The sequence below is a fragment of the Giraffa tippelskirchi genome, chromosome X (genome assembly GCF_054371585.1).
Source record: "Giraffa tippelskirchi isolate mGirTip1 chromosome X, T2T-mGirTip1v1.2.pri, whole genome shotgun sequence".
Lineage (NCBI taxonomy): Eukaryota > Metazoa > Chordata > Mammalia > Artiodactyla > Giraffidae > Giraffa > Giraffa tippelskirchi.
In genome coordinates this window covers 114,435,347-114,507,435 of record NC_137289.1, presented here as the reverse complement: position 1 = coordinate 114,507,435, position 72,089 = coordinate 114,435,347, and the positions used below count along the sequence as shown (strand labels likewise).

Genomic DNA, 72,089 nt, shown 5'->3' with positions numbered 1-72,089 from the left:
TGCCTGCAGTGCAGGAGACCTGGGTCCAATCCCTGAGTCAGAAAGATACCCTGAAGAAGGGAATAGCAATCCACTCCAGTTCTCTTGCCTAGAGAATTCCATGGCCAGTGGAGCCTGGCCAGCTACAGTCCATGGGGTTGCAGAGTCAGACTCTGCTGAGTGACTACACTTTCACTTTCTTTTGTAAGCTGACATTAAAGTAATTTTTAACATTCTGGGAATAAAAACAGAGGTTGATTACATATTTCTTGCTATACCCAGAAAATAAATGATTTCTATATTTAGTGTATTAACTTGGAAAGATTAAAAGAAAAAAGAAAAAGCACATTGTCAGTTGTTGGCGCCATCTAGTGCTGATTGACTGACAGAGCATGGTTGAAATGCTGTTGCAAATACAGAGGAAACAGAATACAGAGCCACCTAGTGATTGTTGTAGCACTTCAAAGCAGACATATCCAGTAGGAGGGGTCAATTCTGCTTAGATGTTCCGTAAATCTAAAATAGTTCCAGTTTTCAAATAGCATCAAATTTTATTTCATCCTATGGCTCTTGATCCTCTAAAACAAAGGTCAGTAAACCATGGCCTATGGGCCAAATTCCACTTGCCACCTATTTTTGTACATCATATGAGTTAACAGTGGTTTTTACATGTTTGCATAGTTGAAAAAAAAAAAAGAATATTTTGTGACGTGAAAATTTTGGTGTCCATAGATAAAGTTTCATGGAAACAACCATGCCTGTTTGTTTATATGTTGTGTGTGATTGCTTTAGAGATGTGACAAAAGAGCTGAGTAGTCAAAGCTATATGTAGCACACAAAGCCTAAAATATTTATCATTTGGCACTTTACAGGAAAAAAAAAATTGTTGACCCCTTGCTCTAAAATAATGGGCTTCCCCGGTAGCTTAGTAGTAAAGAATTCACCTGCCAATGTGGGAGATGCCAGAGACACTGGTTCGATCCCTACGATCCCTACGTCAGCAATATCCCCTGGAGGAGGAAATGGAAACCCACTCCAGTATTCTTACCTGGAGAATCCCATGGACAGAGGAGCCTGGTGGGCTACAGTCTGCAGGGTCCCAAACAGTTGGACACACAACTTAACGACTAGACATTCTTTGGCATGCCTAGGTTCTAAAATATTTTGGAATTTGGAAAACAACTCAAGAAAAAAGAACACATTGATGTATTCTGTTTAATATGGGCAATATATGTATTTATATGTCTGTGTATATCTGTAGGCCTATTTCTAGTTTCTGTAATACATCTACATGTTGTGATATTTCTTCAGTTCCAATAAAACATGACTTTCCGTAAATACAGGATACCATTCTTTTGCATAGTTTCACCCTCAGTGAGTGTAGGGTACAGGCTTCCAGTTGAAGCTCCACTGTTTTCCCCTTTATCTGTTTCTTAATTGATGGTCCACACCTTGGCCTAAGGGCCCAGAGCCTGGGAAACATTCCTACTGCCCAGAGCCTTGCATCCTGCTGGGTTCCAGGTGTTTCACATCATCTGTGTGATTCCTTTACAAAGGCCCTGCAGGGATGAGGAATTGTAAATCACTGCTTGGCATTTCCAAAGGGTTAACAAAAGGTATGGAAATCCTATTAGCATTGCCTGAGAACTGGCCAGCCCCCATCTTTCCTGTCTGGAGATTTTGATAGCATGATGTCTCTGTGGTGGAGTCCTTTAATGGACTGGGGTCTGGTGGTCTGGAGTCAAGGATAAGAAAATGAAAGAGAGAAAGATAGGAAAGGAAAGAGAGAGAGAGAAAGAAAGACACGGAGACCCAAGCCTCTGATGGAGGAAGGGTGCTTTAATGATCTTTTTATGAGCATATATATACTGTGTTACAAGAAATTTCTTTTGACAATGATAAAGTTCAGAAAACCAAACGTACAGCAACCGTTACCAAGAGAACAAGGGAATAATAATAGTCACAAGGTCAGGAGACAAACCATATCTCAAGAAAGAGGATCGAGACTCACTAGTTTTGCCTAAGGAGATTGTTTACTGAAGGAGACCTGAGCCCGTCTCATTCCATGACCTCTGTCCTGGGAGCAGCTTGCCTTTCCACTTGATAAGGAACAGAGGTTTTATGAGAAACAGCAGGTAGGAATCCTCCCGTTAAACATTCCCTGACAATTTGAGGATTCATGAGAAGCAGCACATAGAAATCCTCCTGTTAAACATCCCCTGATATTTCTGTAAAATGGAAACAGCCCCTAAAGGAAGATAAAGATGCATTGGTAAAGGTTAGAAAATGCCAATAAAATTAGTCTACGCAATATGAAGATATTATGATTGCCTTTGACATGTGAATAAGGAAGAATGGAAAATTTCAGGAAGGAGACGAATTAATGTACCATTTGCTGCTCTGGACATTAGGCTCTTATGCTTGCAGCAAAATGATTGTGAAACACACTTGAGATTTATCTGATACTTATCTTCTCAGACTTCCCTGATTTCTAGAATTCATTTGTAAATGATTTGTAAAGTATTGAGACATAGCAAAATACATTTTAAGAGGCATTGCTTTTGCCGATAATCATTTAAGTTTTTATTCTTCCTTTTGTTTTACAATGTTAGTATCACTAATATCTGTGATTTGTGAAGATAATACAAAAAATTTTACATACGTAGATTATCTTATAGAAAATTTGTCAGGGCCTCTGCTCTAACTTCTCTGGCTGAGTGGAAGATTGTCCTCATCAATATTCCTGTCAATACTGTCAACTGAAAAAAAAATGCAGAATGTGAGAGTTCTGAGTTAGGTTTTATTTGGGACCTAATGAGGTCTATGAAGGCAGGAGGAGAAGGAGATGACAGAGGACGAGGGTTGGATGGCATCACTGACTCAATGGACATGAGTTTGAGTAAACTCTGGGAGTTGGAGAGCGTCAGGGAGGCCTGGCATGCTGCAGTCCATGGGGTTGCAAAGTGTCGGACATGACTGAGTGACTGAACTGAACTGAAGTCTATCACCCAGGAGACAGTGTCGACTAAGAAACGATGTACAACTTGAGAGTTGAAATTTTATTTGGGGAAAAATGAATTACAGCTTCTAGGTCCCATGAGTGGGCTGTTGTCTAACATCGAGTATGAACGACACAAGTGCTAACAAAGCAAAAGACTACTGGGAAAGTGCGCCCAGGCTGAGAGCAGCAGGGTAAGGGAACCCAGAACTGCTCTGCCGTATGGCTCACAGTCTCAGGTTTTATGGTAATGATGTTAGCTCTCTGGGTTGTCTCTGGCCAGTCATCTTGCTGAATTCTAATGTGAGGGTTTCTGGGAAGTTGGCAGGACATATCATCTCCTCATTCTTCCTTTTGGCCCCTCTAAAATTCTTCCAGGTTAGTGTTAAAAAGACAAATTGTGGACTGGTGTTTCCTCCCTCTTGTTGGCTCCTCACACATTCTCCTTGTTAGTTTTCTACATGCTTTATCAGGACCCACTGTTGTGAGACAACTCAGGCAAGTGGTCATTATTTTGCCTGACCAAGAGGGGGCGATTTCAGTCAACCGTCTTGGGAATCAAATGATTGGGGTCCTTTTTGGGAGTGGTGTTACTTTGGTGCTGGGCCAGGGATCCAGAATTACTTCGGCCCCACTTCGGCCATCTTCCCAAGGAACGTACATAAGAGATACAGAAATAAACACGTCCTGTCAAACTGGAAACAAAAAATGAATGAGTTTGCTCAAATTCATGCCCCTTGAGTCGATGATGCCATCTGCCCTTCTCATCCTCTGTCGCCCCTTCTCCTTCTGCCATCAATCTTTCCCAGCATCAGGGTCTTTTCCAATGAGTCAGATCTTTGCATCAGGCGGCCGAAGTATCAGAACTTCAGCTTCAGCAACAGACCTTCCAGTGAAGATTCAGGACTGATTTCCTTTAGGATGGACTGGTTGGATCTCTTTGCTGTCCAAGGGACTCTCAAAGACTCTTCTCCAACAAAACATTCTGAAAGCATCAATTCTTTGGTGCTCAGACTTCATTATGGTCCAACTGTCACATTCATACATGACCACTGGCAAAACCATAGCTTTGACTGTATGGACCTTTGTTGGCAAAGTAATGTCTCTGCTTTTTAATACACTGTCTAGGTTCATCATAGCTTTTCCTCCAAGGAGCAAGCGCCTTTTAATTTCATGGCTACATTCACCTTCCGCAGTGATTTTGGAGACTAAGTAAATAAAATTTGTCACTGTTTCCACTCTTTTCCCATCTATTTGCCATGAAGTGATGGTGTTGTAGAAACCAGTACTCGAGAAACCAAACACCACACTCGGAGAGTTGGAGAACTCAGGTTTATTACACTGGCGGGCTCAGAGGAGTTAACACTCCAAGCTCTGAGCCCCCAACAAAGGGATTATAGAATTTTTATAGACAGACTGTAGTGGCTAACACTAGCTGTTAATAGGCTGGTTTAAACTAAGGGGTTTCACGTGCTTGGGAACAGTGGTCAAGATGGGGAGGGGGATGGCTGGCCTGGACAGGCATGATTAACCAGGTTTCCAAAGGCTGGGCAATTGCAAAGAGCACGAGAAGGGTGAGTGAAATAAACTCCAGTTCCTAGTATTGCAAGTCCCCACTTTCTGAGACTACGTGACCTATGTGATCTAGACTTCGCAAGGGGCAAGCTGAGTTACAAAGGCAGAAGGAGAAGGAGGTTATGTAAAATGTTAACTTTTCCTCTTCATTGGGACCACATGCCATGATCTTAGTTTTGTGAATGTTGAGTTTTAAGCCAGCTTTTTCACTCTTTTCTTTCACTCTCATCAAGAGACTGCTTAGTTCCTCTTCACTTTCTGCCATTAGAGAGGTATCTGCATATATGAGGCTGTTGGTATTTCTCCTAGAAATCTTGATTCCAGCTGATTCATCCAGCCTGGCATTTTGCATGATGTACTCTGCATATAAGTTAAATAAGCAGGATGACAATATACACCCTTGGCATACTCCTTTTCCAATTTTGAACTGGTCCATTGTTCCATGTCTGGTTCTCTTACTTATTGTCCAGCATACAGGTTTCTCAGGAGACAGGTAAGGTAGTCTGGTATTGCTACCTCTTTAAGAATTTTCCACAGTTTGTTGTGATATACACAGTCCAAGGCTTCAGTGTAGTCAGTGAAACAGAAATAGAAGGTTTTTAATTCCCTTGCTTTCTCTGTGATGCAGAAGATTTGGCAGTTTGACCTCTAGTTCCTCTGCCTTTTCTAAATCTAGCTTGTACATCTGGAAGTTCTCGGTTCATGTACTGCTAAAGCTTAAGTTGAAGGATTTTGTGCATTACCTTGCTAGCATGTGAAATAAATGCAGTTGTATGGTAGTTTGAACATTCTTTGGCATTGCTGTTCTTTGGGATTGGAATGAAAACTGACGTTTTCCAGTCCTGTGGCCAGTGCTCAGTTTTCCAAATTTGTTGACATATTGAGTGCAGCACTTTAACAGCATCATCTTTTAGGATTTGAAATAGCTCAGCTGCAGTTCTGTCACCTCCAGTGGCTTTGTTCATACTAATGCTTCCTAAGTCCCACTTGGCTTCACACTCCAGGATGTCTGGCTCTAGGTGAGTGACCACACCATCGTGGTTATCCAGGTCATTAAGACCTTTGTTTGTACAGTTGTTCTGTGTATTCTTGCCATTCCTTGTTAAGGTTTTCTGCTTCTGTTAGATCCCTGTCGTTTATGTCCTTTATTGTCCTGAATTCCATAGCCCCACAATCAAAATTTTTGCTACTATTTCAGTTATGCCAAAGGCAGCACCCAGTTTTCATGTTAAATCCTGGCCTTTAGACCCTACTTCTGTGAACAAGAACAGACATGTGAATGGCAAGAAAGGATAGAACTTCTCAATGGGACACAACCATATGAGTAAGGAGTAACAGAGAACACAGGTAAAGGAAAGAAAGATAAGGATAATATGAGAAGACCTTTTAAGCACTCGGAACACTAAATCCAATCAGCAATTGATCCATCAGTTGAGGACCCTTGTACTGATGCACTGGGTGCACACTTTTTTTTTTTTTTCAGCCCTTATTATAACTGTTTATTGAAGAAGGAATAATGAGGAAAGGGAAACTTGGCTCTTTCATAAAGATCAATAGTGATTTATTAATGGAGAAGCTGGCTATTTATTTGTTATAACATTTCAGAATTTGTCCTTTTGTTGATCAAAAGTTTTCCTCTGTTTCCCTTGTAATGTTTTCACAAGGATTGCTTTCACTTCTGTCCTCTAGATGTATACAGGTAAAGGCAATGTAATAATTGTTCATGAAGCTGCTGGTATTACAAGATTTATCCTTTATGGCCTGAGAAGAAAAGGTTGATTGCTACTCCCTCTGCTGCTGCTGCTGTTAAGTCGCTTCAGTCGTGTCCGACTCTGTGCGACCCCATAGACGAGCAGCCCACCAGGCTCCCCTGTCCCTGGGATTCTCCAGGCAAGAACACTGGAGTGGATTGCCATTTCCTTCTCCAATGCATGAAAGTGAAACGTGAAAGTGAAGTTGCTCAGCTGTGTCCAACTCTTCGCGACCCCATGGACTGCAGCCTACCAGGCTCCTCCGATTTTCCAGGCAAGAGTACTGGAGTGGGCTGCCATTGCCTTCTCCTGCTACTCCTTCTGCGTACACATAAACAGCAACAGGTAGAGTGGGAATGCTTGAGGTATCCCAACTTTAGGACATCGCCGTGTTTTGAAAAGGACAGCTGACACATCTCTCCAACCTTTGCCCTAGAAAGAGAACATTCTATATTATCCAGTGCACGCCTGTGTGTTCACTTGCTTTAGTCGTGTCCTACTCTTTGCGACTCTGTGGATTGTAGCCTGTCAGGCTCCTCTGTCCGTGGGATTCTCCAGGCAAGAATACTAGAGTGGGTTGCCGTGCTCTCCTGCAGGGGATCTTCCCGACCCGGGGATCAAGCTCACATCTCTTCTGTCTCCTGTGTTGGCAGGTGGATTCTTTTCCACTGTGCCACCTGATCAGTCCATGTCAAATTTAAACTTATACAAATGCTGGAGGCTGGCTTTTATTATTAAAAGTTCTAATTTTATTTATTTATTGTTATGGTTTATTACAGGATGTTGAATATAGTTCCCTGATAAGTTATTTGACTTTTTATTTTATATTTCTATATTTTATATTTTATTTTATATTGGAGTATTGCAGATTAATAATGTTGTGATAGGTTCAGGTGGACCACAAAAGGACTCAGCCATACATATACATGTAGGCTTTCTCCTCCAAACTCTCCTCCCATCCAGGCTGCCACATAACATTGAGCAGAGTTCCCAGCATTACATAATAGGTCCTTGTGGTTATCCATTTTAAGTATAGCAGTGTGGACATGTCAGTCCAAAACTCTATATCTATCCTGTTGGCCCATCCTTTCCCCTGCTGACCATAAGTTTGTTCTCTGAGTCATCTATTTATGTTAGAGAGTGTTCTGCGTAAGTTTTCCTCTAGGAATTCTATAGTGTCCAGTCTCACATTTAGGTCTTTAAATCAATTTTGAACTGATTTTTGTATATGGTGTTAAAGAATGACCTGATTTCATTTTTTTAGATAAATGAAGTGAGACATTTCATTTAAATGAGGAACCTATAGAAAAGAGAGATATAAGCAGACTTTCTGGTGTTATTTGGTATATTTTTGTATTTAATGTGCTGGCTTCCCCTGACACAAATAAGATATGTGGAGTCAGAAGGTCATACATCAAAAGGAATGCAAGGACATCCTACTGAAGCATTTCTCGAATGTATTTCGTCCCCCCAAAGGCAACTTTGGTATATAGCTTCATCACATTTTCCAAAATGAGTTTCATGGCAGTGGACTTGCAACCAGGAACTTGTATTGAACTTGAAGTCAAATAATACTCCAAAGTTTGTGGTTGTTTGTTTGCTGCTACTGTTGTAATTTTAACATGAATGACCACAGGTTTTTCTAACCTGTTTATATATGCAATGGATTTTTTAAAAATCTTAAGTAAGGAAATTCATATGTATTCTTACAGGATGTAAACACATCACCTTACTAATTTTAGCTCACATATCCACTTGTCAAGATCTTGACACTTGATTCTGTCATCTATCATATTAGCTGATTCTTCCACTTCTGCATCATTCATTTGTTTAACAAACATACATCGTTTTTGTGAATTCATTCAACTAACTTATTAAAATGATGGCACATACCTGTACCATCACGATCTTTTCTGAAGGTGGACTTCATTCTATCTATGTCTGAGGTCACTAGCCAAAGTATGTCGTATATGACATGACTGTAGCAGAAAAAAATGTAAACAGAAGGGGTGTATCACCCCCTTTTCACTCAGATCTATATTTAAACTGGCTTCATGGGAACATTAGTAGAAACGGATCATGTATAAATTGAATGAAATTCTTATAAAATGAGATGTCTTTTTTTTTTCCTGAGCAACAGTGTAATGAATAATTTAAAATGGCTTTTCCCTTCTTGGATTTGCAGAAAGCGGTAAATTTTTGAAATTAAAATTCACTTGAGCAGCTTTATTGGCTAATATTGTTCCCTTTTTCAAAGGGGTCATATACCTGCTGAATTGTATTTTTGTAGTTTTGGCAGTTATGTGTTTTTTTAATTGAGATAATATTCACATAATACGAAATTGACTATTTTAACCACTTAAAAATGTACAATTCAGTAGTTTTTATGGTATTCACAAGGCTGTGAAACCATCACCAATAAATAATTCAAGAATATTTTCCTCATCCTGGAAGGAAACCGTGTACCCTTTAAGCAGTCACTCCATTATCCTGATCCCAGCAACCACTAACTTACTTTCTACATCTATGGATGTCTCATGGACCTTCCACATGAATAGAGTTATGTAATATGTGACTTTTTGAATCTGGGTTTTTACTTAGTATAACACTTTCAAGGTTGATCCATGTTGTAGAATGTATTAGTACTTTATTCTTTTTATGGCTTAATATCCCATTGTGTGTGTGTGTGTGTGTGTGTGTGTATACATTAGTATAATAGTTTCAGTGTTGATCCATGTTGTAGAATGTATTAGTACTTCATTGTTTTTATGGCTGAATAATATTCCTGTGTGTGTGTGTGTGTGTGTGTACACAACACATTTTGTTTACCCATTCTTCAGTTGGTGGACATTTAGGTTGTTTCCAGATTGGGGCTATTATGAATAATGTTGCTGTTAACATTTATGTCCAAGTTTTTATGTGAATATATGCTTATAGTTTCCTGTATATATACCTAGAAGTGAAATTACTAGGTAATATGGTAAAACTCTGTGTCTAAATTATTTTAAGGAACTGACAAAATATTTCCTATAGGGGCTTTACCCTTACGACATATGAGTGGTCCAATTTCTCTACCTCCTCACCAATACTTCTTATCTGTTTTTTTAAAATTGTAGTCATATGTGTGAGGTGGTACCTCATTGTTTTTTTGACTTATAGTTCCCCAATGATTAACGATGCCAGGCATCTTTGCTTGTGTTTATAAGCCATTTGTGTATCTTCTTTAATGTATTCATGCCTTTTGCCCATGTTTTTTCCATTGAGTTTTTTATCTTTTTTGTCCTTGAGTGGTAGGAGGTCTTTATATATATCCTAGATTCTAGGCGATTATCAGATATATAACTTGCAAATATTTTTACCCACCGTGTGGGCCATCTTTTGACATTTTTTAGCCTTTTGGTGAATAAAATATTTCTTTTAGGTGAAGTGCAATATGACTATTTTTTCTTTAGTCATTTTTGCTTTTATTATATTTAACAAACTGTAATCTCACTGGTGACTCAAATAGTAAAGAATATGCTTGCAATGTGGGAGACCTGGGTTTGATCCCTCAGCTGGAAAGATCCTTGGAGAAGGGAATGGCAACCCACTCGAGTATTCTTGCCTAGAGAATTCCATGGAAGAGGATCCTGGTGAGGCTACAGTCCATGGGGTCACAAAGAGTCAGACACAACTGAGCAACTAACAATCTAATATTGCTGCAGAAACCAGTACTCGAGAAACGAAGCACCACACTCGGAGAGTTGAAGAACTCAAGTTTATTACGCTGGCGGGCCCAGAGGAGTTCACACTCCAAGCTCTGAGCCCCGAACAAAGCGATTACAGAGTTTTTTATAGTGGGCAACACTAGCTGTTAATATGCTGGTTTAAACTAAGGGGTGTCGCATGTGCGGTAACAGTGGTCAAGATGGGGAGGAGGATGCCTGGTCTGGACGGGCATGATTAAGCAGGTTTGCAGGGGCTGGGCGATTGCAAAGAGCAGGACAAGGGTGAGTGAGATAAACTCCAATTCCTAGTATTGCAAGTCTCCACTTTCTGAAACTACGTGACCTACGTGATCTAGACTTTGCAAGGGGCAAGCTGAGTTACAGAGGCAGAAGGAGAAGGAAGTTATGTAAAATTTTAACTTCTTCATTCCCCCCTCTTGATGCTTCTATTACTCGTTGTAGAAAGCATCATCTCATGTTTTTGGTAGGAAATTCAGAGCTCCCCATCATTTAGGGGGATAGTTCAGTTGGTAAAGAATCCGCCTGCAATGCGGAAGACCTGGGTTCGATCCCTGGGTTAGGAAGATTACCTGGAGACGGGAAAGGCTACCTACTCCAATATTCCGGGCTGGAGAATTCCATGGACAGTCCATGGGGTCGCAAAGAGTCGGACACAACTGAGCGACTTCCACTTTCACATTGAACTATTACCATTTGTAACTTTATGGATTCAATCCGAGAGGTTATGAACTGGGTAATCGCATTGAGAATACAAGGGCCAAACAAGAGTGCTGCAAAGAGCATGAAGAGAGGACCTGTTAAAGGGAGAAGCCACGATGCCTAGCTTCAGATATTGCTCCAGTTACCCCAGGAATTAGCTAGTTTTTCTCTCCTTTTTATGATTTGTTCCCTTAGCTGTTGGACCATGTCCCTGACTATTTCTGATTGGTTTACATAAGAGCAGCATTCTTCATGCAAGAAGCAGCAGAGACTTCCCTTTTCAGCTGTCAGTAGGTCTAGCCCTTTGCTGTTTTGTAAAACCACCTCAGCCAGGGAGTCTAGTTGGTCCTGTAAGGCCGCTAAAGATTTGACTACTCTCTCAATGTCGTCTGTGAAGTCTTGAGATAGTGTATGGTAAAAGTGGTTGATGAAGCAATTCCTCCTATTCCCATACCTATCCCAGCCGTGATTCCCAGACCAACTAGTAGGGGTATAAACTGGATGGCTCTTTTTGAGTTGCCAGACGTATGGTGAGAGTCTGGTTGTTAGGGACAGTATTCATCTGGGGAGTGAGGAAAGCTAAGGGGAAGATACCCATCTAATTGACTTGTAGACATAAGTAAGCATCTGTCCCACAAACAAAGAAAAGGCCTTGATGGGGGAGGCACCATCTGTTACAGCAAGGGACAGCAAAAGGCTGCAAAGCAGCCTGCACATAACAGATAACTGAACACTAGCAAAAGGTTTTCTCCCCATCTTTGGGTTGTCATGACTATAGCAACTGAGCCTATCATGAAAGGGGGTCAGCTATACCGTGAACGATTTCATTAGTAGGGATAATCGATCATAAGAGACATCTAATAAGAATCAGGCTTCCCACTACAGTGAGATAACAGTTAACCGTAGCTTTTGACCCAAATCCCAGTCCTGGGGTGCGACTGAAGCTAGTCCTATAGCAAAGAGCACAACAATAATACCAGTCAGGGACAGAGGCCAGGGTTGACAATGAAAATCGGTTGGAATTTTGATAGCGGGATCCTCAAGCTTCTACCATGCATTGACTAGTCAGCTTCTAGAGTGACTAGAGCAGGGCTTAGCGTCCTTTGTGGGTGAGGGTTGTTGTTTTTGGAACCAGACCTTGAGGAGGTTTTTGGGGTCCCAAACTGCTTTCCAGGTGTCCTCATCACAGGAAGTCTCTGCCTTCTTGACTCTGGTGTGGTGGATCCAAGGGATGACGCCTGTAACTTTAACAGCAGTAGGGGTTGCCAGGACGACCCTGTGAGGGCTTGTCCAAATTGGCTGAAGTGGTTCTTTTTTCCAATCTTTAACCCCTACCTCATCTCCTGGCTGATCGGGATGAACCCAATTGCCCAATGCAATGGGTGTCCTTTCTCAGGTTTCTCAGGCAATATGGCAGAAGACTTTTCCCAGGGCCTGGAGGTGTTGGGATGTCTCCCGGTCAGCTAGTTGTTGGTGGTCTCCTTTGAGCTTTTTTATCACTGGTGGTGGTCTCCCATATAAGATCTCAAAGGAAAAATAGCCTGAGGATCTCAGGGTGCATTTATGGAGGGAGGTGAGAGTCCACAGAATGATAAGGCAGCTTGTTCTAGCACTGTCTGGGTGTTGGCCGGGGGGTATTCTTGTCGTACTACTACTTGGAGAAACAAACTTAACAAGAAAGATAAAGATGTATGACCCAAAAATTAATAGAAGTAGGAAAGCTGCTGAGGCACTAGCTAGGAGAACCAGGTCCAGACATTGGTTCATGACGTTAGTTTTTCTCTAGGTATGAGAAGATGCAAGAATTTGGACTCATAAAAATCTTTGTTTGAAAACATCTGACTATCCGAAGACCTGTTTTTCTGGAGTTTCCCAGAGCACAGAATGCCTTATTTTTTGTCTCCACCCTGAACTCCTTTGAAGGGGATGTTGAAGGTCAGCATCTTGTAGTGGTCATGATTTCATCTTTGTAGAGGCAGCTGGCAAGGGCCAACTTCCAGTCAGCAGGGCCCCTTCATAGTCATATTTGACCATGCTTTGGGGGCAGTTCATGGTCATTGTGTCCCACGGTGCTGGGAAGGCTCATTCCCAGGTCTAATAAAGATTCCATTGACAGGCCACTCAATGTGTTGTCACTAGACCAGACCTTGTAAGTAGCAAAAGTCTCTGGACCATACCTGCCTTACTAGCCTCTTGGTCCAGGAAAATATTTTCTCTTGTTGCTTTTTCCCATATCTAGAGTTACACTATTACAATTATTGATCTCATATGAAACTGCATATCAGCATTTTATCACAGGCTCAGTCACACATTTGGTAACATTAAGAAATAATCTTCTGAAGCAAGCTACATAGAAAATAATATAGCTAGCAGTTATTAGTCAGGTCACAGGCAAGAATTTAAGTCAAGAACTTCCATTGCGTATAGCCCGGTATACACTAGGTCATCTGTCTCAGTTAAATGATTATCAGTTGAGTTCAGTCACTCAGTCGTGTCCGACTCTTTGCGCCCCATGAACCGCAGGATGCCAGGCCTCCCTGTCCATCACCAACTCCCGGAGTCTACCCAAACTCATGTCCATTGAGTCTGTGATGTCATCCAACCATCTCATCCTCTGTTGTCCCCTTCTCCTCCCACCCTCAATCTGGTACCAGCTTATTGTTAATAACAAAATTTGTTTATCTATTTAATCTTAGAAAGTCTTTTCCATAAATCTTGAAGAGCTAGCAGTATCCTTGTAAAGGCATGAGAGTAAAACCATAAAAGGCATGTTTAAAATCTGATTCTATTGCAATTGACAAAGAAAACTGGTCCTAACACTTTAATATGGTAACCAGAATTACAATTGACCCTATTTTATCAGGGAATATCAGATCTATATGAATTTCACATAATTTTAGAATATCTATATGTAACATCAATCATACAGTATAACCTGAAAATATTTTTCACCCCTTTAACAGTACTTCCCATGTAATTTAACATGTCCAGTGAACTTAAATCCATAATTAAAAGCAGTTCAACATCTGAAGAAAGTATGTCCTCTTAACAGAGAGAAAGGCCCAATTTAAGTTTTTGCACCAGCTTACTTTAAACTCATTTAGGTAAACTTAATTAAATTTATTTTAAACTTATTCAGACCTAACCATGCACAAAACTGTTTTTCCAGGGTCCGCTTTCCACAAACCTTCTAATCACTTTTTGTAACAGCCACCTGTAAGTCAGACCTACTTTCTTTTTCCTTTATAAAATGTAATTTTATTTTTTATATCTTCTTTATTAAAAACATGCATCCTACTTTCTTATTAGATTAGCAAACAAACATTAATACTAGATATTTAATATTAAATATTTCCAAGTTCACTTGAATCTGAAATTTATATCTCCTTGACCCCTTTTTTTTTCTTCGCTTGAAGTTCTAATGTGCCCAAGGCTTAGCTCTCAGGCAAAGCTGGCTGTGTATTTCAAGGACATGGAAAGGGTTAACTTCAAGCTTTTGCCCTGGCAGGCCTTTTAACAAGTTAGTTGTTTTTAATTGTATATGCAAAAAGAATTGGCTTTGTAGTTTCCAAAAAAATTTCTCTCACTCTGTTTAATCAGCAATCACGCACTCACAAATGCCTCCCTTCTCCTGAGTCCCCTGGTTTCCTTAACTGGTGCTCCCTTCCTGGAAGCCCCAAGGAGGTTATCATCCACGATGTCTCCCTTCTTCCCAAGTCCCCAGGTCTCCCTATCTGATACTCCCTTCCTGGGAACCCAAGGAGATGATCATTCTCCTCTTCTACCTGTTGGGGTAGGTTCCTGCCTGGGGACTGGCCCACGGGCCTTACCTGATCCTGTGGCCACTCCTGGTGAGTTGGTCCATTCCTCCAATGAGTCCAGTTGGGGCTCAGTCGTATGGAGAGTTGGAACACTGACCCAAAAGAGAACCTGGAATATCATCAGGTGGCACACCTCCTTGTTTGTCTCGGGGTTCCTTCACTCCAGCCTGGCTGAGCCGCCAGTCTGGCGGCTCAAGGGGCCGGCGTGGTTGGAATCTCATTGGGGCCTCCAGAAAGGTTGCAGAAACCAGTACTCAAAAAACCTAGCACCACACTCGGAGAGTTGGAGAACTCAGGTTTATTAAGCTGGCGGGCCCAGAGGAGTTAACACTCCAAGCTCTGAGCCCCGAACAAAGGGATTACAGAGTTTTTATAGACAGACTGTAGTGGGCAACACTAGCTGTTAATAGGCTGGTTTAAATTAAGGGGTTTCGTGTGCACGGAAACAGTGGTCAAGATGGGGAGGGGGATGCCTGGCCTGGACAGGCATGATTAAGCAGTTTTGCAGGGGCTGGGCGATTGCAAAGAACAGGACAAGGGTGAGTGAGATAAACTCCAATTCCTAGTATTGCAAGTCCCCACTTTGAGACCACATGATCTACCTGATCTAGACTTTGCAAGGGGCAAGCTGAGTTACAGAGGCAGAAGGAGAAGGAAGTTATGTAAAATTTTAACTTTTCCTCTTCAATATAAGACTGCACACATTTATACCTATATTTCTTTCTAAGAGTTTTACACTAGCAGCTAAATGTCAGTTCAGTTCAGTTCAGTCACTCAGTTGTGTCCGACTCTTTGCGACCCCATGGACTGCCGCACACCAAGCTGCCCTGTCCATCACCAACTCCCAGAGTTTATTAAGACTCATGTCCATTCAGTCAGTGATGACATGAAACCATCATGCTAATTCTAAATCATGCTAATTCATCATGCTAAAATGCTAATTCTTAGTGTCCTCAGGTTTTTCCCTAATCTCCTATAGGAGCAAGTCTGTCTGACAGTGGGCAGTATTTCAGTTATCAGCAGGCGAGGTGAATAAAACTGATAAACATGAGTCCCTCAGCCCTTTGCCAGGGAAACAATAAATGACTTCAAGAGATCTGTTGTTACCAGGCCTTCCAGCAAGAATCCTGAGCCCAAGCAGGAAATTAAGTCCCAGTGTGCCTCAGTGTGTCCCCAGCAGATGAAAAGCACAGATGAAAGCGAGAACCAAGATAAAACCATGAAGGGCCCCCGAAATTCAGCAAAAGGTTTAGTGTACACTAATCATATCGATCGGTTCAGGTCAAATAGTAACATTTCTCTGCCCTTTGACTTCTTAGATCCAGCCAACAACTGTAGGTACTTGTTAAAGAAGGAAAATCTTAATGAAGGAGGTGGGGAGATAGTATGGAAAGAAAAGACAAACAATCCTATGGCCAGCACTCTGTGTTTTGTTTCATAGGGCGTAAAATTTACTTCTTGCTCCTGAGAATTGTTTTTCAGCCATAAAGCTTTCAAAAATCCCGTGTACCTAATTCAAAGCCTTTAAAATTTATGTTATAAAATTTATTACTTTGCCTTCATAAATCAGCACTTGGTAGTAACAAATGGTCTGAAAGAGCTGTATATTAAAAAGACAAAGCAGAATTTAGTAGTGAAGATAGAGGTGTTTTCAAATCAGACAGCCAAAGCACTCAGTAATGGAAACATTTGTAAATGGGACACTGATTTACAGCAGGGCTCTTAGTTAGAGTGCGTAAATCCCGTGCAAGTTTTTGCATCCAGCAGCTGTGAGTTTTGGTCCATTGCTTATAAATCAAGAAGTTAATGAAGAGTCAGGGATCTGTAAAAACCAGACACTAAATTAGAAATTTGTGGGTTTTGATTTATGTTACTCCAAGAATTACATATATAAATAAGCAAAAAAAAAAGCATTTAAAATCAGGTGAAGGTTAACATTTAGAAATCCAAGCTGAACATGAAAAGATTGTCAATACCAGCTCAACCAGTTCTCTGCTCTGCATTTCAAAAGACTGTGTCAGGAATGTGTAGAAGCAAAATGCCAGCAACTGAGCAACTTCAGTGAAATAATTACCTAGTTCTTACCTGTTAATTTTGGGCTTCCTTGATAGCTCAGGTGGTAAAGAATCTTCCTGCAATGCAGGAGACCCCAGTTCGATTCCTGGTCGGGAAGACCCGCTGGAGAAGGGATTGGCTACCCACTCCAGTATTCTTGGGCTTTCCTTGTGGCTCAGCTGGTAAAGAATCTGCCTGCAATGCGGGAGACCTGGGTTAGATCCCTGAGTTGGGAGGATCCCCTGGAGAAGGGAATGGCTACCCACTCCAGTATTCTGGCCTGGAGAATTCCATGGACTGTATAGTCCATCGAGTCCCAAAGAGCTGGACATGACTGAGTGTCTTTCACTTCACTACCTGTTAATTTTAATAGGTTAAATTTCTTTTTAAATATTATATTGACAGTAAAATACTTTTTTGCTCTATCAAAAAAGGATCCCCAAAATAGTTATATGGAAAATCCTAGCCTGAAAAGAGACTGTCTAGTTAACATACATGAAGTTCAAAGATGTTCCTTTTCCATTCACACATATACACACACGTGATCCCATGTAAGGACACTTCTCTCTCCTCCTGACTCCACCTCATGGTTAAATCCTGGACAAGGACACAAACACAGACACACACAGACGTGATTCTATGTAAGGACATTTCTCTCTCCTCTGCCTCCTGACTTCACCTCACAGTCGAATCCTGAGGACATACACACACACACACACACACACACACACACATAAGGACATTTCTTTCTCCTCCTTTGCCTCCTGACTCTGCCTCAGGGTTGAATCCTAGACAAGCACAGACCATTTCAAGGGCAAGCTGCTCAAGCCCCACATGGTTGTTTTACACAAGCTACACATGATGTCAGTGAATCACGTGAACTTGGGAGACCCTCACAGACGTCCTGTTTGTTTATCCTGAAAGGAGAGGGAAGACATCACAGAAGAACATGAGTGAAGGAGTGAAGAGGAATCAAGGGACATTAAGGAGCACAGGGCTAAGACCCCCGAGAGGAGATTGACTCAGAGGTGAGGCTGTAATTGGCACGTGTGGCTCGCCCTGGCTCTGCCCCAGAGAGACCCCATTGCTGGACTGTCCTCCCGGGAGTTACACCCACACGGGAGAGCTGTACCCCTTGGAGTTTGGGGACTCGTCCTGTGAAAGCTCCTCTGGGTCCTTTATTATCTGCACACCCCATCTCCCATAAGAGTCGGGTGCCTTCTCCCACTGCTCTGAGGCTGAGGTGAAACACCTCGCCTCCCTGTTCTGCCGGCGGCCTCCCTGCCTTCTGCCCTCTTCCCTCCCAGCCGCACTAGTTGTGTCTCACCACCGACGACATCATTCACGCTCCAGATTTGAAGGGTTGCTGATCTGTGGCCCCATGTGGGCTGACACCTTGCCATGTGAATAAGGACCTTCAGGTGCTCTTCCCCTGGGTGGGGGCACAATAATATGGGACTTCATAGAGGCAGAGGGGAGGGTGATGAGGGGTGGGAGTGAGGGACATTTCTGTGTCTGAGGGTATCTGGGAATGTGGACATGTACTCTAGAATCACCCAGATGACACCTCCTAAGCCCCTGCTTAGCATCCTGACTCCCGTGGGAGTAACTCAGATCTCAGCAGCCCACTGCGTGGTGAGCACTCAGGACTTGAATAGAGTATCTCCCTCTTCCCTCCTCTGTTCTCACTGACTTGGTATCCCTGGATGTGAACACCCCGGACTCCCCCACGTGCCTCTCTCACAAGGTCTGCAGTGAAAGCATCTTGAGGCAGACACAGTGGAGAAGGAGTAGATGTATGAGCCTCAGGTCTCCTCTTCTCACTGCTCACCGGAGATCGTGTCTGCCTCGACGTGTTGTTTGTTTTTCTTCACTTCCCCAAGTTTGCGTTTGTGGACTGTGTGCTTGTGTCGATTTCCCACCTTTCAGTTTGGCCGCTGTGTGGCTCTTCAGAGCATGGCACTCCTTGGGGAAACCATGTGCAATCTGAATGCCGACTGTGTCCTCATCTCCCGCTACAGAGAGCCGCTAGTCCTGTGATACCACGCAGATCCCTCAGGAGTCACCTAGTATCATTTGTCAGATTTTATAAAGTACAAGCTAAGGATACATGCATCTTGACGCTTGATTAAAAAGTGTTCTAGCGTTATAAAGCAAATTCGTACTTCAGAAATCGATGGGATGAAATTAAAAGGCACAGATCCTAAAACCTGGAGTTTGAAGGTAAATCTTTCCTCACTTAATATTTACTCTCAGGTTTATTTAACATCAGTCCTCGGGTTAGATCTGATGTGGTACTTCAGACTCATTGTACCCTTCTGCCCTCTGCTGGGAATTTTAGCAAGCTGGGCATGGCAACAGATTGTTTGCTTTGCAACAAAGTGGAAAATCAGAGTGAGTGGTGACATAATTTAGATACAGAAAATCCTCCAGTGCCCTGTTCAAGCAGCTCCGTTAGGCCCAAAACAAAGAAATAAACCCTATGAGACTGTAGAATGTGGTATTTTACTTCATAAGCATTTGATCATGTTTTGTCTATTGTTTGGAAGAAAAAAAAAAAGAGCCATTAGTCAGGAGACAGATACACACACACACACCAGTGTGTAAAAATATATTGACTCTTATAATGAATAAAATTCGGAATTTCTACTCCCCATGCTTTCATTTGCTAAACTAATGTAAAGATCCAAACGCTTCAGTGTATCCCCATTATAAGTTCATCAACATTAAACATGTGTTATCCAGGTTATAATTCTTGTAATATCATCTACTTTAGGTGGACTACCAAATCTATGTCACTGATAAAACTTTATTTTCTACAAGCAAATATGGTACTAGCTTCTAAACCAGTGTTTGTAAATTTCAGCTGGTCACTCAAGAAAAACCAGTGTTTTTCAGTTATTGTAAAATACCGGCTGATGTGCGAAGTAGATACTCTGTTGGTGGATTTACCAGATAACAGGTGCAAGCAGAGATAGAAATAACAGCTGTTTAAATAAATTCATAAGCACACATATAAATGGCAGCTAGAACCTGTCCCTCTGTGAAAAGAAGAGCCAAATCCTGCTTTGGGGCCTGAGGGGGGCGGGTATGTGCTGTCCGTCCCTAGATCTCCTGAGAGCCACTCTCTGCTCTTCCCTGGGCCCCAGGGAGCTGCGCCCTGCAGTGGGCATCTCCAGGCTCCTCTGCATTCTGCCTCTGCCGGGAGGTGTCAGCAGGCACCTGGAGGGCAGAGGACAGTGAGGTCATGAGTGTATTTCTCTCACCTCCTCCTGGCATGGGCAGTAATGGTGCTCCTCCACAGCTACGGCTCTGCCCAGGGCCCCTTCCTGCAAAGCTCCAGCCTTCAACCAGCTGTCAGAACACCTCCCTCTTCAAGTGTGGTAAAGGCTTCTGTTTCTGCAGGTCCCTGGGTGCCTCAACAGCCCTTGGGCTTCCCTGACCCCGTCTCACTCTGTGAATAGCCCTACACTAAAAGAAGCGTCCTAAGAGATCATCTGTCAACCACTTTCCTTTTTTTTTAACAGATAAAATTAGTCAAACATCATACAACCATTGTTAAATTAGGGTTAGAATTTGCCTCTGGACCCCCAGTCTAGGCACTACCCTACACAACTCTCTGTCATATCTCCATATGGAAAGAGACTCGGGAGCAGGGTAATAGTAGCAAGAGATAGGGTCATGGAGCATCTGTAATGAGAAAGGATGAAGGGGTAGGAAGAAAGGGATGGTCTGTGCAGCTGCATGGGGTCAGCAGCACAGTGTTGAAGGCTGTACCCCTTAGATGTGGAGAAATGCAGTCTTCCATGGAAAAGCGCTCATGCAGCTTCCATGCCTCCTCCCACAAAGGTCAAAGTCCACCTTCTTTTTGAAAACTTCCTGGAACTGAAGCCACCAAACAAAATTAAATTCCCATAGACTTTATCGTTCCCTTCGTTTTTGTTAGGATCAAGTGATACAATGCATGTTGGGATGCTTTGTAGAAAGTGACAGATTTACGGTATTGTTAATGAGAACCATCAATTACAGATGAGAATGCTTACCTCTGAGATGTGGTGTCTGTTTTGACAAGAAAGGAAATGTGTAAAAGATGCTGCTGTCTTAACCTGTAATTAATACTCCTCACCCTTCCTCAAAGGGCTCGAATGAAGGGGCTTGATGAAGAAGGAGGAAATAAACTTAAATTGCCTCAGACTGTCATCACAACGTTGGCTTCGGTGTCTGTTTTCATCTTGATTTATACATCTTGACTACAGTCTGTGGTACAGAATTTTCTTTTATAAAACAAACTGAGGATGAGGTGGTCTCTTAAGACTCCGGGAGGGTCTGTGCAACAGGCCGGGACAGAGTCTTTCTGCCTGTTGAATTCCAGAGCTTAACTACAGCCTTTGCTGAGTTGTCAGTGTTGGACACATTACATCATTGCCAGGAGATTTTCGACAGCCCTCCAATAAAACAGCTCCCACAAAAACGAGGATTTACTCAATGATAACTTTTCAGGGAATCACTTGACTCAGAACTGGCAGAGTCAGCTCTGAGAGAGAAAGAGAACAGATTTTCCCTGAGCTGTGCTTCACGCAGAAGCAGCTGGCGAGAACTTTGAAACTCCGCCTCACAGAGCGTGGCTCCCACAGCCTGAACGAGATGCCAGGTCCCTCAAACCAGTAACTCCACAGAGTCCCCAGCACTCAGGCAGCACTTTCCGTCTGAGCTGAGGACGCTGAAGCGACTTAGAGAAGCAGTCTGCACAGTGGAGAAGGAAACCCCAGGTTCAGGGAAGTCCACTTTCCCCTCTAGAGCCTTGAGAAGAAATACAGGCTGCAGAGACAGCCCACTCACTATCAGGATTTACCCTCAGGAAGTCCTGCCAGTTCACTGAGTGAGAGTGGATGAGATCATCTGCAAGGTGCTCTCTGGAAACAGATTGGTTACGTGGAAGACAAAGTCCTCTCCGTCAAGTCCCTGCCCCAGGACATGGGCACTGCTCTCAGACAGAGCACTCCTGTCTCCTGGAGAGAGCTCGCCTACAGGCTGAGGTGGGCACCGCGTGTGCTCAGCAGCTACAGCCACTCCCAGGTGCCCGTGGGGACGAGCCTGTGGGTCTCCATCCACACAAAGCTGCAGCAACGTCAGTGTGTTTGCCAGGAAGTTGTCAGCCTACTTCTGACTTAGGAAAGACCCCCAAAGCAATTGACTTTTGTTCAAAGGCCACCAAACTGCAATGCTGATCTAACTCGAATGAGGGAGTGGAGCACCTTCCTTTGGAGGCAGGCTTTTAGGGAAGTCAGTCTTCCTCTAACCCTTGTTGCTGGTATGTGTGAATGAGTTCTGTGAAGTTGGGCAGCGGGCACCAGTCAGTGGAAGAAAGGCCATAGGTTACATGTTAAGGAAACATTTGCTTTTGGAGCAATAAAGATCGAGGTTTACAGGCTGTTAGAGGAAGCCTATCAGAGACCGTTTGGTCATTTGCCTGCTGACCATATGGTAACCTTGTGTCACTCTTAGAAGGGTTAAGTCAGGGACTTTATCGTGCGCTCCCCACCCGCCCAAACTGATTGTTCTCAGGAGCTCGACACCATCAGGATATGTCTGACCTCAGGGTTTAAGCTGAGATCACCAGATCTCAAGAAAGTCTTCCTAGAGAACTTGCCCTGCAGGCTTTAAAGTCAGGATACACTGTGGCCCACACCCCTCGTGTGCCCCTCCACTCCTTTCGTTGGCAGTGAGTCTCTGAAAGGTCTGTTTGCATTCGGGCTGCGTCTCTCCTCAGCTTGCCATGTGGGTGATTGCCCTTCGTACACACGTCTGTCACTGTACTGGAACATGACACCATGACTCTGTTTACGGAGACAGTCCCTAATGCTGGAAAGGATCCTGGAAGGCAGGCCTGGGCATGCTGCCTTAGTTGCTGAATGGATCATATGGTAGTGAGGGGGGATGTCTAGGGCAGTGACAAAGAGGAGGTCTGGGGGCTTAGGGAAGTGACTGATAATCAGCTGGCACTCTAAAAGCTTAACATAAAAAATACATAAATAAATAAAAGCTCAACATAATGATATAGTCTGCCCCTCTCTTGGGCCCTCGAAGTCCAAGGTCCTCCAGGAAGAGCTTTGATGGCAAAAAGTAGCTTTGTCCAATCGTAGCAGTTTAGTCCATGTAAAGAGCACAGCGTTGTCATTAGAATACACAGTTCTGGCCAAGCCACTCGCAGGCTGTGTCTCTGGCATGTTCCTTATTCTCTGCAAGCCCTGGCCCTCCACTCATGAAATAGGATGGTGACACCTACTTCACAGGGTGTGGTGAAGATCAAAGGTATGGGAAAATGCTCAGCCTAGTGACTTCTACATAGAAACCATGCGATCGTCCCTGGAATACTGTTGCCATGGAAGGGACCTGGATTAGATCTCAGCCAGTTCCCTGGGACATAGGAGAAAGCTGAGTTCCTGGGATGTTGTCACTTCCTCGTGATCACCCAGGAGTTTAATCACAACTCAGAAGAGGAACACAGTTTTCCTAGCTCCCAGGGGAATGCTTTTCATTCTACATTACACTGCCTCTTTTATCCTTTTACAAATGATATACCATAGCTTTGCCCCTGTGGTGTGTTAATGTGTTCATATTAGTAACTTTTTGCTGTAGAACAGCAAACAGCAAAAAGTAAACATAAAATGAGATTTTACTCATAAAGGATAAAACCTATAGAGGAATGCTTAATGACGGGCGTGGGCGTGTGGTGTGGGGGATTCACACATAAAAGGCATGAACTCAGTTCTTTCCAGAATGATGAGTCAGTGTGACGCTTGCTGTCTATTTTCCTCACAAAGACTTCCCGGTTATTCTGTACGCTGACTCTCTGGAAGCTCAGATAGGGGCTATCCTCTGACAGAACACAGATGGTCCTCCCCTGGGAACCGTTGCCTGGAAGTTGGCCAAGAATCTGCATTTCTGTCTCTCTGGCAACTTCAGGATGATGTTTAGAAGCAGCGATGTGAAGTGAATAGCCACAGAGTGGAGAGTTCTTCCATCAAGTTAGCATGACCCCTGACAGCTGGGGACAGCAAACTTGCATTTAGAGAAAACTGCCAAAGGGTCACCCTGCTCCAGCTTTTCTTTAGTTACCCAACACCAGCACATGGGTTCCTGTGTGGAGACAGCAAAGGAAGCAAGCACCAGGCCCAGACTTTAGCCTCCTTCCCTTTCCCTGCCTCCTCCCCAATCTGCAGACCTGTAAGCCAGCAGCTCCACTGACGGAAGTTGCGATGTGGTTCTGTGGTTCACTGGTGTTTGTGTGTGTGTGTGATTTTTCCAGAGAAAAAAGCTGTGGTACATATACACAATGGAATATTACTCAGCCATTAAAAACAATACATTCAAATCAGTTCTAATGAGGTGGATGAAACTGGAGCCTATTATAGAGAGTCAAGTAAGCCACTCTGATTACATCTCACAGAGGCCTTCCTTGAGTTTTCAACTGAAATTAGGTTCCCTGCACTTAAACTTTTTAAAGTTTTTGTACCTTTAACAAAAACTTACACTCTATACAGCGCTCATCATAGCTCTTAACTGTGCCTATTTATAGGATAACGTGTCTCCCTAGACAATAAATTATGCAAGTGAATGGGCTTTTGCTGTTTCATCCAAAACAACATCCTTAGAGCCTAGCACAGTGCCAACATACCTCAGAATGAGTGCATCATTGCTGTCCTATTTCACCTTTAGATGGCCTCAAAAAATTCCTTTACTTTATCTGCAAAGAATAACTTTCTCCTATTTCTAGGACCTCCTGTCTTCATAGTTCTTGGCACTGAAAAGGTATTGATAGCATTTTGTTGTTGCTGTTGCAGTTGAGGTGAATATCTCTGTAAGTAGATTTTTGGGATATAGGTATGAGGAAGCATCATTGTGTTCAGGGTAATACAGTGAGATGACTCAGGAAAATGTCAAGAAGCCCTTTGGGGAAAATCTCTTGTGACAAGGTGATAAGAGACAAATATACCTAATAGAATTTGGAACAACTTGCTATTTCGTGGTTAGATAGGTTTTTCAGCAGAATTATGCCTAAACACATTGTCTGTATTTGTGCTTGCTTCGGGCAAAAGAGAAGAGCACTGTGTACCATATTAAGCACACAAGTAAGTTGGAGATGAAGGAGCAATTCTGAGACACGGGCCAGAAGATAAGAATACAGCGAAAGGAGGAAATCAGAAGCATCACTGGCCGTTAGAAATGCCCTCTGTACCAGGAATTTGCAGAAATACTTGGTGGAATATTGATCTACCTACAGAGGGTTGAAGCCAATCTTAATTCTGAAAGAAATCACTTTTACTGCCTAATGCCAATGGGCTTTGGGATGCTGAACTTAAGAGAATCAAAAAGTTGACTCAAGATTTCAAGTATAATTCCTTAGAAATGATCTTCAGGCATTATATCAGGGTTATTGTCTAAGAATTATAACACTGGCATTTCTGACCCCAAGATAGTCGATGTTCTTCTGAAACTACATGAAGAAAAAAATCTCTAAGAAGTCATTTTAACTTCTTGTTGTTTTATAATTTTGTATGTTCCAAGAAAGCTTTGTCCAGTGTATGTTATAGGTGTTTTTAATATATATATATATATATATATATATATATATATATATATTTGATAAAATAGTAGATATAATGAGAAAGGCAATATATCATTTCATTCTCAATTTAAAATTTTACATGTAAAGGCAATAGAAAAAAAGTTAGGTTATTTAGTCATTTAGGGTAAAATCCAGTTATTTAATGCTCTAATTTTTTTTCTTTTTTAAAAATTCTTTTAATTTAATTAATTGATTTTTATTTTTGGCTGTGCTGGGTCCTCACTGCTGTGCAGGCTTTTCTCTAGTTGTATCGAGCAGGCTTCTCATTGCAGTGGCTTTTGTTGTTGCAAAGCATGGGCTGTAGGATGCCCTGGCTTCAGTAGTTGCAGCACACAGGCTTAGTTGCTCTGTGGCACGTGGGATCTTTCCAGTCCAGGGATCGAACCCATGTCTCCTGCATTGGCAGGTGTATTCTTTACCACTGAGCCACCAGGGAAGCCCTCTAAATTTTTCTCAATATTTCCCAAATGTATTTTTTGCGCTCTTAAATTTATGAGAGATATATAACTACATTGCAGAAAATTAGATATACTGAGCAGTGTTAAGATAAAGTTACTCATACTTGTCATAGCTCAAAGAATTGTGTGTCTATTTGTTTTTAAAGAAATAGCGTTAAGTAATAAGAAAACTTCCTTCTCCCCTTCTAGTTTCTTTTGACTGGTCTAAGAATTAAAGTGACATGCAGTAGGTTAACAGGAGAAAAAAAATTTTTTTAAAGTTTAGTGGCATACAGACATGAGAGAGACCCACTTGCCCAAATGGCCCAGGTCCTTACCTCAATACCATCCTCACCTGAAGGTGAAAGAGGACATTGATAGTAGCCAGTGTCAGTTATGGGAGGTGACCAGGAAAAGCACAGTAAATAGGCTAAGGTTGTTGTGCAGATTTAAACCCTTGGCTTTTCCATTGATAAGAGTTTCTAGAGATTCTGTCAACTTCTTCCTGATATAGCAAGGGAGACACCCTTACAAATGGAGATTTCCCTTGTTAATGTAAACATTTCATGGTTTCATGGTTTAGTCACTAAATCATGTCCGACTCTTGTGTTCCTATAGACTGTAGCCCGCCAGGCTCCTCTGTCCATGGGATTCTCCAGGCAAGAATCCTGGAGTGGGTTGCCATTTCTTTCTCCAGAGGATCTTCCCAACCCAGCAATCAAGCCCAGGTCTCCTGCATTGCAGGCAGATTTTTTACCAACTGAGCTATAAGGCAAGCCCAATGTTTCATACATAAGGGTAAATCCTTCTTGTTTTTCAGAGTTTCTCCCCTGTTTGCTGTTTCTGAAAATAATGAACAGCTTAAAGTAATGAATATGCCAAAGAGACATATTCTGGGGTGGCAGACTCTGCTCTCCTACCACATAACCTCTGGTATACATGTGAGATACTCAGGAAAACTAAGTAACTTCCTGAAATAGCTAAAGTCACCACCTTAAACACCATCTGAAGACAGAAGATGTTGAAGGTGGAGGAGACACTTAGGGGAGGTGATCAGGAGAAGCACAGTAAACAAAGCTAAGGTTGTCATGCAAATTTTAAGTTGGAACCTTCTCCATACATAATAGTTTACAGAAATTTAGTCATCCTCCCGTTCCTGTTATAGAGAGGGACACATAGCAAATGAATATTTTCTTTATGAATGTAAATGTCCGTGTCTTACCAAATGTTTTCAGAGCTTCTCCTGTGTCTGTTGTTCCTTAAATATGCTCAGCTCAAGATAAGCCTTATGCCCAAGAGGCAGACCTTGGGGTGGCATATTCTGTTCCCCTTCACTTAACAGCTGGGAGTGTGTGAGTTTAATTTTAGTGTAGGTTGGTTTGCTCCTCTAGTATATTGTTGTCCATCTGCATATATGGTCTTTTCTCTTGCAAAACGGCTAAGGAGCCATTTAAACTTGAATTGTCATGGTAATTCACAGGAAGTTATATTCCCTTCCAACCAACCTGAGCTTATTTGTTTTACAAATAGTTAGAATTAACTTAGGCCAAAGAATCTTCTTCTCTAATATCCTGACTAGGAGAAAACAAAGGAATTTCCCCTGAATTTGATTAAATTCAACAGAGGAAGGAGGGGGCAGGGATTGGGGGTGGGGAGTAGGAAGTTAACAAAACAGTATTCACTGCTGCTCCCCTGCCCAGCTCCTTGCTTGCTTGTCCTGGGGCCTTTGGTTGGGCAGATTTGGAAAAGTAGCATGGTACATAATGAAACAGGATGGCTAGATTTGCTTTATATTGGAAACAGCAGAGAGTAAGTGGTGAAGACAAAGAATGGTTTAGATGGCTTCACAGATCATTTGTCCACCTGGGATGTCAGAATGTCTGTCGAGCACAACATGGATGATCTGTGACCTGTGTTGTCTGTTCTAATAAACTAACACAGAAGAGATAATGTTTGTCTGCATGCTTCTGGATGATCTATTTCTGCTGGAAAAACTTGTAGCAAGGCTGCTAATCAACAAGAAAATGCAGCTGTGTCTTGCTGATAAAAATTGCTTTCCAGTGACTGACTGTGTTCGTCAGTCTTCTGCAAGGGAAATCAAGAGTAAAGGATGGCCAAAGTTTCCATCACACTGTTGCACACTCAGAGAAGAGTTCCTCAAATGGCCAAAACAAGGGTTAAAGTCATAGAAACAGATTCAGCATGGAGTCAAAATTAACCCTTCCTCTTTACAGAAGCTGTACTTGAAATTCTGAATTTAGATCTTGTCCTAGGCTAGCAATATGCCCTGTGTCCTTTCTTGTGATGCTGGCCCATGGCTTCCAGGCAACCACAGGATTGTTAGGGGAAACACACTGACTGAAACTGCCCACCCTGGCCAGGCTCTCAAGTAACCATTTGCATGAGTTGTTTTATGACAGGAGGTCCTGATAAGGAACATGGAACTAATAAGCCATCGCCAACCAAAAGAGTTTGGGAAAGGTCAAAAGGAGACCCCATGTGTCTGTATACCTCCCAGAATCCCTCTCGCTAGCATCCATCTTGGCTGAGTGATGCGTGCGCCACTAGGAAGGACTCTGAGTCAGAATGATTGGCCAAAGACAACCCAGAAACTAATCCCATCAACATAAAACCTGAGACTGTGAGCCACGTGGCAGAGCAGTTCTCCTGGGTTCACTTACCCTGCTGCTCTCTGCCCGGGTGCCCTCTTCCAATAAAGTCTCTTGTTTTATCAGCACGTGTCTCCTCGGACAATTCTTTTCCGAGTGTTAGACATGAGCCAACTCTTCAGGCCCTGGAGGGGCCCCCCCTTCCTACAACAGGATCATGAAGGTAAACAACCAATACACTTAAAGCACCCTGTCCCTGCACAAGCATTTTGTTTTTCACTTTCAGTTTAGTGTTCAGTAAATATCATGGGATTATTTAACACTTTTGTATAAACAGGCCTTGTGTTAGAGTATTTTCCCCAACTGTAGGCTACGTGGGTGTTCTGATTGCATTTAAGGAAGCCTACGCTAAGCTATGATGCTCATTTTGATAGTCAGGTATTTAACATACATTTTTTATTTAGGGTATTTTCAATTCATGAAGGATTTATCGGGATATAACTCCATGACAAATTGAGGAAGATCTGTGCATAAAATGTATTTCCCTGTTTCATCTGAATATGGTACACATTCATGAATTTAGCCACTGTCCCTAAAAAAAAATGCAGATGAAAGGCAGGAGGGAGAAGAGGTATAGTTTCCTCTGTGTGGAACGGCAGAGTGTGTCAATTATTCAGTGACCTTCTCCTTTGGGGAATACATGGCATGGAGAATTCAGGTAGGCTAAGGACCCTCACTGCTGCCAAGATAAAGATGTTATTTCAGACATAGGAAGGCAAATGTTTTCCCTTTGGAGGTAGCTGTGTCCTGATGTTTCCCTTCTGTACAGGTCTGCAGTTTTCTTAACCTCATTCACTGTCTTTGGAGTACAAGTTTGGGGAGATGAAAGGTGGTCAAATGGCACAGGTCCTTATGCTCGGTATAAGTAAGAGAGGCTCAGGGCAGGGCAGGGCAGGGTGACATGTGTGCTATTCCCAGAGTAGCTCTTCCATCTCACAGTTGACCTACAATCACCTATGGTGCTGCAGTTTCTTTTATTCTCATCTAGATTGTTTCTTAATGTGATGGAGTTTTCTGTTATAGATGGAGTGGTATATTATGTTCCTAGTCAGTGTTGTCATATCAGCTTTTCACAAAACTGATCTATGTATTCAGCACAATTTGAATAAAAATCCAAGCACTAGACAAGTTAATTTTTAACCTAATATACAATGGCAAGAAAAGTAAATATCTGAAAAAACTCTTTAAAAAAATTTGAAAACTCACACCGTCAAATTTGAAACCTTACTATAAAATCAGTGTTTTCACAATTGTATGGTAATGAAAAAAGTTTCACATAAATGAATGTACCTGAAACATAGATGGGTTGAACCAAAATGAGCCCATATCTCTATGGCCAATTATACTCTGACAAAGATGAAAGGCCATTCAAAAAGGAAAGATATTCTTTTCAGCAAATGCTGTTGGAACAATCAATATATAAATACATCTGCAAAAAATAAAAATGAAAAAACTTACCTCATTCCTTTTAGGACAGAAAAATTACCTGAGCATATATAATGCAAATAAAAATGAACCTATGAAAGTTCCCAAGAAAATGTAGGAGACAATCTTTGAGACTTGGGGTGAGAGAGGTTCTGTGGCCTGTTAGGAATGGATCAACAGAGCAGAAAGTGAGTGAGCAGGTAAAGCTTCACGTGTATTGACACTTAAGTTATTAGTTGATGCATCAGTAAAGGTCTCTGATTTATGTGTGCAAATCTCTCACCTTTTAAGTTTTAAAACAGAGATCCAGGAATATCTTCAGGTACCCAGGCACCATCCACATGCAGCTCAGGATCTCCACAGAGGGAGGGAGAAGGTAATCCATGGGCGCCTGGAAAACACAAAATCCATCTTCCCCTCATAAACAAACTAGGTAAGAGGGTGGGGTGGGCCATCTGAGCCCCTAGTGTATTTGGGTACCTGTGCCTGGTAAAATGGTATATATAAAAATCTTAGTGCATGCGCATGTGTGCTCAGTTGCCTCAGTTGAGTGGGACTCTTTGCGACCCAGTGGACTAATTTGTGACCAGTGGCTATGATGGAACCAACCTCTAACAAATCCCCGCACTGCACCCAAGTGAGCATGAACTCCATGACTCCTTACCCCCAGAAGAGATCAGGGGTCACGTCTCTCCTCATCACAGTTTCTGGAAGTGGTCCTTATGGTTTAAGGATCTGCAGTGGCAGAATTTAGGTGAAATTTCCACCTAGAGAGGAGAATAATGCCACACGTGGTTGGAATTTTCTACATCTCCAATGACAAGTGACATTCATTTCCAAGCAAGTTTTAGTATCAGTACATTAATTTGAAAGGTGGACCAGAAAAATATCTGTCAGAAACTTGGTCGCATTACATCTCATACTTAAAATCTGTCTAAAATTAATACCTGACCATTCTAGGCTTCAGTGACACGTAATACTCTAGGACTTTTGTTACCACTGCACCTAACATTTCTATGCCTACTGCTCACTCCGGGTTAAGTGTTGCACAGTTGTTCCAGTCCTGCTTGAGGGCAAATCTGAATGAGAAATGGAAGATGTATTTTAAATTGAGGTAACATGTATGAATGATTTAAGAAACTTGAATAATGAGAACACAGATTCTAAGAGATTCATAGGAACCTTAATTTTTTGTTGTTGTTGTTTATCTTCTCCATGTTTGAAGCAGGTTCTAATAATGTGCTGTGGACTTGTTCTAAAGCATTTGTTAACAGACCCTGCAGGGACTTCCCTGGTGGTCCAGTGGATAAGACTCTGCATTCCCAATACAGGGGGCCCAGGTTCAATCCCTGGTCAAGGAACTAGATTCCACATGCTGCAACTAAAGATATTGAATGTTGCAACTAAGACCCAGCACAGCCAAATCAATAAATTAAAAAAAAAAAAGAGGCACTGCAAAGATCATTCACATGTCTCTTGGATGGGATAAATACACTTTTGAAATAAATTATTGTAGAAGAGGCCTTAACTGTTAGTAGCATATTTATCAACATTTCTTTACATTAAAGTGGCAAAAAAAGTTATTTCATATTGAAAAGACTCAACTGAAACGTTTTTATTTTTTCCAGACCAGACTGAAACACATTGTCATGTTTTAACATTCTCCTTACAGGTATTAATATAGATGAGAAGAACATGTTTGAATTTTATGAGACATCCAGCTGTTTGAATACAATTGAGCTCTGTGAGAATGTAAATCAGGAAGAAAAAAAATTAAAACTAGATTGTGCAGGATAATATTAAATCACTCTCTACAATCTTTAACCAGGACAGTGTCTCTAAATATTTATTCCCTCTTCTGGGTAGTATATTTATGCTGTCTTCTGGCAGTGGTCCCTTCAGGGAGGAATATTCAATGTAACATGCTGTACTGTTGTTGTTCAGTCACTAAGTTGCATCTGACTCTCTGCAACCCCATGGCCTGTAGCCCTCCACGCTCCTCGGTCCATGGGATTTTCCAGGTGAGAATACTGGAGTGGGTTGCCATGCCCTTCTCCAGGGGATCATCTCGATCCAGGGCTCAAACCTGTGTCACCTGCTTGGCAGGTGGTTTCTTTACCACTGAGCCACCAGGGAACCCCAGTGGGCTGTACTAGCCTCAGATAATTTGGTATTTCCACACAGATTCACTCTCTGTCACTTTCTAGGTTGAAAGCTGTGCTGCTATACATGTGGAATAAATCCAAAATTTTAATGGCTCTGCTAAGTAAACAGAAATAGAATGATGTTACAACATCACTGTTCTGACAGTCTGCTGGTTTCAATATGCCAGGCTATATGCTAAACATACACAGAAAACTGTAAAAATTAAACATTTGGAAAATACCAAGTGTTCATGAAGGACTGGAGTAACTCCTACTCAACTTCACACAGCATCGGGGGAGAGCAGTTTGGTATGTTCAATAAAATAAACAAGAGCCTAGTTGATGACCCACAGTTCCAGTATTTTGCATGTAATACTCACACACAAGCACTAAACCATGCTTACAGAATGTCCTGAGCAGCATTGCTTCTAAAGGCAAAAACCAGAATCAGCCCAAGTGGGCTTCCATGGGAGAAAGGACTAATTTATTCATTGGAAGAAGATGCACTGGGATCTTATACAACAGAAAAACAGTACAGGAGCTGCATGCATCAGTACGAAGTTCAAAAAAACAGTCACAGAGAAAAATATGCTGTAGGAGTATTATATTCACACACTACTAAATGAGCTAAAATGAAAAACAGATCATTTATGTGTTAAACATATAGAGTGAGAGCAAGAGAATAAGTAATATGCATTTGTACCGTGAGTAATTCTAGACTGATTAGAGGAAGGAGGGGTCAGGCAGGAGTGTTCAGGTGACTCTGAGGTACTGATAATTTGTTATTGTTCAGTCACTCAGTCATGTCCGATTCTTGCGACCCCGTGGACTGCAGCATGCCAGGCTTCCCTGTCCTTCACCGTCTCTTGGAGTCTGCTCAAACTCATGTCCATTGACTCGGTGATGCCATCCAACCATCTCACCCTCTGTTGTCCCCTTCTCCTCCTGCCTTCGATCTTTCCCAGCATCAGGGTCTTTTCTAATCAGTCTGCTCTTCATATCAGGTGGCCAAAGTATTGGAGCTTCAGCTTCAGCATCAGTCCTTGCAATGAATATTCAGGGTTGATTGCTTTTAGGCTGGACTGGTTGGATCTCCTTGCAGTCCAAGGGACTCTCAAGAGTCTTCTCCAGCACCATAGTTCAAAAGCATCAATTCTTCGGTGCTTAGCCTTCTTTATGGTACAGCTCCCACATCTATACATGACTACTGGAAAAACCATTTTTGACTATACAGGCCTTTGTTGGCAAAGTGATGTCTCTGCTTTTTAATACGCTATCTAGGTTTGTCATAGCTTTTCTTCCAAGGAGGAAGCGTCTTAATTTCATGGTTGCAGTCACCATCTGCAGTGATTTTGGAGTCCCCCAAAATAAAATCTCTTGCTGTTTCCATTGTTTCCCCATCTACTTGCCATGAAGTGATGGGACCGATGCCATGATCTTCACTTTTTGAATGTTGAGGTTTTAGCCAGCTTTTTCACTCTCTTCTTTCACAGTCATCAAGAGTCTGTTTAGTTCCTCTTTGCTTTCTGACACAAGGGTGATGTCATCTGCATATCTGAGGGTATACTCTGTTCTAAATTAGGTGCCAAGTACGCAAACACTCATTGAATTGTCATTGTTTATACTGATATATGCCTTTCATAAGTGTGCTGTTTTTCACCTTAAAAAATGTGATTGTGAAACTATTTTAGGGCTAGCAATTCATGGTGGAGAGGTCTGACAGAATGTGGTCCACTGGAGAAGGGCATGGCAAACCACTTCAGTATTCTTACCTTGAGAACCCCGTGAAGAGTATGGACAGGGAGGCCTGATGTGCTGCAATTCATGGGGTTGCAAAGAGTCGGACACGACTGAGCGACTGAACTGAACTGAACTGAATTTGCTCGAATGTGAACTCTATCTGGTGTGTACTTGCTTCTCTAGAGTGGAGGACATCATTTACAATATTGAAGTTGATTTGGGTCTACCACTGTATAAGGGCCTACCTGCACAAAATAAGTTTTGACATATAAGGTTTCTTTTTAATATGTTGTTGTATTTGATCTGCTAATATTTGTTGGGGATTTTTGCCTTATGTTCATGAGAGATGTTGGTCTGTTGTTTTCTTGTAATTTCCTTGTTTGATTTTGGCATTAGGATACTGCTGCCCTCATAGCATGAGTTAGAAAGTATTCCCTAAGCTTCTGTCTTCTGGAATAGATTGTAGAAGCATTGATACAATCTGTTCTTAAAAACCTGGCAGAATTCATCCCATTTAGAATTCTGATAGAATTCTGAACTCATTTAGACCTGGGGCATTCTGTCTTGGAAGGTGATTAACTATTGGTCCTTTTTTCTTAGTAGATATTGGCCTATTCAGATTATCTGTTTGATTATTTTTAATTAGAAAATAAACTCAAGATACTAAGGAGTCACCCTGGGTGTAGACTCCATCTAGATTTCTTTCGAATTATTTATAAGTGTTAACATTGCTCTTCTCACTTTTAGTTTGATGATGTTTCCTCTCACCTTTATGGAATCACAATAAAGTACACAACTCAGTTTTAATATTAGCTGCTCTCTCTTATACTGTTTGTCTTGCTTTAACTGGTAATTAAATTATCCAGCTATCTGTACATGTCAAGTAGTGTTAGTAATATCATAAAGAACAGGGGTTATTCTTGGTGTACACATTCATCTCCCCATGGGAGAGGACCTAGAGCAGCCCCCCAGCCATGAGTCTTGAGTGTGCCCTTCACATCACCTGACTCCATGTACAGAGACAGTAGAGAGCACCTGTTAATTAGGTGAACTGGTTGAGTAGACCTAGGTTTGTTAAATGAGCTCGTGACACATTAGATACCATAGGAGCTGTTTCACTGCAAAAGAAATCTGCTTAGAAAGGATGGGTGGCCTGATACTTATGATCTCTCCATCTCCCAAGACTTCCCTCATCTTCTCGTACAATAGTGAGTATAACTGGACATAGGGATGGGCTGTCCTCGATAAGGGCATCCCTTGGGGTTCCTTGGGATCAGTTGAGTAAAAAGGAGAGGAAACCACATTCATAGTGCATTTCAAGACCTCTGCATGTATTACATAATACAGAGCTCTGTCTACAGCACACAAGTCTAAGGTCCTTATTTTAATCATTGCAAATTAAAAAGCTCCTTCTGTAAAGCAAGATTATTTTTACCACACCACAGATGGCCCAGACAAATGATATTTTTGCAGTAATTATAAGAAACTACAGTTTAAAAATATCCTGCAAGCCAGATGTCTTCACTCAACCCTGGTTAATATAGTAGTCTTATATTATACATGTTATTATTATTATTATTGAGATCATGCTCTACAAAATGTGAGCCTGGTGTGTGTTTTTTTTGTAAAGATTGTGGCGTCTTAAAGGTTAAGTCTCAAGGTGGAGAGAAAGGAATTCCTAATAGCAGAGGAAGAAAATGATTGAAGGAAGTTATGTGTCTGTTTTCAGAAAATGTGAGCCACTGCTCTCTTACTCCCAAAACAGTTTGTAATTGGCTTATGTAGGTGACTACATATGAGAGAAACAAACAAAAAGTGAGAAGAAAGCAATCTTTAAATAAGAAAAAATAATCATGTCTACTTTATATCAAAATTCCTTTTTTCCTTCCTGTTGCTTTCCTCTTCCTCCTTTCTCCCTCCTTCTTTTCTCCGTCTCTATTTTATAGAGGGGCTTATAAATAAACACTGAATAAATGAAATTATAAAAGACCACAAACTTAAAATATAAATGACTATAGAATTGGGAAGCATGGAATAGCTTAAAGTATGTTATAAATTATTTTAAAGGAAACCTTTTATCTGTTTATTTTGTCTTACAATATTTTATACTGAACTCCGAAAATTGAGCAGTGAAAACTCAACTTGGTTTTTCTCTATGTGCATTTCACTTCTTTCTCTTAAAATGGAGCCTATCCTTAACAAAAAGTAAAATTAAAAGGATATCCCAGTACAGCCATGAGTATTAGTGCTACACATCAGTTCAGTTTATGGCAGTCAATTTGGCTCCCTCATAAGCACCCACAAAATCTTAAATCTATGACCGAATGGGTTTTCCAAGACTGAAAAAAGTAATAGTGAATTGGGAAGAAACTCAAAGCATTTAAAAATTATTTCAGTAGATAGTGAAGAGAAGGCTATATTGAGGGAATACACATATTTGAATGTGTTCATGATTTACTTCATCCTTTTGCTTTATTAAAACTCCTGACATTTTGTCAAGTAATGTTAATGAGTTATAAAAAATTCCAGTTTCTGCCTTTTTAACTCAAAGCTGATAATAAAAATAATCAAACAAACAAAGACTCTGGTGTCCATCACCCTCATTCTATGCCAGCTATGAACAATTGCTCCCTATTGGGTTATCCCCTTGTCTTTCAGTCTTAACCATCATCTCTAATAATCAGTGATGCTTATTTTTCTTTTATTTTTTACATGACCTATCAACTGTTCGTATAAATCAAGCCAGTAAAGCTTTAGAAAAATATTGGAGTATAGTTAATTTACAATGTTGTGTTTATTCCAAGTGTATTGTATAACTTTTATAAAGCAAGCTTTGCTTTTACTTTAATTCTCTCTTGTTGTTCAGTCAGTGAGTCATGTTCCACTCTTTTCAACCCTGTGAACTGCAGCACTCCAGGCTTCCCTGTCTTTTACTATCTTCCAGATCCTCTCTGCCTTGTGCAGTTATGTGGATTCCATTCAGAATAGCTCCATAAATGGATTGCAGAAATGAGATCTGCCCTCATTTGGTGTTCACTGAGACAACTTGTATGCAAGCAGAATTGCACATCTCTTCCAATGTCACCAGCTTAATCTATGTATCTCCATGGATAAGATTTTCCCACACTCCTCACATCACCATTCTGGAAGTCCAGCCTCCCTCCGAATCTTAAGAGTGGATATTTGAGGTCCCCTTGGAAAGACATCATTATTTATCTTCATCCATCAGTTAATCCATCACCACATATATGAGCTTCAGGGAGAATAAGAGTTCTGAGAAGGAGGAGCATAATAATAATAAACACACGGTTGAGAGCCACAAAGTCTAGAATACACAGATCCTAGCTGAAACAAACGAAGCTGACTCACCATTGCCAACTGGACCAAGTCAGTGGCAAATAGAGCCTGTTGATAAGTTGACGTGAACACCTTTCTACTGGTCACCAGGTGATGTGTTGAAGAGTAGGGTGCACAATGGTGAATTTTTACTCTCTTAGAAACTGTTTTGGTATGGCTACTTTTAGTAGAAGTTGAGCCTGGAGAGACCTGAGAAGATTCTGTAGATCAGCGCTTCTCAAACTTTACTTTGCACATGAATCACTAGGGATTCCATTCAAGTACAGATTCTGGTTCACTTGGTCTGGGGTCAGGCTAGGAATCTGCATTTCTAGCAAACTCCCAAATGAAGCCAGCATTCTTGGTGTCAGGGAGCTTATACTTTGAGTAGCAAGAATTTAGGGCCCTTGGCATGGAATCCACTGGATGAGCAGATGGAGAGATAAGGAAGGAATGGGACTGTGAGAAGAGAGGACAGGTGTGGATCCTGGTGAGACAAGCAAGATGTGGAAGACTTTCCTCCTTATCATGTAGAATCCCTTCCTCTCGACTTGGCAAGTTGTTGAGATTGTTGTTCAGTCGCTAAAGCATGTCCAACTCTTTGCAACCGCATGGCCTGCAGCAGGCCAGGCTTCCCTGTCCTTCACTATCTCCTGGAGTTTGCTCAAACTCATGTCCATTGAGTCAGTGACGCCATCCAACCATCTCATCCTTTGTTGCCCTTTTCTTCTTGCCCTCAGTCTTTCCCAGCATCAAGGTCTTTTCCAGTGAGTCAACTCTTCACATCAGGTAGCCAAAGTATTGGAGCTTCAGCTTCAGCATCAGTCCTTCCAGTGAATATTCAGGACTGATTTCCTTTAGGATTGACTGGTTTGATCTCTTTGCTGTCCAAGGGACTATCAAGAATCTTCTCCTGCGCCACAGTTCAAAAGCATCAATTCTTCGGCACTCAGCCTTCTTTATGGTTCAACTTTCACATCCGTACATGACTATTGGAAAGACCATAACTTTGACTATACAGACCTGTACAACAGAGCAGCCCACACAGCCCTGCATCACATAAACTGCTTCCTGTACACAGACAGTGGGGAGCACTTGTTAATTAGGTGAACTGGTTCAGTTGGCCTAGGTTTGTTAAATGAGCTCATGATACATTAGATACTGTATAAACTATTTCAGTACCAAAGAAATCTAACTAGAAAGCATATGTGGCCTGACCCTTGTGATCTCTCACTTAATCTCCCAGGACTCTGCTTATTTCCTTGTGCAACAGTTAGTTTATCCAGTCCTGTGAGTCCAGCACTCTCAAGAAGATGTCGGCTCTCCTATGTTTATTTTCAATACTGTTATCTCACCTTGTTACTCAACAACCCTGGGGTTCACTCTTCAAAACACAAAGAAACCAATCTACTGGCACTGGTTGTATAAGGGAAAGTACAGCCTTTATCTCAGGCCAGGCAAGGAGAACCAGCAGCTCATGCTGAGAAGACCCCAGCTCTCCAGTTGCTTTCACCAGAAGGTTTTTAACAACAGTGTGAGGCAAAGGGTCTCGGGGTGCATGATCACCTTGTGTTCAGTTCTCTGATCTGTTAATGGCGAGGTAACAGGGTGATGTTTTCAGGAATCTCAGTCATGAACCTTCTGGTTTCAGCAGGTCTGGGTTATACATTCTTGTGGCCAACATGTAGTTAACTCTTTCTACATGGTGGGGTTTTGGTAACTGCAATACCACTAAAGGATATATCTCAGAATATTATATAAAGCCCTTGAGAAGAAACTGAAGGTGTTTTAATGGCTAAACTATTATTTGTTCTTGGCTGACTGTTTTCATTTGTTTCTGTACAATCTCACTTCTCTGATGAAATTTGCTGTAAGCTTTTTTACGAACAAGAGGTGGGAGGGGCACACCAGGCGCTAGCCCCAGAGATGCCCCTCAGAGCAGCGCTCAACTTCCACCTGAGCTTCAATTTCAGTTTTCTGGCTGCCTGCAAGACATTTCCACTTGCACATCTAATAGGCATCTGAGACTTACATGACATGCCTTCCCACATCCTTCTCGTCTCCCCGCTAATGTCCCCAGATTAATTAGTAGCAACACTTTCAACCCAGGTGATCAAGTGAAAACACTGGGATGGAGATTATTTTCCACCATTTCCCATATTTATCCTCTGTCTCATAAGCAAATCTTGTCTCTTTGTCCAAAATCCATCTGGAACATGCAAAGATCTCTTCATTTCTTCAGCGACCACTATTTCCAGCCACCACTGTCTCTCTGCCCTGCTACCATGTCTCCTAACTTGTCTCCCAGCCTCAACTCACCCTCACTCACCTACTTTCTCTAAAGGAGCCAAAATCACTGGCTTAACATTCGGGGAGTCTTATTTTATTTTTTATTCAGTAACAAAAATTTGACCTTAACCTTGACCACATATTTTTCAGCCCTCCTCCTGAGGTAATTTGCGTTTTCTGGTATGATTACTTTAGTGGAAGAAAGGGTATAATGGAAGGGGGAAAAAATATGTGTGTGAGTGTGTGTATGTGAGACATTTGGACCATAAAAATTGTTGAGTGCCAAAGAATTGATGCTTTTGAACCGTGGTGCTGGAGAAAACTCTTGACGGTCCCTTGGACTGCAAGACGATCAAACCAGTCAATCCTAACGGCAATCAACACTGAATATTCAGTGGAAGGACTGAAGCTGAAGCGCCAATACTTTGGCCACCTGATGCAAAGAGCCAACTCATTAGAAATGACTCTGATGCTGGGAAAGATTGAAGACAGGAGGAGAAGGGGATGACAGGATGAGATTGTTAGCATCAACAACTCAATGGACATGAAGTTGAGCAAGCTCTGGGAGATGGTGAAGGACAAGGAAGCCTGGCATGCTGCAGTCCGTGGAGTTACAAAGCTGGACGTGACTTATAGACTGAACAACAACATATATGACAATATGTTTTTTAAGGACAATATGTGTGACTACCATGGTGAGCTAGGACGTCACTCCTGTATCTATAGGAAAGTCAGCCTATGGCTTAGTTACCAGTATCATTGTTGTTCAGCGAGACACTGTTAAAAACAGAGCCTGCCATACCTGTTTAGGACCCAAGGTGCTACTCAGAAGCCACAAACATTAACATGTATAATCTATTGAGCTAAAAGTTTTCAGGTAAGATTGAAGACTCCCTTATTTTACTCCCTGTCCAATCTCATTCTTCACTTCTCCCTAAAAGACAACCAGTATTTTGAATGCCGTACTAGTTTATATATATATATATATGCATATCAATTTACCATGTACCCACATAGACTAGGGCCTCAGACGGCCCACCCCACCCTCTCCACCTCCTTTGTTCATGTGGGTCCTGTGTTTTCCAGGATCCCATGAGCCCCTTCTCCATCCCTCTGCAGAGATCCTGAGCTGCATATGGACCAGACCTGGGTAGCTGAGAGAGACTCCTGGATACCTGTTTTAAAGTTTAAAAGAGTTGTACACAAGAATCAAACAGAGGGACCTTTATTTATTTAGGAACCAAGTAACTTTATGTGAAGAACTGGCAAAACTGCAAGAAAAAAAACTTAGGTGAACTTTTTCTGCAAGGGCAACACTGCGGTCTGCATGGCAAGCAGGGTGACCTTGGGCAGTCACCTGGGACTCAGGGGAAAGTCCAGTCCAGGCTCAGTCCTTGCCGCCTGCGCCAGTGTGAACTTGTCAAAGACGTACTCTGTCAGACGGCCTTCCGGCCCCCCCTTCTTGCGCACGTTGGTGAGATGGTCTCCTAGCTCTTTGATGAACTCGAGCTGCTGGTCCAGGTGGTGCATCTCCAGGAAGTGGCACAGGTGGGTGTCGCTGCTGTCGGTGGCCAGCTGGTGCAGGTCGAGCAGGCTCTGGCTGACGCTCTTCTCCAGGTGCAGGGCGTCCTGCATGGCCTGGAGGCTGCTCTCCCGCTCTTGGGTCTCGGGCATCCTGATGTCCAGGAAGGAGACGCGGCCCCCACGCCGGTTCTGCAGGAACAGCAGGCTCTTGGCCGTCTCGCTGTGCTCCTGGGAGCGGAGCAGGAAGAAGCGGGAGAAGGGCTGCAAGGCCACGTTCTGGTGGTGGTACGGGGAGCAGGCCCTGGCCAGGCACTGGAAGGTGGCGTGGAGCTCCAGGGCGGCGCGGCTGTTGACCGCGGCCTCGCACTTGGGGCGGTAGTGGTAGCGCACCTTCAGGGCCGCTGCGGGCGACATGGCGGGCAGTGGCAAGACCCTCCGGAAGGCGTCTCGGATGAGGCAGGTGCGGTGGAGGCAGCAACGGGGTGGGCAGCAGCGGGTGCGGAGGTCCTGGCCGCCTCCTCGGAGCCTTCTCACGGTGACCCATGACGGCGGCCAGAGGCGGGACGGGGCAGGTGGCTGGGTGCGGTCTCTCGAATGGACAGGAAATGGCGACCGTTTGTGCCGGGTGAGCGCGTGGGCTTTGGGTCCCTTAAGGAAGTGGTCACCAGGTGGGTGGGGCCGGTGGGCGGGGCCAGAACACTGAGTCCAAGTTCCATCACAGACTGGGTGAGGCAGGGATGCTTTGACCTGAGCACCTGATACCTATTAAGTTTTAAACTTTACATTAATAATTTGCAAGAACTTTTTCTTGTTCTCCAATTCAGCAGCCGCCAACATTTTTGACACTAGGGACTGGTTTCCTGGAGGACAGTTTTTCTGTTAGAGGGGTAGTATATTTCAGGATTATTCTCCTAAGGAGAGCACAACCTCGATCCCTCAGGTGCACAGTTCACAGTAGGGTCTGTTCTCCTATAAGAATCTAATGCCACTGCTGACGTGACAGGACGTAGCACCCAGGTGACAATATGAGCAATCGGGAGCGAGTCAATACAGGTGAAGCTTTATGTGCCCACCACTCACCTTTTGCTGTGTGGGGCCGTTCCCAATAGGGTGTTGGGGAGACCTGCTCTGATTGTTTCCTTCTATAGTACGTTTCCTTATTTGAAGGTTTAATGGTATTCTCTTCAGTTTTATATATTATATCTGGGGCTTTTCCTCCAGAAATTGTTTGTTTTGTTCATCATGATCTTCTCTTTTACTTGCATACCTTTCTTCATTTAAACTTAGGAATAAAGGACTCATTTGATTTGCCTGGCTAATTAGCATGGATCAGCTCTAGAGCTGGGATGCCTAGTTCATGTACAGTCTCATTTGTATTGGAGGGCAGAGTGTGTCGATTATTAAGTGACCTTCTCCTGTGGGGAATGCATAGCATGGAGAATTCAGGTGGACTAAGGACCCTCACTGTCACCCTTTGATACCTAAGTGGCTATGGAGTCATCCACGGTATGAAAAAGCAGCTGGGCTGCTGTCTGTAGTGAGGGGTGAAAGGTAACTATGGAATTTGATACTGATATATCCAACACCAGGGGAGTTGGCTTGCTCCTTCCTCTGACTGCTTTTAGCCATGCAGGCTAACTGAGGAAAAATGTCCAAAAAGCTTTTGGTTTTTGTATTGCCTCCAGGATGCAGGAAAAAGGGGCCCCATATTTCCAAAGGTAAGCTTGAGTGGGCCCAGACTGTTAAATGTTTACATTGTTCTCTCTTCCAAGTGCAAAGAAAATGGTTACATTCAATTCTCAGGAGTGAAGCAAAACTTTAGATAATAATCACAGGGGAAAAAGGCTGGAGGGGACACTACACTCCAGCCATTTCTTTGACTTAGCTCTTATGGCAACTGCACTGCCCTTCTATGTCATATTCCAGACTATATCTCCGTGATCTGTAATGTTAATGTTGATTGATCTGTTTATTCATCCATCCATCCATCCAACTATCTATGCATCTATCTGTACAAAGTCTTAATTGCAGCATGTGGGTTCTTAGAATTTTGTTGGGCCATACAGTTTCTCCAATGACATGCAAACTCTTCTTAGTTGCAGCATGTGGGATCTAGTTCCCTGAGCAAGAGTCGAACCTTGGCCACCTGCGTTTGGAGCTTGGAGTCTTAACCATTGGACCACCATGGAAGTCCTAGGATCTGTAATGTTAAACCCATACCTTTTGAATTTCTTGTTAGGGGTTGGAGTGAATAATTTCTGCTGAGGAAAAAGAAAGAATCATAAAAAATGAATTTGTCCTCTGTGGCTAATTGCTTCTGGGTGTATGATGACATGGATATAAAATATTATATCCTTCTAATTATGTAAATGTTACAAGGGAAATCTGGGGGGGGGATCGTTTGTGGAACACACTTCCCTTGCTCTTTGCCATTGCTGGGCTGATTGAAATTTAAACTCTTTGAATATTGAAAACTGTAAATCTTCATAGGCTTCCCTAGGGGCTTAGCTGTAAAAAAAACAAAAAACAACAACTGCCTGCCAATGCAGGAGATACAGGAAATAAGCAGGTTTGATCCCTGGGTTGGGAATATCCCCTGGAGAAGGAAATGGCCACCTGCTCCAGTATTCTTACCTGGGAAATCCCATGGATAGAGGAGCCTGCCGGGCTACAGTCCATGGGGTCACAAAGAGTTGGACATAACTTAGTGACTAAGCAACAACACATCTTGATAAGTGATGATTTTTGCCTATTGGGATCTCTGGAAAAAGAGAGGCACCATGAAAGAGAAGCAATCTCCAACTGGAGATACAATTTTAGAGTTTTTAAATATAGTTTTTAATTTTTTAAATTAATTTTATTGAAATATAGTTAATTTACAATGTTTTGTTAGTTCCAGGTGATGAGCAAACTGATTTATTTATACACATACATATACCCACTCTTTTGTAGATTGTTTTCTCATATAGGTTATCACAGAGTTTTGGGTAGAGTTCCCTGTGCTCTACAGTAGAGCCTTGTTGGTTATCCATCTTATGTAGTATATAGTGTGTGTATGTTCATCCCAATCTCCTGACTTATCCCTCTCCCTCACATTACCCTTTTGGTAACCATAAGTTTATTTTTACTATATGTAAGTCTCTTTCTGTTTTGAGAATAAGTTCATTTGTTCCTTTTTGAAGAAAAAAATAAGATTCTACATATGAATGATAACATATGACATTTATCTTTCTCTGACTTGAGTATAATAATCTAGGTTCATCTTTGTTGCTGCAAATGGCATTATTGTGTTCTTTTTTTTCTGACTGAGTAATATTTCATTGTGGGCTTCCCTGTTGGCTCAGCTGTAAAGAATCAGCCAGCCAATGCAGGAGACGTGGATTTGATCCCTGGGTGGAGAAGATCCCCTGAACAAGGAAATGGCAACCCACTCCAGATTTCGTGCCTGGGAAATCCCATGGACAGAGGGGCTTGGCAGGCTACAGTCCATGGGGTCGCAAAGCATCTTACATGAGTTAGCGACTAAACAACAACAATATTTCATTGTATATATGTACCACCTCTACTTAATCCATTCTTCTGTCGATGGATATATGGTTGCTTCCATGTCCTGCTGCAGTGAACAGTGAGGTGTCTGTGTCCTTTGAGATTATGGCTTTCTCCAGCACATGCTCAGGAGTGGGATTGCTGGATCATATGGTAGTTCCTATCTTAAGTTTTTAAGGAACCTCCATACTGTTCTCCATAGTGGCTATACTATTGACATTCCCACCAACAGTATAGGAGATTTCCCTTCCCTCTCTCCAGCATGTATTATTTGTATACTTTTTGTTGATGGCCATTCTGACCAGTATGAGGTCAAAATGGTCAAAACTACCTCCTTGTAGTTCTGATTTGTGTTTATCTGATATTTAGTGATGTTGAGCATCTTTTTCATGTGCTTTGTGGTTTTTGGCCATGTATATGTCTTCTTTGAAGAAATGTCAATTTAGATCTTCTGCTCATTGTTTGTTTGCTTTTTTGACATACAGCTGCATGAGCTGTTTGTATATTTTGGCGATTAGTCTCTTGTTGCTCACTTCATTTGAAAATATTTTCCCCCATTCTATGTGCTGCCTTTCTAAAGTTTTTTGATGATTTCCTTTGCCCTGCAGAAGTTTATAAGTTTAATTAGGTCCTATTTGTTTATTTTGATTCTTAATATTCTAGAAAGTGGATCAAAAAAAGATATTACTTTGAGTTATGTCGCAGAGTGTTCTGCCTATGTTTTCCTGGAAGAGTTTTATAGTGTCCAGTCTTACTTACATTTAGGTCTTTGATCCATTTCGAGTATTTGTGAATGATGTCAGAGAATGTTTTAATGTAATTCTTTTATATGTAGCTGTCTAGTTTTCCTTGGAACCACATCTTGAAGATACTGTCATTTCTACATTGTATATTCTTGCCTCCTTTGTGGTAGATAAATTGACCATAGGTGTGTGAATTTAAATGAAGTTTTCAGTTGTTAGTGAGCTCTTATGAAATCAGATATCTGATCCTTAGAAGTTGATGATTTTCCCACCTGGCATGTCTATTTTTTAGTGGGTCAGTTTCAACTGTAAGACTGATAAAGCAAGTGAACTTAGGAAAACTCTGCCATTGTAGTGTAAAAGCAACGAGGTGTAACAGCACCCCAGTGACAGGGTGTCATCAAATGAGCATGGCTGTATTCCAATAAAATTGTATTTATGGCTGTTGAAATTTGAATTTTAGAAAAAAATTTACGTGTCATCTATTACTGTTCTTTTAACATTTTCCAATCATTTAAAAATACAAAATTCATTTTCAGCTTGTGGGCTGTACATAAATAGATGGTGGGTCAGATTCAGGTTGTAAGCCATTGTTTGCTAACCTCTGTTTCAGATAACATGTATACTTTTAAAAACTGTAGAAATGAATTACTACAAACAAATAAAAATTTACAATTGAAACTGACTGATGAACGTAGTAAAGAATAACAGATGGGACATCATCATGCAGCTTAATATACTGCACATGGTTCCAAATCCTTATCTGACTCTCGGTTTATATATAACTCTGTCAATACCAGTTGCTGCTGGAGAATTTGTTCTCAAATTGAAAAATTATTCCACAAGATTTAAGAGCTACCAAGTCAGAAAAAATATAGTCTAACTTAGTGGCCATTTCTGTAGAATGAGACATGGTTTTAGATAAATATTGAAATTGATGTAATAAATTTGTTTTCAGGAAGAAAGGAAGACATATGTAATTGTGTTAAATCACTTCATGATAATTGCTTGACATTTGTAATTTATTGAGTTTATAGTTTTGAATTGTATATGATTTGATGTTCAATAGTTTCATTTGTGAATTTTGTAGAGAATGACTTTGCATTTTTTGTATTTGTTATGATTTGAGAAATAAGTACTACAGTGACAAACAAATAACTCAAAATGGATCAAAGTACAAAATTGGAGGTATTCTTACCTCTCCAGAATGGAAAAGGTGATAAAATTAAGAGATTCACTGTTGTGAAAGCATGTGGAGAGAAAACCAAGGCTGTTCCTGTGCAACAGAGAGAAGATGAAACAAAGGAATGTCACAAGGTTTCCAAATCCTATATGCAGGAAACAAGCTAATACAACTACTCAGATACAAACATATGCTACCCTTTAAGAAAAATGAAGAATAGCTTTAAGACTCTTGGGCTCAGAGCATGGAGCCTTCAGCACAGAAGGGGAAATCTTGACCCACAAAAAATTCCTCCTAGGCCTGGCAGCCTAATGAAATATCCATACGGGGCTTTGAAATCCCTTGGAATCAGTGACCTCTTTGTTATTCTGTTTTTTGTTTTTTGTTTTTTTTTTCCATTTTGGAATAGGAATGGCTAAATCTCTTACACTTGATTTGTTCCAGCATTGTTTTTTGAAAAGACGTAACTTGTTTTCTGGACTTCCCTGGTAGCTTAATGGTAAAGAATCCACCTGCCAATATAGGAGACACAGATTTGATCCTTGGTCTGGGAAGATCCCCTGGAGAAGGAAATGGCAACCCACTCCAGCATTCTTGCTGGGGAAATCCCATGGACAGAGGAGCCTGGTAGGCTACAGTCCATGGGGTTGCAAAAGAGTCAAGCACGGCTAGAAAACAGCAACTTGTTTTCTAGTTTTACAGGTATAGAGATGGACAAGTATGTTGTCCTAAGATGGATCATACGCAGAGTCTCACTCTCTGATTTAGATAATGCTGATAATTAGATTTTGGACTTCTAAACTCACTATATTTATATGAAATTTTGGACTTGAGTTTACACTGTAAAGGATTAAGATTCAATGGGATGTTGGGATCGATGAACATATTTTGCATGTGTGGTAGATGTGAAACTTTGGGGCCAGAGGGAAGAAAGACTGGTAAGCTGAAAAATACACTACCAAAAAATATTTACATACGAATCTCTTAAACCCATGAATGTAATTTTATATGGCAAAACTAAGACTGTCTTTAGATGTGGTTACTTTTAAGATCTTGAGATGGGAATATTATGCTGGATTATCTAGGTGGGCTCTAAATGCAGTCAGACACAACCACTTAAGAGGGAGAGAGAAATTTCACACTCAGAGAGGAAAATGTAATGGGAAGATAGAACAAAGATTTCAAGATGATGGCCTTAAAGACTGGAGGGATGCAGGCAGAAGCCAAGGAATGCTAGTAGCAAACAGAAATTGGAAGAAGAAAGTAAGATTCTCCCCTGGATCCTCCGGAGGATATATATCATAGCTGACACCTTGATTTGGGCCGAATGATCATATTTTGGTGCTTCTGGCCTCCAGACCTCTAAGAGAATAAGTATGTGGTTTTTGTTTTATGGCGGGGGTGGGTGGGGCGGTCATCAGTTCAAGGCAATTTGTTACCACAGCCCTGGGAGATTATTTTAAAGCAATTATTTGGAAGCAATCCAAATGCCCATCAAATGATGAATGGATCTAGAAAATATGGTATAACCATCTAACAGAATATTATTCATTAATAAAAAGAATAAAGTAATAATGTGTTATGCAACATGAATGGGCCTTGAAAACATGCTAAGTGAAAGAAGCCAAAAAGGAACACATATTGTACAGTTCCATTCATATGAAATGTACAGAATAGACAAATCTATAATACACAGAAAGCAAATTAGTAATTGTCTAAGATTGGGCAGGAAGGGATATTGGGAAATGCTAGCTAAGCAGAGTGAAGTTTATTTGGGAGAGAGTGAAAATATTCTAAAATTTATGATGGATATATAACTATGAATATACTAAATGTTCTTGGTTATAAATTCAGAGGGTGAATTATATGGTATATGAATCAGACCACAGTAAATTCATTTTTTCAAAAGAAAGCTCTAAAGTGTGCTGAGAAAAAGGCATGAAATTATATTGAGAAAGACAAGTCCAATGATCTGCAATATCAAGCTGGAGACCAAGGAGAGCTGATGGTATTGTTCCAGTTCAAGTCCAAAGGCCTCAGTTCCAGTCTAAGGGTCAGCAGCGTCAATACCCAGTAGAAGCTAATGTTTCAGTTCAAGTCCAAAAGAAAGAAAAATCCCCCCTCGTTTAAAGAAGGGTCAGCCGTTTTGTTCTAGTCAGACCTTCAATTGATTGGATGAGGCTCACCACCATTAGGGAAGTCAGTCTGCTTTCTTTCTTTATTCTACTGATTCAAGGGTTAATCTTATCCAGAAACACCCTCAGGGACACACTCATAATAATATTTGCCCAAATATCTGGGCATCTCTTGGTCCAGTCAAGTTGACAAATAAATTAAACATTATGTAAGTCCTTTGTCATAGATACATATTGTAATGTTTTTCCCATTTGCAGTTTGTCTTTTAGTTTTTAATTTTAATCATCTATTTGATCACCTTTTTTCTTTTCATTTGTATATATTTAAGATCAGCATGTTCATTCCTGCAAAAATAAGGCAGTAGCCTTTTCCCAATAGCCTTGGGAAATGCTAGCTTAGTGGAATAATAAGGTTTATTTGGGGGACAGTGAAAATATTCCAAAATTTATTATAATACATTTTTATTGGAATTTTGAGAGAAATTGCATTGAATCTGTGAACTCTTTGGAGGACTTTGCCATATTTACAATATTAAATATTCCCATAAATGAACAAAAGATGTCTTCTCACTCATATCGATCTAGTTTAAATTATTTTAGCAATGTTTGTAGTTTTCACAGTAAAAGTCTTGCATCTTCTTGGTTAAACTTATTCTTAAGTATTTTCTTCTTTCTGATGCTCTTAGTGGAGTTGTTTTCTAATTTCATTTTCAGATCATTCATTGATCAGGTATACAATACAATTTATTTTTGTGTGTTGAAGCTGTGCTCTGCAATTTTCCTGAATTTATTACTCCTATTTTTTTTTTTCCTTTGGGATTCTCTTTTTATAAGGTTGTGTCATCTGTGAATAGTTTTACTCCTTCCATTTCAATTAGAATGTCTTTTTCTCCTTGCCTAAATGCTAAGGCTAGAATGTCTGGTTGAATGGAAATAGCAAAAGCTGGCATCCTTTTCTTTTTCCTGACATTAAAAGGGAAACTTTTGTTGTTTCACCTTTGCGTATGGTGTTAGCTTTGAGTTTTTCAAAACTGCCCTTCATCATATTGAGGAAGTTCCCTTTCCTTATATCTTTTGGAGTGTTTAATGATGAAATGGTATTTGATTTTGCCAAATATTTTTTCTGTGTCCGTTGAAATGATTGTGTGCTTTTTCTCATAATCATTCTGTTAATAATATTAGTGATTTTTGTGTATGGAACCAACCTGGCATTCCTAGGGAAAATTCTACTTGACCACGATATATGCTTTTAATATGCCGCTGCATTTAGTTTGCTAGTACTCTGTTGAGGGTGTTTTATATCTGTCTTCATAGAGGATATTGTTCTATACTTTTCTTTTGATGTCAGTATCTGACTTTGTTATCAGTTAATATTGGTTAAGAAGTATTCCTTTTATTTTTTGGAAGAATTTAGGAAGAATTCGTATTCTTTATTTTTTTTAATTCAATTTTTAAAATATTTATTTATTTTAATTGGAGGCTAATTACTTTACAATATTGCAGTGGTTTTAGCCATACATTGGCATGAATCATCCATAGGTTTACCTGTGTTCCCCATCCTAAACCCTCCTCCCACCTCCCTCCCCATCCCATCCCTCTGAGTCATCCCAGTGCAACAGCATGAGCACCCTGTCTCATGCATCGAACCTGGGCTGGAGATCTGTTTCACATATGATAATATACACGTTTCAATGCTATTCTCTCAGATCATCCCACCCTCGCCTTCTCCCTCAGAGTTCAAAAGACTGTTCTATACATCTGTGTCTCTTTTGCTGTCTCGCATATAGGGTTTTTGTTACCATCTTTCTAAATTTCATATATATGTGTTAGTATACTGTATTGGTGTTTTTCTTTCTGGCTCACTTCACACTCTATAATACGCTCCAGTTTCATCTACCTCATTAGAACTGATTCAAATGTATTTTTTTTTAATGGCTGAGTAATATCCCATTCTGTATATGTACCACAGCTTTCTTATCCATTCGTCTGCTGATGGACATCTTGGTTGCTTCCATGTCCTGGCTATTATAAACAGTGCTGCGATGAACATTGGGGTGTACATGTCTCTTTCAATTCTGGTTTCCTTGGTGTGTATGCCCAGCAGTGGGATTGCTGGGTCATATGGTAGTTCTATTTCCAGTTTTTTGAGTAATCTCCACACTGTTCTCCATAGTGGCTGTACTAGTTTGCATTCCCACCAACAGTATAAGAGGGTTCCCTTTTCTCCACACCCTCTCCAGCATTTATTGCTTATAGATTTTTGGATAGCAGCCATTCTGACTTGTGTGAAATGGTACCTCATTGTGGTTTTGATTTGCATTTCTCTGATAATGAGTGATGTTGAGCATTTTTTCATGTGTTTGTTAGCCATCTGTATGTCTTCTGTGGAGAAATGTCTGTTTAGTTCTTTGGCGCATTTTTTGATTGGGTAGTTTATTTTTCTGAAATTGAGCTACAGGGATTGCTTGTATATTTTTGAGATTAATTCTTTGTCACTTGCTTCATTTGCTATTATTTTCTCCCATTCTGAAGGCTGTCTTTTCACCTTGCTTATAGTTTCCTTTGTTGTGCAAAAGCTTTTAATTTTAATTGGGTCCCATTTGTTTATTTTTGCTTTTATTTCCAATACTCTGGGAGGTGGGTCATAGAGGATCCTTCTGTGATTTATGTCGGAGAGTGTTTTGCCTATGTTTTCCTCTAGGAGTTTTATAGTTTTTGGTCTAAAGTTTAGATCTTTAATCCATTTTGAGTTTATTTTTGTGTATGGTGTTAGAAAGTGCTGTAGTTTCATTCTTTTACAAGTGGTTGACCAGCTTTCCCAGCACCACTTGTTAAAGAGATTGTCTTTTCTCCATTGTATATTCTTGCCTCCTTTGTTGAAGATAAGGTGTCCATAGGTGCGTGGATTTATCTCTGGGGTTTCTATTTTGTTTCATTGATCTATATTTATGTCCTTGTGCCAGTACTATACTGTCTTGATGACTGTGGCTTTGTAGTATACCCTGAAGTCAGGCAGGTTGATTCCTCCAGTTCCATTCTTCTTTCTCAAGATTGCTTTGGCTATTTGAGGTTTCTTATATTTCCATACAAATTGTGAAATTATTTGTTCTAGTTCTGTGAAAAATACCGTTGGAAGCTTGGTAGGGATTGCATTGAATCTATAGATTGCGTTGAGTAGTATACTCATTTTCACTATATTAATTCTTCCAATCCATGAACATGGTATATTTCTCCATCTGTTGGTGTCCTCTTTTATTTCTTTCATCAGTGTTTTATAGTTTTCTATATAGAATGCTTTTGTTTCTTTAGGTAGATATATTCCTAAGTATTTTATTCTTTTCGTTGCAATGGTGAATGGTATTGTTTCTTTAATTTCTCTTTCTGTTTTCTCATTGTTAGTGTATAGGAATGCAAGAGATTTCTGTGCGTTAATTGTATATCCTGCAACTTTACTATATTCATTGATTAGCTCTAGTAATTTTCTGGTAGAATCTGTAGGGTTTTCTATGTAGAGGATCATGTCATCTGCAAACAGTGAGAGTTTTACTTCTTCTTTTCCTATCTAGATTCCTTTTATTTCTTTTTCTGCTCTGATTGCTGTGGCCAAAACTTCCAAAACTATGTTGAATAGTAGTGGTGAGAGTGGGCACCCTTGCCTTGTTCCTGACATTAGGGGAAATGCTTCCAGTTTTTCACCATTGAGGATAATGTTTACTGTAGTTTGTCATATATAGCTTTTATTATGTTGAAGTATGTTCCTTCTATTCCTGCTTTCTCTAGGGTTTTTTATCATAAATGGATGTTGAATTTTGTCAAAGGCTTTCTCTGTATCTATTGAGATAATCATATGGTTTTTATCTTTCAATTTGTTAATGTGGTGTATTATACTGATTGATTTGCGGATATTAAAGAATCCTTGCATCCCTGGGATAAAGCCCACTTGGTCATGATGTATGATCTTTTTAATATGTTGTTGGATCCTGTTTGCTAGGATTTTGTTAAGGATTTTTGCATCTATGTTCATCAGTGATATTGACCTGTAGTTTTCTTTTTTTGTGGCATCTTTGTCTGGTTTTGGTATTAGGGTGATGGTGGCCTCATAGAATGAGTTTGGAAGTTTACCTTCTTCTGCAATTTTCTGGAAGAGTTTGAGTAAGATAGGTGTTAGCTCTTCTCTAAATTTTTGGTAGAATTCTGCTGTGAAGCTGTCTGGTCCTGGGCTTTTTTTTGTTGGAAGATTTCTGATTACAGTTTAGATTTCCATGCTTGTGATGGGTCTGTTAAGATTTTCTATTTCTTCCTGGTTCAGTTTTGGAAAGTTATACTTTTGTAAAAATTTGTCCATTTCTTCCAAGTTGTCCATTTTATTGGCATATAGTTTCTGATAGTAAGTAGTCTCTTATGATCCTTTGTATTTCTGTGTTGTCTGTTGTGATTTCACCATTTTCATTTCTAATTTTGTTGATTTGACTCTTCTCCCTTTGTTTCTTGATGAGTCTGGCTAATGTTTTTTCAATTTTATTTATCTTCTTAAAGAACCAGCTTTTAGCTTTGTTGATTTTTGCTGTGGTCTTGTTTTTTCTTTTGCATTTATTTCTGCCCTAATTTTTAAGATTTCTTTCCTTCTACTAATCCTGGGGTTCTTCATTTCTTCCTTTTATAGTTAGTTGCTTTAGGTGTAGAGTTAGGTTATTTATTTGACTTTTTTCTTGTTTCTTGAGGTAAGCCTGTATTGCTGTGAGCCTTCCCCTTAGCACTGCTTTTACAGTGTCCCATAGGTTTTGGGTTGTTGTAGTTTCATTTTCATTCATTTCTATGCGTATTTTGATTTATTTTTTGAATTCTGCTATGATTTGTTGGTTATTCAGAAGCCTGTTGTTTAGCCTCCATATGTTGGAATTTTTAATAGATTTTTCCTGTAATGGACATCTAATCATACTGCATTGTGGTCAGAGAAGATGATTGGAATGATTTCAATTTTTTTGAATTTACCAAGGCTAGATTTATGGCCTAGGATGTGATCTATCCTGGAGAAGGTTCCGTGTGCACTTGAGAAAAAGGTGAAATTCATTGTTTTGGGGTGAAATGTACTATAGGTATCAATTAGGTCTAACTGGCCCATTGTGTCATTTAAAGTTTGTGTTTCCTTGTTTATTTTCTGTTTAATTGATCTATCCGTAGGTGTGAGTTGGGTATTAAAGTCTACCACCCTTATGGCAGAAAGTGAAGAGGAACTAAGTAGCCTCTTGATGAAGGTGAAAGAGGAGAGTGAAAAAGTTGGCTTGAAGCTCAACATTCAGAAAACTTAGATCATGGCATCTGGTCCAATCACTTCATGAGAAATAGATGGGGAAACAGTGGAAGCAGTTTCAGACTTTATTTTTTTGGGCTCCAAAATCACTGCTGATGATGATTGCAGCCATGAAATTAAAAGACGCTTACTCCTTGGAAGGAAGGTTATGACCAACCTAGATAGCATATTTAAAAGCAGAGACATTACTTTGCCAACAAAAGTCCGTCTAGTCAAGGCTATGGTTTTTCCAGTGGTCATGTATGGATGTGAGAGTTGGACGGTGAAGAAAGCTGAGCGCCGAAGAATTGATGCTTTTGAACTGTGGTGTTGGAGAAGACTCTTGAGAGTCCCTTGGACTGCAAGGAGATCCAATCAATCCATCCTAAAGGAGATCAGTCCTGGTTGTTCATTGGAAGGTCTGATGTTGAAGCTGAAGCTCCAATACTTTGGCCACCTCATGCGAAGTGTTGACTCATTGGAAAAGACCCTGATGCTGGGTAGGATTGAGGGCCGGAGGAAAAGGGGACAACAGAGGATGAGATGGTTGGATGGCATGACCGACTCGATGGACATGGGTTTGGGTAGACTCCGGGAGTTGGTGATGGACAGAGAGGCCTGGTGTGCTGAAATTCATGGGGTCGCAAAGAGTCAGACACGACTGAGCGACTGAACTGAACTGAACTATTATTGTGTTATTGTTAATTTCCCCTTTCATACTTATTAGCATTTGTCTTACATATTGTGGTGCTCCTATGTTGGGTGCATATATATTTATAATTGTTATATCTTCTTCTTGAACTGATCCTTTGATCATTATGTAGTGTCCTTCTTTGTCTCTTTTCACAGCCTTTATTTTAAAGTCTATTTTATCTGAATGAGTATTGCTACTCCTGCTTTTCTTTGGTCTCCATTTGCAAGAAATATCTTTTTTCCAGCCCTTTACTTTCTTCTTTAAATGTTAGGTTGGATTCATCCTGGACTTTTCTTTGTTGAGAAGGTATTTTTTACTGATTCAATCTCTTTACTTCTTATTGGTCTTTGCAGATTATTTCTTAAGTTTTTGGTAGTTTTTGTTTCTAGTAATTTGTCTGTTTTATCTAGGTTATCACAGTTCTTGACACATTTGTTCTTTAAATCAGTAGTAATGTCCCCATATTCATTCTAGGTTTTAGTTACTTGTTTTACTTTTTTAGTATAACCTAAAGTTTGTTACTGTTGTTGATATTTGTAAAGAAAGAACTATCAGTTTCATTGATTTGCTTCTCTGTTTTCCCATTCTCTACTTCATATATCTCCATTCTAATTTTTTTTATTTCCTTCTTTGTGCTAGTTCTTCTAGTTTCTCAAGATGTAAAGTAATATTTGAAATCTTTCTTTTTAAGTTTAGGCTCTTATAGTAATGAATTTTCCTCTAAGCAAGGCTTTACATGCATTCCATTCAATTAAGTAATTAGTAACAAGGGAAGGCTTACTTCTGCTCTTTTCCTGTTTATTTTCTATGTATCTTATTTTTGTTCCTCATTCCCTCTGTTGCTAAATTCTTTCAAGTTTGATTTATTTTTTGTACTGAACCATTCTGATTCCCTCTCATTAATTTCCTTTGTATATTTTTATTTACTTTTTAAATGATTACCTTGCAGACTGTATTTAATATGTTCAGTTTAGAGCAATGATTTTGAATTAGTAGTAAATTAGTTTCAAGTGTACAAAATATGCCACTACACAGCTCCATATTCCCCCCTTTATGTTGTTGTCAGAAATATCTTAAATATATATATATATATTGTTCCCATTAGTATACATTTATGACAAATATTTATGACTTTTTAAATATCCTAGAGGATAAAGGAGTTCTCAGTGAAATATACAATAATAGTGGCTTTTATATACATTTATGTAGTTATATTTAACAATATTCTTTATTTCTTCATATAGATTCTTGTTACTATCTACAAATAAACAAATAAAGATATACTCATCTCCATTAGTAATTAGAGAAATTTTTAAAAAATCACAATAAGGTACTACTTAACACCTAGTAGAATGGCTATTATTTAAAGTAAATAGGCAGTTTTGTGTATTGCCAAAGCATTACACAAATTGGAACTTCACACATTGCTAATGGAAATGAGAAATTATGCAGACACTTTGGAAAACAGATTGGCAGTTTCTTTTTTTTTAATTTATTTTTTAATTGAAGGATAATTGCTTTACAGAATTTTGTTGTTTTCTGTCAAACCTCAACATGAATCAGCCATAGGGATACCTATGTCCCCTCCTTCTTGAACCTCCCTCCCATCTCCCTCCCCATCCCACCCCTCTTGATTGATACAGAGCCCCTATTTGCATTCCCTGAGACATACAGCAAATTCCCATTGGTTATCTGTTTTTCATAGGGTAATGTAAGTTTCAATGTTACTCTCTCCATACATCTCACCCTGTCCTCCCCTCTCCCTGTGTCCATCAGTCTATTCTTTATGTCTGTTTCTCCATTGTTGCCCTGCCAGAGTCCTGCTCCAGCTGGTCCAGGGGTTCCCTCAGGATGGACAGCGTCGGCGGAGAAAATGATACAGTCTCTCGCTCAAAGCACTGGGCTGCATGCATTTTTAAGCATCAGGTTTTCTTTTATACTTTTACAAAAGCATTAGGTCAGAGGTATGACATCTTCAGTTTCCCCTCACCCATATTTACTGTCTCCATAAATCATTGTTGTCCTTCAGAGTTCCCTCTTAAGTGTCCTTGTGATAACATTGTAACTCAAGTTTGTCTCTGGGCTCTATATCACATTCCTCAGTTTATTTCTTATCTCTCTAAATCCTGTTATCCCCTAGTAACTTAAGCTCATCATCTCCTAAAAAGGCTTTTAGCTATTAGTATCTCTAAAATATCTAGTTTCTATAAGCTATAGTAAAATATGCCAACACTACAACATACCTTAAACTTTTAGCTTCTAACTATTCTTAATTATTCCTAACCCCTAAACTCAGCAAACTTCTTTTGCCATAAACATTCCCCTTACAGGCAGGTTTCAGATAACATTGTTTCCCATGGTCTCAAGCTGCAGCCTATGTGTTTATCCTGGAACATTCTTTGTAAAGATCCTTGAAAAAATGTCAATAGTTAACTTTATGGATTATAACATTCTTTCCAGCCAACTCAACCAGAGGAAGGAAAGGACAAGTCAGAATCACAAGACCTAACTCCTTCATCCCAGGACCGTGCCTGCAGGATGAGGAGAGGGGGTTGGGGCCATGCCTCCATTTTGTCAGTAATGCCTATCGCGGCTCCCAACATCACCCTGCATAAATTGTTCGGTACCATCTTTCTAGATTCCATATATATGTGTTGCTGCTGCTGCTAATTCGCTTCAGTCATGTCCAACTCTGTGCAACCCCATAGATGGCAGCCCACCAGGCTCCGCTGTCCCTGGGATTCTCCAGGCAAGAATACTGGAGTGGGTTGCCATTTCCTTCTCCAGTGCATGAAAGGGAAAAGTGAAAGTGAAGTTGCTCAGTCGTGTCCGACTCTTAGCGACCCCATGGACCGTAGCCTACCAGGCTCCTCCGTCCATGGGATTTTCCAGGCAAGAGTACTGGAGTGGGGTGCCATTGCCTTCTCCTATATATGTGTTAGTATACGATATTTATCTTTCTCTTTCTGACTTCAGTCTATATAATAGGCTCTAGGTTCATCCACCTCATTAGAACTGACTCAAATGTGTTCCTTTTTATGGCTGAGTAATATTCCATTGTGTACATGTACCACAACTTCTTTACACAATCATCTGTCAATGGACATCTAGGTTGCTTCCATGTTCTAGCTATTGTAAATAGTGCTGCAATGTACAGTGGGATATATGTGTCTTTTTCAATTTTGGTTTCCTCAGGGTCGGAATTCTCTAGTGGCTCAGACGGTAAAGAGTCTGCCTGCAAAATGGGAGACCTGGGTTCGATCCCTGGGTCAAGAAGATCCCCTGGAGAAGGAAATGGGAACCCCTCCAATATTCTTGCCTGGAAAATCCCATGAACTATAGCCTGCCAAGCTCCTCCGTCTATGGGGTCGCAAAGAGTCAGACATGACTGAGCGACTTCACTTCACTTTCTTTTCTCAGGGTATATGCCTAAGCGTGGGATTGCTGGGTCTTATGGTGGTTTTATTCCTAGTTTTTAAAGAAATCTTGATACTATTTTCCATAGTGGTTGTATCAATTTGCATTCCCATCAGTAGTTTAAGAGGGTTCCCTTTTCTCCACACCCTCTCCAGCATTTATTGTTTGATGATGGCCATTCTGACTGGTGTGAGATATATCATTGTAGTTTTGATTTGCATTTCTCTAATAATAAGCGATGTTGAACACCTTTTCATGTGTTTGTTAGCCATCTGTATGTCTTCTTCGGAGAAATGTCTGTTTAGGTCTTTTTCCCGTTTTTTTGTTGCGTTATTTGTTTTTCTGGTATTGAGTTGTATGAGCTGCTTGTATATTTTGGAAATTAATCCTTTGTTAGTTGTTTCATTGGCTATTATTTTCTCCCATTCTGAGGGTTGTCTTTTCACCTTGTTTATAGTTTCCTTTGTTGTGCAAAAGCTTTTAATTTTAACTAGGTCCCACTTGTTTACTTTTATTTTTATTTAGATTGGCAGTTTCTCATGGAGTTAAATCTATGTTTACCATATGCCATTGCAATATCAGCCCTAAAATATCTTGCCAGGAGAAATTAAGACATTCTTTTTAAATTTGTATATGAATGTTCACAGTAGCAGTATTCCCTAAAGCCTGTAACTAAAACAACTCAAATGTCTTCCAACTGGTGAATGAACAGAAGTAGCATATCTATGGAGTAGAATATTATTCAGCAATAAAAAAGAATGAAGTATATAGGGTTATCGTTACCATCTTTCAAATTCCATATATATGCATTAGTATACTGTATTGTTGTTTTTCTTTCTGGCTTACTTCACTCTGTATAATGGGCTCCAGTTTCATCCATCTCAGTAGAACCGATTCAAATGTATTTTTTTTAATGGCTGAGTAATATTCCATTGTGTATATGTACCACAGCTTCCTTATCCATTCGTCTGCTGATGGACATCTAGGTTGCTTCCATGTCCTGGCTATTGTAAACAGTGCTGCGATGAACATTGGGGTACACGCGTCTCTTTCAATTCTGGTTTAGGGAGAAGGTGAGGGTGGGACGTTCTGGGAGAATAGCATTGAAACATGTATATTATCATATGTGAAACAGAACACCATTCCATGTTCGATGCATGAGACAAGGGCTCAGGGCCGGGGCAATGGGATGATCCAGAAGGATGGGATGGGGAGGGAGGTGGGTGGGGGGTCCAGGAGGGGGAACACATGTAAACCCATGGCTAATTCATGTCAATGTATGGCAAAAACTATTGCAATGTTGTGAAGTGATTGGCCCCCAACTAAAATAAATAAATTTATAAATAAAAAAAAAAAAAAAAAGAATGAAGTAGCAATAAGTAACACAGGTAAACCTCAAAAACACTATGCCCAATGAAAGAAATTCGACTGAAAAGAATGCATATTGTATGTTTCCAATTATAGTAAATGTCTTGAAAAGGCAGATGTGTAGAGACCAAAAATAGATCAGTGTTTACCAGGGTGTGTCTAGGGGTGGTATTACAGAGAGACTAAGTGGGCATGAGGTATTTGGAGTGTGATAAAAATATTCTAAAATTAGTTCTGATGATGGTTGTACAGCTCTGTAAATATATCAAAGTCATTGAATTGGGTGATTTCAGGGTCACTGTCAAAAGAAAGAAACCCCAAGGACCTGTCTCTCCATAGAAACACCCATTGGATAGAGACGATTGGGAGCTTTGGAACAGTGACAAAATGAATAAATGAATAATTCACAACAAATGTTTTTATATACTTTGATTGCGGAATCTTATGGATGCATTACTACTTCTAAAACTTAACACAAAGAAATTCACTCTTCCAGGGAAGAAAAAAAAAGTACAGATAACTCTTTCAGGAATCCTAATTTTGACTTAAAAGTAGAGAGTGGCAGGTGAGGATTAAGAGACCTGTGTGTTTAGTGAGCACCAAGTATGAAATAAGTCATTCAGGGCTGGAAACAGCAGAGAACATGGACACAGGGTCTGAACACCTGAAAGAAACATACAAACACCACTTATAAACCTGTCATTTAAAAAATAAAATAAAACAGGGATAATGCCATTCATCCTACAGAAATATTGCCTAAATGAAATCACCTATGTAATATTGATTACATAGCTCAAGGAAATGAGATGGCAACATAGCAGAAAATAGGCAGTTTATTCCCTTTTGAAGCCAGATAATTCTAGCCTCCATTCACCAGGGCTTCTCTTCACTTTGAGCTTATCAAAGAGGGATTTTGCCAATCTGACTTCTGGACCCCCCATCTTGCTACCCAGAATTAAGCATTAACATTTCACATAAAGTGAAAACCCCCTTCATTTCAACCCTTGCCCAACACCATTCCCTTCACTTTCCCCAGATCAACCCCAATCACTATTTTCAGAGTGTTTTTATACTTTAACTCTGCTCAGGCATCCACCCTCACCAGGGCCCCAGACCACCCCTCACCCAACATTGGTTTACTAGGGGAGGAATGATTTTGTGTTTTCCACTGTCCCATAGAACATCTTCCCTCTCCATCAGGTGGAGATCCTAAGCTGCACGTGGACGAGGCCTAGGTAGCTGGAGAAATTCTTGTATACCTGTTTTAAAGTTTAAAAGGTGAGAGATTTGAACATACAAATTAGAGATGTTTATTTATGCATCAACTAATAACTTTATTTGAAAAACCAATGACTTTATGTGAAGAACTGCCAAAACTGCGAGAAAAAAACTCTGCAAGGGCAATACTGCAGACTGCATGGCAGGCAGGGTGACCTTGGGCAGTCACCCAGGACTCGGGGAAAAGTCCAGTCCAGGATCAGTCCTCCTTGTCGCCGTCACCCAGGGTGAGCTTGTCAAAGCCATACTCTGCCAGGCCGCCTTCCGGGGACCCCACGTTGCTCAGGTTGCTGACATGGTCCCCCAGCTCCTTGATGAACTTGAAATGCTGGTCCAGGTAGCCAGTCCCCAGGAAGTGGCACAGGTGGGCATCGCTGCTGTCGGTGGCCAGCTGGTGCAGGTCGAGCAGGCTCTGGTTGACGCACTTCTCCAGGTGCAGGGTGTCTTGCATGGCCTGGAGTCCGCTCTGCCACTCTTGGCTCTCGGGCTTTCTGATGTCGAGGAAGCAGATGCGGCCCCCACGCTGGTTCTGCAGGAACATCAGGCTCTCGGCTGTCTTGCTGTGTTCGTGGGAGCGCAGCAGGAAGAAGCGGTAGAAATGCTTCAAGGCCACGTCATCACGGTTGAGGTAGAAGGCCACGGCCAGGCACTGGAAGGAGGCGTGGAGCTCCAGGGCGGCGTGGCTGTTGACCGCGGCCTCACACTCGAGGCAGTAGTTCTGACTCACCTGCGAGGGCGGCGCGGGCAGCATGGCGGGCGACTCCAAGACCCAGGGAATGGCGCCTCAGGTAAGGCGTGAATGGGGCGGGCATCGGTGGGGGTGTGAGCGCCAACAGCCTCCTCGGAGCCTTCCCATGGTGGACGATGCGGGCGGCCGGAGGCAGGCTCCGGGCCAGACGGCAGTTGGCTGGGTGTGGGGCTCTGGGATGGACGGGTAATGGTGTCCGTTGGGCGGGGTCAGTGCCTGGGCTTGAGATTGGTTAAAGAAGAGGTCACATGGGTGGGCGGGATCCGTGGGTGGGATCAGTGGGCAGGCGGGGTCTATGGTCTTGACCCTCCTTCTTTCTGCCTGGTGACCTAATGGCTGTTGAGGAGGGACTATAAGACAATTTCAACTATCAGCTCCTGGGAAATAACCCAGAAAATATCTACTCCATGTCTCTCTCCAGGTCCTTCTCACCTCTCTACTTTCTGATTCAAGTGAAATGGTCAGACTACAGTGTATAGAAGCTAGTCTCCTGAGTGGCTGATTAGAGGCTGGCTAACATGTCATTTAAGTGTGGAAGAAGCCCCTTCAGGGTGTGCCTTGACCAATGAGACATGGGGGGCTGGAGAGAGCCTGGAAGATAAATACCAATGCCACCCTCTTCCACAATGTCAAGTGATCTGAGGCATGCTTTCAGATTCTTAACCTCTAGAGAAGCCTGCTCAGTGAATGACCTGCTTTTTTGTGGCTCATTAGGAAGCAGTGGCCAGCGTGATAAACACATAGGATTACATTTCTTCACATCTTTCCCTGCCTGATGTTTCATTTTTCTCACCCTTATTGCTGTGAGTTCACACATTCTAACAAAGTTAGCATTTTAACGGCATTTAAGCTGAGTCTCAGTCTCTGTTTTCTAAAAATCAAGGCTCATTTCTGGGAATTTCCCTATCTGCTATATGCTTTATTATATATTGTTTCCATTTTCTCATATATTTTCTACCTATTAGTTCTTTGAGAATTTCCTCTCTGTTACTAGCTGGTTGCGATTTCTGTCCTCCCTTGGTCCTATTGTATTGTGGCAGGATTGCTTTGATTACTTTACCATCTCTCTAATTTGCTATTCAGCAGTGCCTATTCTATTATTCTATTTATTGGACTTTTTATTCCAACAATTAATGTTTTAATTTTCATGATCTCTAGTTTATTTTTATGGGTGAAATATAAATATATATATATATATATTTTTTTTTACTGCCTGAGGATATTAAGAGTATTTATTCTAAAGTTCTGTTCTTACTCTACTAATGCTTTGTCTTTGGGTATTAGTGAGGTTTTTGTTATGTATTTTTATTTTGAAATATTCTCAAAGTTTCAGAAAAGTTGCAAGGATAGTACAAAGAACTTGTAGTTTCTGAACCATTTGAGAATAAGTTGTTAAATACTTTAGTGTCTAATTTCTGAAAACACATGGAAATTCTCCTGTAGCTACAACAGGCAAAATTGAGGAATGAACATTGATGCATTCCTACCATCAAATACTCACATGCCATTCAAGTTTTTTTCCAGTTATCCCCCAAATGCCTTATGCAGTAAAAGGACCCAATCTGGAATCTCATGTGACAGTTAGTTATCATAACTATTAGCTTCCTTCAGTCTGGCATAATTCTTGAGTCTCTCCTTGTCTTGCATGCCTTGACGCTTTTGAGAATCATGAGCCAGTTATTTTGTAGAATGTTTCTTAATTTCAGCTTGTGTAGTGTTTTGAGTATAAAGGCTTTTTTTTTTCCGTTTATTCAGTTTGATATTTCTTCTTTATAGTTTATTTTTTTAAGTTTTTCTTCAAACATTTGATGATTCTTAATTCATGATTGGTTTTTAGATTCCTTTTTAAGCATTCAGCTGTGTGAATTTAGAAAGCTGGGGAGATCAGAGGTGGGACAGCTTCTACTCTGGCCAGTCATTAGTGAAGTTGGAGAGAATCAACTCATATTTTTGGTGAAGTGCTAGATTTGGATTCTCCTTGTTCTTCCCGGGTTTTTCTACTCACCTGTGGGTACTGTCCCAACCTGTGACAGAAGCTTCCACACATCCTGCTCTGATCTAAAAGCATTTACCCCCCTCTTGCTACTGCTCATTGTGGGGACTAGGAAGCAGTTGTGGGCAACAGTATGTGTTCTTCCTGTGGTATCCAACTAATCACCTTCTTAGATGTGTCCAGACTCAAGGCTGAAGGATCCTATGCATAATTGGAAAGAGTAGAGCCAAGCATGTTCTATCTAATTAATCAGTTCAGAACCTGTCTAGTAAAATTTGGAAGTGGATTATGTTCCCAGTGAGTTTGTATTGCTGAGGAGGGCCCAGTAACATTTATATACAGCATTTATATGGCTTCTTCCTTTCTTTGAACAAGCATGACAGGAAAGGGAAGAAAAGATAATCAGAGATGAGGGACAAAAACCACAAACCAAACTCCAAAAACTGCCTTGTGTTGAGAACATAAAGCAGAAATATCTGCAAGTTGGGGCATTCACAGAGAGGTAGTTGCCGATCTAGAAGTTGTTCAAAAATGTAAAAGGCACCTCATCAACTTGAATGTTCCAGGGAAAATGGCTGGACCAACACACAAGTCACTTAACGTCTTTAATTTCTTCATCTATAAAATAAGATTATGAAACCCAAACTTCTGGCGAAAATAAATAGGTAGAACACATGAAAATTGGGAAGTTCCATGCAAAAAGTATTCTATTGAAATTGTCACAGGGGAAGGTGGAGGACACATTGCTAAAATGCATTATCTATGCTGTGTAATACCACTGCCAAATAATTTTACTAACTATTAAAGATGAATAACTTGGGAAAGAAGAAGTCAAAGGTTGGTTGCATCTTGCTTAAAATACCCATAGATAGTATTTGTGCAAGGTGGCATAATTGATATAAAGTAAAGTGATGCAATTTGATATAAAGTAAATTGATACAGTTTATCAATAAATATATCAATATATCAATTGATATAAAGTAAAACTTCTTTCATTTTGGAAAAGTGTTATAATTTGTATTTAGGACACTTGAATGGAGGTTAATCAAGTGGGAAGGGATTGGTAGCTGTCTTGGTGGACACTGGCCTACTTACTGACTTTGTAGAATAAACCCAGCAACAGGCTATATGTAAATAAATGGTTATGGGTCAGTTCCAGTAAAATTTTATTACAAAAGCAGATGGTAAAAATCACAGAAAGTTATTTTGTGGATACCACTAAAATGATTCTAAAATTGGTAAGCAGAGGCAAAAAGAAAAAACGAAACATAAGAGTGAATACACTATTAAAGGAGAACAATTAAATTGGAAAACTGACATTACTCAACCTCAAGACTTACTATAAAGCAATGGTAGTTGAGACAGCATGATATTGGTGAAAGAATAGCCAAATAGTTCAATGAACAACCTAGGGAATAGGTAAAGAATCTGCCTGCAACGCAGGAGACATTTGTTGGATCCTTGGGCTGGGAAGATACCTTGGAGACAGGAATGGCAACACATTCCAGGATTCTTGCCTAGAGAATTCCATGAACAGAGGAGCCTGGCGGGCTACAGTCCATGGGGTTGCAAAGAGTCAGACACGACTGAACACACACACTTTATCTGCGAGCAGTGTTAGGACCCCCAAATGGATATACTAAACCACCACAAGGGAGTCCAGAAATACAACCAAATAAATATAATCAAGTGATCTTTAACAAAGAAGAAAAGGCAATACACTGGAGCAAAGATAGTATTTTCAAGAAATGGTGCTGAAACAACTGGACATCCACATGCAAAGAAATGACAGACACTGTACATCATTTATAAAATTTAATTTAAAATGGATCATACACTAAATGTAAAATGTCAAGTTATAAAGCTTCTAGAATATAACAGTGGAGAAAGCTCAGATGACCTTGGGTATGTAATTGATAAACTGTATTTTATTAAAATTAAAAACTTCTGCCCTGTGAAAGACAATATTAAAAAATGAGAAGAGAAGGCACAGATTGGGAAAAAATATTTGCAGAAGACACATGATCAAGGACTGTTATCCAAAATAGACAAATAACTCTTAAAACCTAACAATAAGAAAACAAACAGTGTAGTTTTAAAATGGGACAAAGACCTTAACAGCTCATCAAAGAAGATATACAAATGGGAAACAAGCATATGAAAAGATGCTCCATATCGTATGTCATCAGGGATGTTAACACAAATACCTGCATGCAGATGTTTGTGGCAGCTTTATTCACAATGCCCAAGGTGTCCTTCCATATGTGTAGAGATAAAATAAATTTGGATACAACCAGACAGTGGAATACTAATCAGCACTAAAGAGTTAGGAGGTATCAAGATATGGAAAGACATGGAGAAGACATAAATGCATTTTATCAAGTGAAAGAAGCCAATCTAAGAAGGCTATATATATTGTATGATTCCAACTGTATCACAATCTAGAAGAGACAAAAGTATGTTAACATTAAACAGAACAGTATGGTATTGGCATAAAAACAGACACACAGATCAGTGGAGCAAAAAAGAGCCCAGAAATAAACCCAATTTAATTAATTTATGACAAAGGAGCCAAGAATATACGATGGAGAAAAGACAATCTCTATAGTAAATAGTATTGGGAAAACAGGACGTCCACATGGAAAACAATGAAACTGGACCACTATTTTACACCATAAACCAAAATCAACTTGAAATGGGTTAAAGACTTGAACGTAAGACTGCAATCGTAACACTTGTAGGAGAAAACAGAGGCATTAGTAAACTCCTTGACATTAGTCTTGGAGGTGAGGTTTTGTATTTGACACCAAAGTGAAGGCAAGAAAAGCAAAAATAAACAGGTGGGACTACATGAAACTAAAAGACTTCTGCACGGCAAAGTAAAACTTTCAACAAAATAAAAAGGCAACCTGTTGGATGGGAGAAAATATTTGCAAATGATAAATCTGATAAGGCCGCGGTCCCCAGGCTTTTTGGCACCAGGGACCAATTTTGTGGAAGACAATTTTTTCATGGACTGGGGGTGGGGGGATGGTTTCAGGATGATTCAAGCACATTACATACTTTGTGAACTTTATTTCTAATCTAATGCTGCTGCTGATCTGACTGGAGGTAGGTGACTCCTGTGATAAGGGGTTAATCTCCAAAATAGCAAGAAAAAAAAAAGATTACTAAAACTGACAGAAGATCTGAATCAATGTTTCTGCAAAGAAGACATACAGATGGCTAAGAGGTACATGAAAAAGTATTCAGCATCAATGTTATCATCAGACAAATGCAAATCAAAACCACCACAGATATCACCCCCCACCTTTTAGAATGGCTATTATCTAAAAGACAAGAAATAATATGTATTGGTGAGGATGTAGAGTAAAGGAAACTCTTGTGTACTGTTAATAGAATTGTAAATTGGTGCAGCCACTATGGAGAACACTATGGAGGTTTCTGAAAAAGTTAAAAATAGAACTATCATAAGATATAGCAATTTCACTTCTGGTTATTTATGCAAAGGAAATGAAAACAATAACTCAAACAGATGTGTGTACTTCCATGTCCACTTCAGCATTATTTACAATAGCCTAGACATGGAAGCAACCTGAATGTTCATTGATGAATGAATAAAGATGTGGCTTATATATACAATGGAACATTATTCAGTGATACAAAAAAGGAAATTGTGCTATTTGCAACAAAATGGGTGGACTTGGAGGGCATTCAGTTCACTTCAGTCACTTCACTCAGTTGTATCTGACTCTGCAACCCCATGGACTGCAGCTAGCCAGGCCTCCCTGTCCATCATCAACTTCCGGAGTTTACTCAAACTCATGTCCATTGAGTTGGTGATGCCATCCATCCATCTCATCCTCTGTCGTCCCTTTCTTCTCCCTCCCTCAATCTTTCCCAGCATCAGGATCTTTTCTTTCTTTCTTTTTTTTTTTTTGCTTTGAACGGAATTTAACATGATCAGAAATGTAAACTCATTTCACAGTAATAGCAAATTAATTAGTTACTCCACATCCTTACCAACTTACAATTTCAAATGAGTCAGTACTTCACATCAGGTGGCAAAATTACTGGAGTTTCAGCTTCAGCATCAGTCCTTCCAACAAATATTCAGAACTGATTTCGTTTAGGATGGACTGATTGGATCTCCTTGCAGCTCAAGGGACTCTCAAGAGTCTTCTCCAACACCACGCTTCAGAAGCATCAATTGTTTGGTGCTCAGCTTTCTTTATATTCCAATTCTCACATCCATACATGACCACTGGAAAAACCATAGCTTTGACTAGACGGAGCTTTGTTGGCAAAGTAATGTCTCTGCTTTTTAATATGCTGTCTAGGTTCGTCAGAACTTTCCTTCCAAGGAGTAAGCATCTTTTAATTTCATGGCTACAGTCACCATCTGCAGTGATTTTGGAGCCCAGAAAAATGAAGTCAGCCACTGTTTCCACTGTTTCCCCATCTATTTGTCATGAAGTGATGGGACCAAATACCATGATCTTAGTTTTCTGAATGTTGAATTTAAACCAACATTTTCACTCTCCTATTTTGCTTTCATCAAGAGGCTCTTTAGCTCTTCTTTGCTTTCTTCCATGAAGGTGGTGTCATCTGTGTATCTGAGGTTATTGATATTTCTTCCAGTCATCGTGATTCCAGCTCATGCTACATCGAGCCCACCATTCTCATGATGTACTCTGCGTATAAATTAAATAAGCAGGGTGACAATATATAGCCTTGACGTACCCCTTTCCCGATTTGGAACCAGTCTGTTGTTCCATGTCCACTTCTAACTGTTGCTTCCTGACCTGCATACAGATTTCTCAAGAGGCAGTACAGGTGGTCTGGTATTCCCATCTCTTGAAGAATTTTCCAGTTTGTTGTGATCCACACAGTCAAAGGCTTCGGCATAGTCAATAAAGCAGAAATAGATGTTTTTCTGGAACTCTCTTGCTTTTCCGATGATCCAGCGGATGTTGGCAATTTGATCTCTGGTTCCTCTGCCTTTTCTAAATCCAGCTTGAACATCTGGAAATTCACCATTCACGTACTGTTGAACCCTGGCTTGAAGAATTTTGAGCATTACTTTGCTAGCGTGTGAGATGAGTGCAACTGTGCGGTAGCTTGAGCATTCTTTGGGTTTGTCTTTCTTTGGGATTGAAATGAAAACTGACCTTTTCTGGTCCTGTGGCCACTGCTGAGTTTTCCAAATTTGCTGGCATATTGTGTGCAGTGCTTTCAAAGCATTATCTTTTAGGATTTGAAATACCTCACATGGAAGGCATTAAACTAAATGAAATCAATCAGACTAAGAAAGACAGATACCATATGATCTCCTTTATATATGAGATCTAAAACAAGAACAACAGCCAAAAACCAAAACTTGTAGAGGACAGATTGGTAATTGCCAGAGCAAAGGTGAGGGGGTCAAGGAGAGCAAAACGGGTTAAGAGAGTCAAAAGACACAATCTTTCTGTTATAAGTCATGGGTTATAATGTATGGCATGGTGCCTGTAGTTAATAACACTATTTTATATTTGGAATTACCTAGTAGAGTAAATCTAAAAAGTTCTTATCACAAGTAAAAAATTTGTAACTATTGTATGGTAATGGATGTCAATACGTGGGATCATTTCACAACATATACAAATATCTAAGCATTATGTTATATAGCTAAAATCAGTGGTGTATGTCAATTATATCTCAATGTAAGAAATATGGAGACAGTAAAAAGATTAGTGGTTGAGAGGGGAGGAGGAAAGAATAGGTGAAGAAGGGTTTTTTTAGGGCACTGAAAATTGTACGTGGCTAGAATCAGGATTGCATGTCCCTATACATTTGTCCAAACCCACAGAATGTACACCACCAATAAGGAATCCTAACATAAACTGTGGCCTTTGAGTGATTATGATGTATCAATGTAGGTTCATCAGTTGTAACAAATTAACCACTCTGCTGCTGGATGTTGATGGTGGTATACATTATGCATATGTGGGGCCAGGTAATATGTGGCCTGGGAACATCTCGGTTCCTTTCTCTCAATTTTGCTATCAGCCTAAAACTGCTCTTAAAAATGTTGTTGTTGAGTCAGTAAGTCATGTCCAACTCTTTGCGATCCCGTGGATTGTGGTATGTCAGGCTCCTCTTTTCTCCACTATCTCCCAGAGTTTGCTCAAATTCATGACCATTGAGTCAGTGAAGCTATCTAACCATCTCATCCTCTGTTGTTCCCTTCTCCTTTTGCCTTCCATCTTTCCTAGCATCAGGGTGTTTTCTAGTGAGTCATTTCTTTGCATCAGGTGGCCAGAATATTGGAGTTTCAGAAGTAGTCCTTACAATGAATATCCAGGGTTGATTTCCTTTCGAATCAGACTGGTCTGATCGGCTTGCAGTCAAAGGGGCTCTCAAAAAACATAGTCTTTAACAAATTAAAAAAGTAACACAATAGATGGTGGGCTGGATTTGGCTTGCAGGCCGTAGTTTGACAACCCATGGTATAAAACAAAGCAGTTTGTGATGAAACAAATAGGTAAATGTGTATGTGTCTATGTCACTTTGATGTGTCTGGTTAACCGTGTGTCTGTTACCAACAAAGGCTCACTGCCTGATGTGCATAGAAGCCCGTACTATAGCACTGGATTTTGAGAAAAGGAAGAGCTTTATTGTGAGGTCAACTGGCAAGGAGATAGGAGGCAAGGCCCTCAAATCTGGTTCTTCACGCCAAGGTTGAAGGAGAAATTTAAGGGGTTCAAGGAATCAGCTGATTGGCCAGTCTCAAATCAGTTTATAGGAGCTACTTGTGTTGCTGGAAGCCATGGTTTCCTTTTCTCCTGGGAGGGCGGAGTGTATTGCTTTACAACGTTGTGTTTGTTTATGCTGTAGAAGGAAGTGAATCCGCTACATGTATACATATATCCTCTCTCTCTTCAGCCTCCCTCCCACACCCACATCCCACTCTTCTAAGTCATCACAGAGCACCAAGCTGAGCTCCCTGTGCTATACAGCAGCTTCCCACTAGCTATCTATTTTACACATGCTAGTGTATATATGTCAATGTTACTTTCTAAGTTGGCCCCCTCCCTCTTCCCCCTCATGTCCACATGTCCATTTTTTATGTCTGTATTTCTATTTCTGCCCTGCAAATTGGTTCATCAATACCATTTTCCTAGATTCCATATATATGCATTAATAGACCATGTCTGTTTTTCTCTTTCAGACTTACTTCACTCTGTATGACAGACTCTAGGTCCATCCACATCACTACAAATCTCCTAATTTTATTTCTTTTTATGGCTAATATTCTATTGTATATATATAGATCTTGTTTATCTATTTTTGTGTCAATGAACATTTAGGCTGCTTCTGTGTCCTGGCTATTGTGAATAGTCCTGCTATGAACATTGGGGTACGTGTCTCTTTTAGAATTATGCTTTTCTCAGGGTATATGCCCGGTAGTGGGGTTTCTGAGTCATATGGTAGTTCTATTTTTAGTTTTATAAGGAACCTCCATACTCTTCTCCCTTGTGGCTGCACCAGTTTACATTCCCACCAACAGTGCAAGAGGGTTCTCTTTTCTCCACACCCTCTCCACCCTTTCTTGTTTATAGATTTTTTTGATGATGGCCATTCTGACCGGTGTGAGGTGACACATCATTGTAGTTTTGATTTGCATTTCTCTAATTATTACTGACGTTGAGCATGCTTTCATGAGGTTTTTGCCCATCCACATGTCTTCTTTGGAGAAATGTCAGTTCATTTGTTTATTTTGGCTGTGCTGGGTCTTTCTTGCTGTGTGAGGGCTTTCTCTATGTGTGATGCATGGGAGCTCCTCTCTAGCTGGGGTGTGTGGGGTTCTCGTTTCGGTGGCTTCTCTTGCTGCAGAGCATGGGCTCTAGGCACGTGGGTTTCAGTAGTTGTGGCTCGCGGGCCTAGCTGCTCTACGGCATGTGAGATCTTCCCGAACCAGGGATTGAACCAGTGTCCCCTGCATTGCAAGGCACATTCTTAACTACTGGGTCCCTAGGGAAGCCCTCATGGAAAGTTTCAATTTGTATTGCTCTACTAATTAGTGATGTGGAGCATAACATCCCCATTCATCTGCTCTCTAGGTCCATTACTGAATACTGAGTCTTAAACAGCAATAGGTCCACACGTGGGATGAGTGCTAGGGCTTTAGGACCTGGGGTTTTGGTTCTGGCTGATTTTTTGTGGCCTGACAGGCCAAATTATTGCCCTGGTGACGCTAGTGGTAAAGAACCCGCCTGACAGCGCAGGAGACACAAGAGATGTGGGTTTGATCCCTGGGTCGGGAGGATTCCTGGAGGATGAAATGGCAACCCGCTCCAGTATTATTGCCTGGAAAATCCCATGGACAGAGGAGCCTGGCAGGCTACAGTCCTTGGGGTTGCAGAGAGTTGGATAGGACTGAGTGACTTAGCGTGCATGCATGATGGGCCAAATTATTTTCATTAGTTATATAATTATCCATCTTTTGGTGGCCTGGGCAGTGAGCTATGGCTGGTTCTTCCAGCATTCTAACAGAGTCTAATAAGGCCTGGATCTCCTCTGTGTATTTCTTTCCCTCCTGATGTTCATAGACCTCTCTTTTCATATGGCCCCACATACCTGTACCACAGAGATGATGTACTTAGAATGAGTATAAGGAGTTACCTTTTTCTTAGCTGCAAGGTACAGGGCTCTCATGAAGGTTATTAGCTCTGCCTTCTGGGCAGACATACCTGGAGGAGGATTTCTGCTTCTAGGACTTCCTGATGAGTTACTGTTGCATACCAAAGAGTGCCCCGTCCATGAAGCTGCTCCCACTTGTAAGCATTTCCGTATCTCGATTGTCAGGTCAGGTCTGCTAGAATGGACTTGAGTGAATTGTACAGAAAGGCC

At 40.8% G+C, this 72,089-nt stretch overlaps 1 protein-coding gene, 1 non-coding gene and 1 pseudogene across 2 annotated transcripts; 1 reads left to right on the top strand and 2 right to left on the bottom strand.

The window, feature by feature from the left end:
• Positions 1-31,054: 31,054 nt before the first annotated feature.
• TRNAG-CCC (transfer RNA glycine (anticodon CCC)) lies at positions 31,055-31,127 on the top strand. The gene has a single exon. It is a non-coding gene; the product is annotated as a tRNA-Gly (tRNA).
• A 9,501-nt stretch (positions 31,128-40,628) lies between these two features.
• LOC145535735 (ferritin heavy chain pseudogene) lies at positions 40,629-41,213 on the bottom strand (annotated as a pseudogene).
• Positions 41,214-60,484: 19,271 nt separating this feature from the next.
• LOC145535395 (ferritin heavy chain-like) lies at positions 60,485-61,356 on the bottom strand. Its single transcript, XM_081563822.1, has one exon. It carries the CDS (start codon positions 61,202-61,204, stop codon positions 60,653-60,655), a length of 552 nt encoding a protein of 183 aa, XP_081419948.1. The 5' UTR covers positions 61,205-61,356; the 3' UTR covers positions 60,485-60,652.
• Positions 61,357-72,089: the final 10,733 nt, after the last annotated feature.

Excerpts from the sequence above, each read along its gene's own strand:
- LOC145535395 (XM_081563822.1), bottom strand. The coding sequence starts at position 61,204 with ATGCTGCCCGCGCCGCCCTCGCAGGTGAGTCAGAACTACTGCCTCGAG.